This window comes from Candoia aspera, chromosome 2 (assembly GCF_035149785.1).
Source record: "Candoia aspera isolate rCanAsp1 chromosome 2, rCanAsp1.hap2, whole genome shotgun sequence".
Classification (NCBI taxonomy): Eukaryota; Metazoa; Chordata; class Lepidosauria; order Squamata; family Boidae; genus Candoia; species Candoia aspera.
In genome coordinates, this window is record NC_086154.1 from 17,109,999 (window position 1) to 17,181,378 (window position 71,380).

General features: G+C 43.4%; 2 protein-coding genes, 1 long non-coding RNA gene and 1 other non-coding gene across 9 annotated transcripts; all 4 read left to right on the top strand.

The window, feature by feature from the left end:
* The first annotated feature begins 4,253 nt into the window (after positions 1-4,253).
* MGAT1 (alpha-1,3-mannosyl-glycoprotein 2-beta-N-acetylglucosaminyltransferase) lies at positions 4,254-44,258 on the top strand. 6 transcript variants are annotated; one of them, XM_063291348.1, is made up of 3 exons: positions 4,254-4,341; positions 5,156-5,677; positions 39,781-44,258. In XM_063291348.1, exon 3 carries the CDS (start codon positions 39,855-39,857, stop codon positions 41,193-41,195), a length of 1,341 nt encoding a protein of 446 aa, XP_063147418.1. In that variant the 5' UTR covers positions 4,254-4,341; positions 5,156-5,677; positions 39,781-39,854; the 3' UTR covers positions 41,196-44,258. The 6 variants fall into 6 exon arrangements, with proteins under 6 accessions (XP_063147418.1, XP_063147416.1, XP_063147415.1 ...); XM_063291346.1 differs by lacking the exon at positions 4,254-4,341 and adding an exon at positions 12,481-12,604 and having other exon boundaries at positions 4,481-5,677; XM_063291345.1 differs by lacking the exon at positions 4,254-4,341 and having other exon boundaries at positions 4,481-5,677.
* A 5,729-nt stretch (positions 44,259-49,987) lies between these two features.
* TRNAY-GUA (transfer RNA tyrosine (anticodon GUA)) lies at positions 49,988-50,076 on the top strand. The gene is given in 2 exon segments: positions 49,988-50,024; positions 50,041-50,076. It is a non-coding gene; the product is annotated as a tRNA-Tyr (tRNA).
* A 7,584-nt stretch (positions 50,077-57,660) lies between these two features.
* On the top strand, positions 57,661-61,227 carry LOC134488972 (uncharacterized). The gene is made up of 2 exons (XM_063291352.1): positions 57,661-57,741; positions 58,653-61,227. Exons 1-2 carry the CDS (start codon positions 57,663-57,665, stop codon positions 60,023-60,025), a joined length of 1,452 nt encoding a protein of 483 aa, XP_063147422.1. The 5' UTR covers positions 57,661-57,662; the 3' UTR covers positions 60,026-61,227.
* Positions 61,228-61,549: 322 nt separating this feature from the next.
* LOC134488983 (uncharacterized) lies at positions 61,550-66,592 on the top strand. The gene is made up of 2 exons (XR_010067067.1): positions 61,550-61,830; positions 65,027-66,592. It is a non-coding gene; the product is annotated as an uncharacterized LOC134488983 (long non-coding RNA).
* Positions 66,593-71,380: the final 4,788 nt, after the last annotated feature.

Sequence of the window (71,380 nt, forward strand, 5' to 3'; positions counted from 1 at the left end):
GTTAATTCCAAAATCTTATAGTAAAAGTCAATATTCCAAATTTATCTGGACCCATAATCCATTTATAACTTTCTTAGATTAAAATCTTATTAAGCTTTTTGCTGTTTATCTCAAATTCTTTAAGATTTTAAGCTTATAATTAATTTTTCTTTTGTTCAAAGTTGAAGATAAACTCACTTGATGAAGACTTTTCAAACTTGTCATTCCAAAGGTCTAATAGCTTTAAGGTGGTTAATAGAGGTAGTCCTCACTTAACGACCACAACTGGGACCAGAATTTTAGTTGCCAAGCAAAGCAGTCATTAAGTGAATCCAACCCGATTTTGTGACTTTTTTGTGGTGGTTGTTAAGTGAACCACATGGTCATTAAGCAAATCATACAGTTCCCCATTGATTTTGCTTGTCAGAAGCCGACCTGGAAGGTAAAAAATGGCAATCACATGACCTCGGGATGCTGCAACAGTCATAAATGCGAACTGGTTGTCAAGTGCCTAAATTGTGATCACATGACTGCGGGGACACGGCAATGGTCAGAAGTGTGAGGACTGATCATAAGTCGGTTTTTCCAGCACCATTGTAAGTCCAAACCATCACTAAATGAATGGTTGTTAAGCAAGCACTACCTGTAGGCAATTTCCAAAAGTGATTAGAAAGTGAGATTTGCAAACTTGGTGTCCTTTAAAAGTCTCTGCCACAGTTGCAAGCAAGATGGCCGATCCCATCGTCTCCTGGCACTCAAATCTGCATAAAACCACTTTCCTGCGGTCTCCTCCCAAGGAGCAGCTGTCCAGAACACATGTGGGTAATCTCCCATCCTCTCCTTATCTGGTCTACTCACCAGTTCCTTGGTCTTTGCCACTATCATCGACTCTGCTTTCACAGAGCTGTCTTCAGTTTGCCATACTTCCCCCGGAAGTCGAGCTATCATCACTTCTCAGTTTGGATCGCCACGTCATTTGCATAAGAGCCATTGCAGGTTCTTCTCTCATCACCCTCACCCATCAGTTCATTATGTGGGTTTAGACAAGGCTTCTTGCTGGTCAATTAATCAGCATGATTGGCTAAATTCCAGTCTTTTGTATATTTTAGAAACACACCATTCTCCCAGCCCCACAATGTCATTTATTTATTTATTTATTACAGAGATTGCCTGCTGCCTAAGTGGATTACCTAGATAAATAATACCACAATATACCTATAATTTATGGAATGCCTTCCCTAGACAGACTTGACTGGCGCCAATATTAGCATCATTTTGACACCAGTTAAACCCCTTTTTCTTTTTCCCAAGCTTTTTAATTATATTTATTTGTATTCTAATCAGATATTAATTCATATTGTCTTTAATTCTGAAGACTGCCTCGTTGCTGCGTAGTTTGTATGGCGTCTTCGTTCTGTATTTGATTGGATTGGATTGGATATCCTTTAACTCTCCTGGTTCCACCCTTGGATTAAAATAAACTGCCCTATTTGCTGATTTGCTTGTGCTTGTCGGACTTTAAAGAGCTTTGAATTTGTGTTGGCAGCTTTTGCAGCTGGATGAGCTCCATAATGCAAACAGTGGTAATGGTTTGACTTTTTAATCTTTTGGCTTATCAAAATACATCCTTGTCGCACTGTATGCTTTCTCTCATATTTGAGCAGGCAGCATGGTTTGTTTTTAAAAATGGCAAAATGGCATTCTGGTTGATTTTTATTTAAAACATAGGGCCATGTACCAAAAATAAAATTGTTTGAGAAAAGAAATACATAATACTAATATGGCATTGTAGTTGCTCATTACCAAAAGCCTAAGACAACCAACAGCAGCCAACCACCTCTTTCCCCCTCCCTTTTTTATTATATCCCCATAGCACTATTCTTCTGCTGTTCCCAACAAAGGCCTAAGGCAGCTTAAAGCCACCCTTAGCTGTTCCAGGGTTGAAGTAGCTTTTCCCCATAAGCTGGCAACAAGCCACAGTAGCTCTAGCAGGGGTACAACCTGACATGCCTCATCAACACTTCTGACATGCTTCATCAACAGTGAAGTGACCCTTGGGGTGGGATCAGCCCAGCAGCCATGCTAGCACAAGGATGATGGGATAACACTAAAAGTTGTGTAGAAGCATCCTAAGACCACTATTATTACCTCTCTCTTCTTCCAGCACTTCCAGGTAGTCCTCGACTTATGACCGTTCATTTAATGACCATTCAAAGTTATGACAGTGCTAAAAAAAGTGACTTACGACTGGCCCTTGCACTTAGGACCATCACATCATCCCTGCAGTCACGTGATCAAAATTTGGGTGCTTGGCAACCGGCATGTATTTACTATAGTTGCAGCATCTTGGGGTCCTGTCATTGCTCTGAGCATCCTAAACCAAGCCAAATCCAAAAACGCCAGAGAATTCCTGGAGGCCTGGGACTCAGACAAAGCAGCCGTCAACAGACACATAGAGGTAAACAACATTTACATACCATTCAAAAGAGACAATAGAAAAGCCAAAAGACCAGTACACTCTCTTGCCAGCAATCAACACCCAGATATGCAAGAATCAGCACTAGGATTAACACCAGATGAACCATCGAACAGCACAATACACCCTAACCAAGGAACTATCAACTCAGTCAGTCAACCAAGCAGCAAACAAGAGCCCAATCAAAGAACTCCCAAGGAGAGAACAACACCCCCACCAACACAAGCAGGGCAAGCCACGGTGTATCAACTGAGAGCAAGGCCCACTCCCTCTTTGCACTGCAGATGTTGCCCAGTCTGGCAATGAAACCTCTGCAAGAAAACAGCAAGGCTCAGAGAGCACCAAGGGCTCCACAGTTCAACCCTGAGCTACAAATATTTCGCTTCGATTGGTACATTTCTCATTCTGGAGAAGGCCTATCTAAGTGGTTGACATCAACTTGATGGCACATAATCAATCAACATAATATTTGACCGCACCATTTACCTAAAGAAAACATTGGACCAGAACCACTGTTGGGAGATGGATAGCCATATACATCATTTAAATAAGTAAAATAAATTCATTCAATGCCTTGATATAGGGGCTATTCTCCTGGTTGTGTGGGTGGGTAGTTTGGAATGTCCCAAAGTAATAGCAGAGTTCTTAGTTCTGATTCCCATTTTACAGTGATCATAGGAGTTATCACATATTACTGTACTGCATTTCATGCAACAAATAATTTTGATGGGAGAAGTATTGCTTATTTTAGGGGGCACAGCAACCAAATTATTGACAATGAAGATATCAGAGTGGTAGACAGCTTCTGCCTTTTAATCATCAACAGCAAAGGAACAAGTGGTGAAGAAATACACTGCAGACCAGCACTTGGTAGAAGAGCCATGAAAGCCTTGGAAAAGATATTCAGATTCTGTGATGTGTCTGTACCTTCAACAATCAGAATCGTGCAAGCCATGGCATTCCCTGGGACACTGTGGAGGCAAAGGTTGGACTTAGAAGAAACTGGATAGGAAGAGTATTGACACTTTTGAACCGTTGGTGTTGGAGAAGACTCCTGAGAACAGCGTGGACAGCCAAGAAAACAAGGTGGGTGACTCAGTTACAGCGGCGATGGGGGCCGTTGGAAGACCTGAAGGACCAGGTTGGGGACAGATCACCACGGAGAAATCTATATGGTCACTAAGAGTCAGCAATTACTTGATAGCATGCAATCAATCCATTAATTGGGGTAGTTTTAGGTGGAGAGTTATAAACACTGGACTTAAATTGTGCATTATTTTGAACTTTTCTGGAGGCCAAGAACTGTTACCATCTAGTTGCCCATGTCAGCCTTGTAGAGGCTGATCGTTCCCGAGCAAACCCCTCTACCGAATTTCAAGCGATTATTCTGAGCCGCTAGAGGGCACAAGAGACCCACGGACCCAGCCGAAAAGAGCGCCGAGGCGTTCCAAAAGAGGGCGTGGCTCGGGAAGACTGCCGGGCGACGATTGGAGCGCTCAGAGAGGGGAGGCGTGGCTACGAATCTGAGCCTTACGGCTTTCACGTCATTCATATAAATATAGGAGTTAAGAGAGGGAGATGCGTCGCTATAAGGAGGGGATGCTTTGTGACGTCAACGCTCCGGGAAGTGGGCGGGGCCGTTTCAGTCAAGGAGCGATTCATCCCCTCCTCAGACTCAGGGGAGGGGGGAGAGGGCGTGGCCCCCGTGGAAGTCCTTGCGCGTTCAGTACGTTCGAGGGAAGGGGACGCGGTTTCAGCGCGAGCAGCGGAGGGCGAGGGCGAGGGCGGGGGCGGGACGGCCGGTTGCCATGGGTTCGCTTCCGGCGCTGCCAGGCGGAAGTGGCTGGTATTCTGGTGCTGGTTGGTGTCAGGCGTCGTTGCCCTCGGTCAGTGTAAGCGAGGGGGGAGGACGGAGCGGGCGGCGGCCCCGTTTCTCCTGCCCGCTCGCGGGAGGGAGGGAAACGGCTCCCAGAGGGACAGCACGGCCGAGGCAGTTTGGGGGAGGAACCTGGAGGGGGCGCGGGGCTGGGGGATCGCCGGAAGCCAGCTCAGCTCCTCTCCACATAATTACTGTCTTACTCAATAAAACCTGTGGCGGGGGAAGGAAGAGGCCCCCAGCATCGCTGAGGGGAGCAGGGCCGAGACAGCGTATGAACAGGCCCCGACGTTCAGTTTTCAAAGGGAACGAGTGAGGAGAACTCCCAAAGATGGGTGTATTTGTATAAACAACCGCAGTATTAGTAACAGAAGAACATGAGCCGCTACCTAATACTCGGCCAGAGTATTGGTTTATTTAGGCCAGTATCTGCCTTGCTGATTGGCAGCTGAAATATCAGTGGGGATATCTCCCAAATTGGTATTTGGGTATAAATGGTGTGTGTGTGTGTATGAGTAGTAAATGCATGTGCATCCCTATATGAGGAAGAAAGCGTGGGCCCTGTTCCTTCTTACCTTAAGACTGGAAGTGGGATGGTTGAGAAACTCTGGCTTCCGTTTTTGGGTCATGAGAATGTTTTCTTTGCGGCACCTAAATTTTTAGATTAGAACTCAGGTGAAACAGCAAAGAAACATTGATAAAGGGGAAGCTTGAAGAGCTCTCCCAACTATACTCCTGGAATTCACAATACTGGTCAAACTATGTGGCAGTAACACATCCCAAGTCCAGAAATGTTTTCTAACGCAGATTTGTGTGTGATGCAGGGCATGTTGGCTGAGGCTGGAACAACTGGAAGGAGACCCTGTGCGGATAGTTTAAATCCAGAAAAACTGTGTTTGTTTGAGTTTGCCTTTGAGAACTGCTCCATGGACAGATGTGGCTTTAAGTTTGAGGACATGATCTGAGGAGACACCCAGGATATGATAATGGGACATTGTGGCTTGTGCACTCAGCAGTATTTCCACTGTAGAATGGACATCTACTTTATGAGATGGAAAATTCTGTAAGAACCTTAAAGACTTGAGGGGAATTACCTTGGGATCAGAAAACCAAGCCACGATCTCTGCAGTAGTGGCAGGGATTACAGGAATACTTTTTCATTCTTCCAGCACAAGAAGATCTCTCTAGGCAGTTAAAGAAACATCACTCATTTTGGTTTAATCCATTTGCACGGATTCTTCAGGAAGCCGTTTTGAAGGGGGAGGGGGGTGCCAAGAGACCCCCCTCCCCCAAGAGAGGATCTTAGACTGGCCATCCTACATCTGTCCAACAATGATGTTTACCAGGTGAGATTTATTATTGTGGAATGTGATTGGGTATAATCCATTGAGATGTTTCATTTATGACACACTGGAAGAGGGTTGTTGTGGGTTTTTTTTGTTTTTTTTTGGCATGTCAGTGTTCTAGTCCATTTTCTGCATGTTGAGTATGATGATTTTAAGTTTCTAGTCCTAGGAGCAGCATCTCTTAAAAGCTGACTTCTTCCTAAACTCCTGATTATTCTCCTTAGATATCCTTTTGTGTCTAATTCTCTCCTAGTCTATAAGATAAGGTAAGTTGATTGGTGTTTGTTTGGCTTTCATTTATTTATTCTTGGGCAATGTTTCACTTCAGCTTGGTGTTCACACTTCTTTAAATATTTGAAGTTTCTTGTAAAAGGCAGGATGTGAGGTGTTTTTTTTTACTGATGGACATTAATGATGAACACTTGAACATTTGCATGTAGAACTTGGGCCTCCAGAGGACAGCAATAATTACTGTAGGAACAGATTTTATGCTCTTTATAGAGTGAATGTGAGTTCTTGAAGAAATGCACACCTTACCCCAATACAAATGATTATTATAAAATCTGGCATGATTCAGAGCGTAAGAACAGGATGAGCAAACACGTTTTTACATCACAGTTTCATAAGGGGGCTTGAGGGGAATCCAGGAATTAGGGCTGTATTGGTCTGTAGGGCAAATACAGGGCATATATAAACTTTTTGGGGCACGCCAATAACATATAAGATGGTTACATTGGATGTGATTTGCACTTATTAGTCCATGTGGCTTCATTTAGGATGATAATGAGACATAATTCTTTCAGAAGTACTTTCAGAACCAATACAGCCCTAATTCCTGGATTCCTCTCAAGTCCCCGTATGAAACTGTAGTGTAAAAATGTGATTGCTCCTGCTCTTCTTATGCTCTGAATCGTGTTTCAGAAGAGCCAGTAATTCTAGGAGAGCTGAATGTGCATTTCCTCAAATCATTCTCAGTCCTAAATTGGCCAGTTATTTTGAATTGGAGTGGGGAGATGCATGATAAGCTAATTATGCAGCATGACTCCAGACAACTCTGGGCAGTTTACAGTATAACAATAAAATACAATGTGAATAATAAAAACCATAAAGAGCAAGAAAAGTAAGAGCAAGAAAAATGCTCTAAATATTTTATTTATTTATCAAATTTGTCACTGCCCATCTCCTCCCACCAGAGGGACTCTGGGCGGTTTACAACAAAAGTAGTCAATTTAAAACAATACATATAAAAACAATAAGATATATAAAAATATACACAGCATTAATAAATAACTATAAAAATAACAGTAAAAATGAAGTCCAAGTGGGAAGATCTAACATAGACCATGTATGTGAGGAGTGCCCTAGGTGCCAGCCACCCCAAGCGGAGCTACTCCCTTCTCTGCCCCCAGCAAGATGGCAGAGCCAAGTCTTCAGGTTACTCTGGAAGGCCAGGAGCGATGGGGCTAACCTCACCTCCAGGGACAGCATGTTCCACAGGGCAGGAGCTACTGCAGAGAAGGCCCGCTTCCTGGACCCCGTCAAACGGAATTCTCTTACAGATGGGGTCCATAACATGCCCTCTCTACATGATTGGGTGGAATGGGCTGATGTAATGGGGAAGAGGCAGTCCCTCAGGTAACCTGGCCCCATGCCATGTAGTGCTTTAAAGGTAATACCCAACACCTTGAATTGGACCTGGAAGCAGACTGGGACCCAGTGCAGCTTGCGCACTAGAGGTGTTATATGTGCCGATCTAGGGGCACCAAGCAGAGCCTGCGCGGCTGCATTCTCAACCAGCTGCAGCTTCCAGATGCTCTTCAAGGGTAGCCCCATGTAGAGCGCATTGCAATAGTCTATGTGGGAGATAACAAGGGCATGAGTGACTGTTTGAAGGGCCTCCCGATCCAGGAAGGGGCATAACTGGCGCAGAACACGAAGCTGCGCAAAGGCCCTCCTGGCCACGGCTGCCACCTGCTCTTTGAGCAGGAGCTGTGAGTCCAGGAGTACCCCCAGATTACGCACCGGGTCTGTCTGGGGCAGTGCAACCCCATCCAGAACCAAAGATGACTAAGTCCCGGATACGGAAGAGCCAATAACCCACAGCCACTGGGTCTTACCAGGGTTCAGCTGAAGCCTGTTGTTCCCCATCCAGACTAAATATTCTGGATGTGCAACAATAAAAGAGGCTGTATGGTTTTGTTTCATCCGGTAGTGCAGGAAAATGATAAATTGTGTCAGACCACTTAGCGAGCTAGACAAGGAACTGCAATAGACCTCCAAGGCACCAAAGCTCTGCTAAGTAGTTATTGTAGTATAACATTATTTACGTTAATGAAGCATTACCAAAGGATTCCAGGGACTTGTGTATCAAATGCAAGCCCAATTTATAATGAAATCAAGGTTCAAGTTCCTGTGCCTCTTTCTCCCACATGTCCCAAGTAATGGGCTAGAAGCCAGTTCCCTTTGGTTAGGAGGGACAGTTTCTACCTGTCTCAAGTTCTGGTAATGGTCTGACCTGGTATCAGGCTGTTTGCTTTTAACCATGTGAGAATCTGCTCTTACAAATCATCTACTTCAGTAGAACTGATCAATTGATATACAGTAGTAATTAATTTGAGTAATCTCAAATGTGCAGCCTCTGTCCTTAAATACACTGTACTGTATGTCTGTCTATTCAGCTATACAGTATATGCTCTGTAACTTGCAGGTTGGTTGTTGACCAACAAAGCAGGGATGCTGAATTTACTTCAGTGATAATTGGTTGGGCTGGGTCCCCTGAGAGGTTTCAGCCATCCTCTCAATGAGTATATTTACCAGGTGCTTATTGTGAATACTGGATTCTGCCTCTCCCTGGCTCTGCTTCTATTTATATAATCACATAGAGTAAGAATTCCTTGTTATGTTGTTCTTTTAAACTGCTTCAGTTTAAATAAACTAGAAAGGAAGAAAGCATTTTACATTGGACTGGTATCTCATTATCTTCCCATCCTTGCCTCTTAACTATTCCGTTGGGATTGATGGTCCAGCTTTATCTCTTGCTAGTTTTTTTTTTTTTTAATATTGACTTCTTCACATATAGGGACATAAAAGCTTGTGGAGAAATCATATGTGATCTTTTAATTTTTTTATTGATATTTTTTAAAGAAAGCAAGCAAAAGGAGAAAGGAAAAAAATTGGTACAGAATAAGTGGACAAAGGAATGATTAATACAGTGCTCAGTATATTTTTGATTAGAAATCGACCATAAAAATATTAAATTACATTTAAGTACATTACATTATTTTAACAATGTAAGAAGGAATTTCAGTCTCTTGAGTTAAGGACCAAAATCTCCACTATTCGTTGTTTAAGAATACAAAAAAAAAAAAGAAAAACTACTAAAAAGATTAAAGATAAATATTAGTTTCTAACTGTCCCTTTGTCATTCTCTGCCTAATGTACAATATTTGTAGACATTTAAATTTTTTTGTGTTGTTGAAATCGGTCAGTTCTTTTTCTCCTTAAAAACTGTACTCTAGATACGTAGATTTGACTTGCTGCGTAATATGTAGTATGCATGAGAGCCAGTCTTCCTTAAATTTGGTTAAACTTACATTTGTTGCTGCCATAAGTATGTATTTTAGTAAATGGTGATTTTTATTTTTGTTTATATGTTTTGGAATTATGCCTAGTAGGAAGAAATGTGGTTTCATTTCAGATCTGATTTCTAAAATTCTCTAAATAGTGCTGTGTATTTTTTTCCAGTAGTTAGGTATTTTTACACGTCTACCACATCTGATAAAATGTTCCTTTGGTCTCATGGCATTTCCAACATTTATTACTATATGATTTGTCAGTCTTGGCAACTATTGACCGAGATGTATACCACCTATAAAACATTTTGTACCAGTTTCCTCTTAACTTATAACTTGGAGTGTATTTTATACAGGTATTGCATATTCTCCCCATTGTTGTGTTGTGACTGTTTCTTTAAAGTTTAAAACACTTTATCGTACAGATTTTTATTTGTTCTGTCTCCATGTCATACGGTATCTGAGTAACAGGTCTGTCTGACTGTCTGTCTGTCCCAGTAGGTGGTCTTGATTCTGTATGAACATTTCAAATTCAGTCTTATTTCTTAGAAGCCCTCCCTCATTTTTGAGGTCAGTTTTACTCTTCCAGAATAAAATGAAGAAAGCATGTGTGACCTTAAAAATTCTACCCCATGGTTAGTCTGTTCAGTATGAGGGAATATAACTCCTTCCCTTGCATGCAATTGGGATTAACTGTTTTGGCTCAGATATGAGGCACACTGTGGATGGATCCAGGAGAAGCTTGTGTCTCAGTGACTTGTGTTCAAGGAGGCCTCTTTTACTGTCAGAGCTGCAACTTTTAAAGGAAAAAAAAAATCTCTCTCTGTTTTGCTCAGTCTGCCTGATCAGTCCAGTTCTTCCCTTCATCCATGTTTGCTAAATAATTATTTATGGTTTGATAAGAGTGTCTGCATTCCACAGTGACACTGCTGCTCTAGGAAGAAGTCACTATGCATTATAAGTAAATAAACATTATGATCTAGTAGGGCCACAACAAAAATCTTAACAGCCTTTATAAGAATAGTACTATTAGCTTGCTGGATTGGCCCAAGGTCTGTTACCAAATAGACCCTAGGAGGCCACAAACAAAAATATGAAGATAGTTCTCCCCAATCGGTACCCTTCTTCCCAACAACTAGTGGTCAGAGTTATGCTGCACCCATATGTGATAATTCCATTTAGTTATCAGACTTAACCATTAGTAATGTCTATTAATGAGAGCCAGTTTGGTCCAGTGGTTAAGGCACCAGGCTAGAAACCAGGAGACCGAGAGTTCTAGTCCCGCCTTAGGCATGAAAGCCGGCTGGGTGACCTTGGGCCAGTCACTTTCGCTCAGCCCAATTCATTGCAATTGTAGACTAGCCTCCTCGTGGTGCACCCCGGGCAACGTGACTTGTCACAGCTAAATAATCTATGCATCTGGCTGCTGGACTTCAAGGATTTCCCAGCAAGAAAAGCAGCATGAACTGCTATGCCATACGATTAAAAAAAAAAAAGTCTATTAATAAAGTGGCTTGGCCTTAAAAAAAAACTAATATAAAGTTCCCTTGATTTTGACTGTTGTGATGAGCCATGAGGTGTTGTGGTTTATTGAACAAGCTTGATTTAATCTACTGTGTAAATAATGGCCATTATACACTCTCTGAAGCTATGAGATTTAGAGTTCAGCATAGGCTAACCCGAATTCAGGGTTCAAGGAATGCCTGCATGTTCTAGAGAAGAAATAATTTCATTAGCATTAATTATTGAAAGCCATTTCGTTGAGGTTGTATGGCTTGGCAGAATGTACTGAAGAAACATTGCCAAGCTGAGAGATTTTTGCAAAGCTAGAAACCTTGACTGGTTATGTTGTGGTTCTATGATCAGCATTTGATTACTGTAAAGTAACATATGATTAAAATCTAAATCAGTGTTTTTCAAACTTGGCAACTTTAAGACGTGTGGACTTCACAACTCCCAGAATTCCCTAGCCAGCTATGGCTGGGGAATTCTGGGAGTTGTGAAGTCCACACGTCTTAAAGTTGCCAAGTTTGAAAAACACTCATCTAAATGTTTAAAGGATTGTAATGCTGTGTAATACAGCTTCATGTTTTTGCTCAACCAGACCTTTTTCTTGTCTAGCCTTGGTGCAAACACTTTCCCTCAGCACAATTAACTGGCAGAATTGTAATAAGTATGAAGGTGAAAGGTCCCCTGCGCAAGCACAGGGTCATGTCTGACCCTTCAGGGGGACGCCGCTTTCCCGACGTTTTCTTGGCAGACTGTATCGGGGTGGTTTGCCATTGCCTTCCCCAGTCATCACGTAATAAGTATAGGAGAAGGAAAATACCCTTTTTTGGGAGTTCAGGAATAACAATAAATATAAAGGCTGCTCCTTACCACAAGTGCTTTTGCCTGTGATAGTCCTGTCTTCTAGGGCAGTGTTTCTCAACCTTAGCAATTTTAAGATATCTGGACTTCAACTCCCATAAGTTGCCACGGTTGAGAAACACTGCTCTAGGGCCATGACTTGTGTTACCTTTTGCTTTAAAAATGACTGCACAGTATTTCTGTCACTGAGAAGAGGCAAACTCCGCCTTTTCCCTTCTTCACCTTTCAAAGGGGATTTAAAAAGAAGAAAGAAAGAGCAGAGCAGGTCATTATGCATACTGTAAAATACTTCCTCTGCTAGGTAGTGATCTGTTTCTCTCTGCCTTCTTAAAGTGACAGTAGCCATGCAAACAAAGACTTGTGACACTTTAGCAACTACGAAATACATTACCTTGGTGTCATGCGTTATATATTGTGGTTTGTGTTTTAATCCTTATACACTGCCTGGAGTCACCAATGTGAGAGGGGTGGCCACATAAACCTTCTAAATAAAATAAAAATAAAAATAAATAAATCACACAAACTTTTGTGGGATATATCTATTTCATCAGATGGATTGAATTTTAGGTGTATTGGAGTATAATATATCTCCTGTATCTTCTGAGAGAGGGGACAAATTGAAAACAACTAAGGTTATAGAGAAATGCAGAAGGTGCAGGCATTACAGCTACCTTCTTGATAGTGATTGATAACCAAATTGTTAATGGCTGTTGCAGAGATTCTCCTGCTTTGACCACAGAGTGAATTCAGTTAATGTTATCGTTCTTTGTGCACATCCTGCCCATGAAGTGGTTTGGTGCGATGAAAGAACAAAGTTGGCCTGTATTTTACACATTCTCATTTGTCTCCTCACATCTGCAGGACGAACACATAAACACGCTTCACAAAATTTTGCTAATCGCTTTCCTGATCCTCAATTAATAAGAGGCAGAAGGGTATGCTGCTGTCCAGTGCATTTGCAATCCCAGTGCAAAGTATTTCCTGTGTGAGTACTGTGTTTTACCTCCTTTTTACTTCAGTACAGTGTTGCACTAAACACAACAAACACAGATCCTGACCAGCTGGAATGTTCTGGCGTTGCCTCGCCCCCTATTGACAACCAACCAATTTAATAACATTCTGTCTGGTTGGCCCACTAAAGCTGTACCACTGCGTCTGGTTGTATATTTTTCCACACTGTGTTCTTGACACTGTTCTCGTTTCTGTTTTGAGTTGCCAGTAGGAAAAGCTGGGTCATATAGCTTAATTGGGGAAAGCAGCAGAACTCTGGCAAGAGTGTTGTTGGCAATTGGTGACAGATCTTAAAAGAAGGATGTTAGGATAGAAGAGTTTTACATGATGAATGCTGGCTGTTCTGTGGTTGAGCAGCATGGAGACCTTGACATTCTGTGGCCATTGCTAACAAATGATCCAATCCAGAAAGAATTCCACTCTCCTGTGGGCATGTTACATGGGATATTTAACAAAATTTGGAAGATTGATCAGCACTGTAAGAAAGGTAGAATTGGGTGGGCAGTAATTAATTTTGAGGGGTGGTATTTTTTAAGTATCACATTCTCATGAAAAACTTTAAGGGCTTCTAAAGTTCATGAGAAAGGCATACTGTATCATTTGTAGTCATAACACCCTGACCTGTTTTCAGCAGATAAAGCTGTCTAGAAACTTTTGCCAGTGAACTGAAATAGAATTGGAAGATTTTGGCATTGTAATTTTTCAATGCTTCCGTTCTTGGTAGTGTAAACTTTACTCTGGGGGAAAATAACTCAAATATATAGTTAAGAAATACTGTTCACAGCTAGACAAAGCATCACATATTTTCTCAGCCTCACTAGCATGCATAGTCGAGAAGTAGTTGCGATAGTTTGCCACGTTGCATGAATCACCATATGCAAGAATTTTGTTATCCAGTTTATAATGATGGTTATGAACAAAAGACATACAGTGTTAATTGTTTCAATTAAATTTTAAGATAAAAAGAAAAAAGCTAATAAGAAATGGAAAAAAGTACTGTAAAGTAAGAAAGCAAAATAGAAAAAAGAACAATACAGTGTTAATTGTTTTGTAGAACTACTTCTGAATAGAATGTTCCAAATGCGAACTATCACCCTTTTAGCATTTGTGTCCTTCAGTAAATTGCAGATTTTGTACCAAAAGCATTTGTCAATGGCTTTCGTAGCATCACAGTTCATTTATGTTTATGGTCATAAGGTTTTCTTTCATTTTTGCCAGTGGCGCTAAAATGAGTAAGACAAGCAACCAATTTCTCTTGATTCCTTTTACAAATGTCTTGGAACATGAGATTCTATTATTCTTATTGCCTCCATAATTACGTAATTTATCAAAGTGACATATTTCACATATCCTCTAATTTTTCCCCACAGCAACAGCCCAGTGAGGTCCACAGTGAACTTCTGTGGCTGAGAGATGTGTTTGAACTAGGCTACCAACTTGAAATGGTTGCTAACAGGTCAGCAGTTCTGACATCAGTCCTAAAAAAAGAAAGTCAGTGCTTTATTTTTTAATTATATTTAGGCCCAGAAACCCTTTCACTCTTACCCCATCCTCCCCATTTTTATACCATTTTTTTTGCTTCCATTGTTTATACAGGTAATCCTCATTTAATGTCCACTTGTTCAGCAACCACTCAAAGTTACGATGGCGCTGAACGAGGGGTACTTACGACAGGTCTTCGTAGTTGTGGCTGTCACAGCGTCCCTGTGTTCATGTGATCATGATTCGGCTGCTCAGTGACTGGCTCACAATTACGACATCACAGTGTTCTACAGTCACGTGATCACCATTTACGACCTTTACTGCTGGCTTCCAATAAGCAAAGTCAACGGGGAAGCTGGCAGGAAGTTGCAAATGGCGATCATGTGACTACGGGACGCTGTGACCGCACAAGATTCGCCTAATGACAGCAACTGTGACTGCCAGAACTGCCATCATAAGTCGGCACAGTTGTGTGACATTGCACCTTACAACCGCATCGCTCAGCAATGGAATTCCCAGTCCCAATAACATTGGTAAGCAAGGACTACCTGTGTCCCCTAGAAAATAGTCAGTCATGAGATGACTTGAATAGCATGAGCCTGCTGTGTCCTCTCCCTCCCATAAGCAGAAGTGGAAGAAGAAGAAAAGGGTGAAATCCCAAATAAATGTTCACATTAGTCATTTCCTTTGAATTTGCAGCCACGCATTATCATATGGTACCCTGCTCATGTGTGTGTATGTTATGTGCACGGGGAACCATAGTGGGAGAAATGCATATAGAGATATTAAGTGGCATTGGGTGGAAGAGGACGAATCAAGAAGCAGCACACTTCTAGTTGTCAGTCATGAGGTTTTAATGAGTTAACAGATCGATGGAATTATTGAGACTTGTATATAAATAAAAAGCCTGTGTTTCATTGCAGTCTTATTTTGATTTTTTTTTCTGTTCAAGTTAAATAATTCTGACCTACATCAAGCTTACATATGTAAATAAGTAGGAAGTGTGTATATACACAGGTGTATCCTAAGTTGAATGTAAGCATTTTTGATCTGCGATTTAAAAAAAACAACTAAATATCTCAATCTGAGGTATAACAAGTAAGCTTTTTGATAGATTTCTGTAATGTCTTTTTTCGTGTCCCATCTTCTGAAGATGCATGTGATCATAATGCCACATTAATTTTTATTTATTATATTTATATAGCCGCCCACCTCACATAAAAGTGACACATCAGGCTATAGTGGTGATACTCAGTTGTTTCTTGAAGAGTTGAATTGCATACCTACATTAAATGCTATTAAAGGGCTTCAGGGATTTTCTGAATTTTTGGAAGTATATATAAATTTGGAACACATGGCACCAGGGGATGTCTCCTACCGGTTATGTTTCTGTTTAAAAATATGAGCATTTAGTGCTTGAGCCTAGATCAAGAGAGTACAGCGTGTCTCATTAAAACCAAAGTTTGAGATTACTGAGTTCATGTCTAGAGAAGTTGATGCAGCAGTTACTTAATGCATTTGATAGGTTGTGTAATTTATCTTTGTTACACACTTTTGCAAGAATGCATGAGTTGTGAGATCTTTTCTGTGAAAAGATCCCATTTCTCCCAGAAAGGCAGACTGTTACCCCATGACAGGTAAGCTGAACTGAATTGGATATGACCCTCAAGCACATGAAAATGCTGCTTGGATTGTCACATACAGGTTTTAAAATGCAAGTTAAGTTGTATAGTAGATGAAATCCTAGGATATACTTCCCAAATAACACGTTAACTTTGTGCACAATGAAATAGAGTGAAACCTTTTGGAAACCTCAGTTTCCAAAAAATAAAATAAAATGAGGATTCTCATGTTTGAAATGTTGGCATTGGGGTTTGAACAATAAATACAGTGACTTCATCCCATGTTCAGTTCAAATGACATACCTTTTTTACATTCCATACATTTTAAAGCATTTAATGTACAAAAGAGAATTAGGCCTACTTTTTTAAAACAATGCTGGTGTGGTATTTAATTTTTCTCCCAGCACAGCGGCATGCTGCTACAAACTGCAATGTTGTTTCTACGTATTTCATTATCCATTACTTAAAATAACAAAACATCACAAAATAACATTTATTGTAAACTTTCTTGAAGCTTAAAGTAGACAGTATTTTGAAGATTGTTGGCAAAATGCCTCGTTGCTTCAAAGACTACCATTAGTGTTGGATCAATTTTTTTTCAGTAGTGCGCCGGTAATGCTCCTAAAAAGGGTACAGCGTACATCAAGAAACCAAATCAAATTGACTTTCCAATTGATTCACAAAAGTTACTAGCCCATTAATATTTTTACTAGCATTCTTTTGGGATCTTGGCAGCTGAACTGGATTCTGAAAGCCACTGCTTTTTTATTTTAGATTTTTTATCCCACCTTTATTATTTTTATAAATAACTCAAGGCAGTGAACACACCTAATAGTCCTTCCTCCTCCTATTTTCCCCTCAACAACAACCCTGTGAGGTGAGTTGGGCTGAGAGAGAGGGACTGGGCTGAGAGAGAGGGACTGGCCCAAGGTCACCCAGCTGGTTTCATGCCGAAGGCAGGACTAGAACTCACAGCCTCCTAGTTTCTAGCCTGCTCTTTATGCAAAATCACCTTTGTTTCCCCATCTGGAAACAATTCTTTTTCATCACTATCAACTGAAGTGACTTGCCTACAAAATTTAGTAAAGATATCTTCAGAAGTTTGTTAAGTGCATATGTGTGCATCAATCTGTTAAGATACCAAGAAGTTTGCTGTCATGCGGTAGGAAAGATTTTCACTAAAAAAGGGAAATGTTAAATTGGAAATGACACGTTGAATCTCGCTGATCCAAAATAAAATTGTTTAAATACCTCAAATGCTTGAAATGAGAGTAGACGTGCTAAAAGGAGCGCATTATCTCAACAGGTGTCTGTCCACAATGACATGGCAACTTTCAGATTTGAACAGTTTGAGGGCCCGTTATAGTAGTTGGGCTGAAACTAAAACAGGCACGTTTGCCTATCGACCTGTAGTGCAGGAAATGCTTATGTGTTCTGTTTAGTATTATCTGCTCATTTTCTAGACCAATGTGCTGCCCTTAAGAGAATGTATAAACAGAAAGATAGCAGACACTTGACTTACTTCATTAATGTATTTTTAGCTTTATCCAGTTGTAAATGTTGGCTGGTGTCCCCAGAGTGGCACATATAAACAGAACGTCTGAGTGTGTTCCACTTGGTCAGGCTTAGTTTCGTTAGCCTCAGAATTATTCATGAACTGGAAGAGGCAATATATCCCGAGGCCACCAACCGTGTCTCATAGCGGAAGTACCTAGTCCATAAAAATGGTTAAAAAACAGATGTGGCCTGAAAGAAAACGTGATACCCATCCTCCTCTCAAATGATCTGTTTTGTTAAACTTTATGAATGTTGCCCTTAGGTATGGCAATAAGCCTGTTTCAGATGTTTGATCTCTTGTGCCATGTTCACAGCATATAATTGCTATTGTCGGACACAAGATGTCCCAGAGTAGACGGGTGTCGGTGCCTTGTATGCTTAGGGATTTGTCAGCAGTTTCTTTAAAGAAGTGGGGAAAGGTGGGAAAACAAGACAGTGAATGGCACAAACATCATGTAGTTCTGAACTCAGAATAACAGAGAGGAGAAGCTATCTGGTCGGTTGGATTTCACCCATCTAAGAAGGCAGCCCAGCAAGTTTTCTTCTTTTGTGCCTGTTTTCCCAATTTAGTGTTATCATCTTGGGCAGCTTTATTGACTACTCTTGAAAAAGAATCAATATTCTTCTGAAATCTTAAAGGTTACCAGATTCATTGTGTCATGAACTAGACCCCTTTTCGGGAGGGGCAAAGACCATTGTCTCTGGTTACAGTAATTGTCATTGGAAGAAGGGAAGGGAAGGGGTCAGTCTGGTCTAATGGTTAAGGCACCAGGCTAGAGACGGTGAGTTCTAGTCCCGCCTTAGGCATGAAAGACGGCTGGGTGACCTTGGGCCAGTCCCTCTCTTTCATTCCAACTCACCTCACAGGGTGGTTGTGATGAAAATAGGAGGAGGAAGGAGAATTAGGGATTGATTGATTGATTGGTCCTCCTATAAAGTCGGGATTTTAAAAAATCTAAAAAAAATTGGATGGAAAGGCTCTGAACTTGAAGGGATGTTCACTGTAACATTCATGTAGGGCAGTTAAACATGATGACTATTCATAATAACAGAATAATCAAAAGGGAACGCTCGTGATTCTGGGTCAGCATACGCTGCAGTCTTCTGTAATGATTTTACCCAAGTAAATTTACGGAGTTGTCACAGATAAATTGTGGGAGTTTTCCTAGTTTCTGGATTTGTTACTGATGCCAAGTAACCGCGATTTAAAAGTTCAAAGCTAGGACAGAGCTTTTTTCTCCCTCCACGTAGCATTCAAGCATCTCCCTATTTGTTTCAGTTAAAACTGGACTGAATTTGGCACTTGCTTAAAACGAACGAACATGCATATTCATGGTGATGGTCTCTACAGCCCAAAGCCAGTCACACACAGTTTGGCTTAAAAGCTGACAGGTGTACCAACTGAGTGACCAGAAAGCTTCCGGAATCAAAAGTGTGATCTTCAAGTGGCTCTGCTATCCAACAACCTTTTTTCCCTAGTGCTAGAAACTCCGATCTGTTCTTTTCTGCTTTTTGTGTCGTGTCTTCAAGAAAGTGGTGTTTGTTTTTTCCACTCAGCAGACAAGCTAGGCTGCTTGAGGAATGCAGGAAGACCGTTCTTTGAGCACATTCTGCTTTGCTTCCCCATATCCTCTTCTTTATACGGAAATGATTCTAGGTTTGTGGAAATACTTCACACTTGATTGTTTTAGACTTAATTCTCCCAGACCTGACAGCTGGGAGTCACAGGTAGGAAAGTGAACACTGTGCAGGAATAAGCTGGACAAGAAGATCTCCTCCTGAGGTTTCAAGGGAAGACATGTATTTGTACACCTTTGTACAAGTTTGACTTCACTGTTGACTGCATAACTCTGTGAAATTGTAAGTTGGTCCACTGATAGTCTTTTTATTTCCACCTTTCCATAAGGATTTGGGCCATCTCCCTCCCTGTTACTATTTTTAAGCAATTTGGGATACAGGTGGTCTTCACTTACTGGCCATTCGTTCAGCGATCGTTCGAAGTTATGAGGGCGCTTAATATGGAGACTTACAACCAGTCCTCAAAACTGCAGCCATTACATCATCCCCATGGTCACATTGTGATTCGGGCACTTGGCAAGTGGCGTGCATTTATGACGGTCGCAGTGTCCCAGTCATGTGATTGCCATTTGCAACCTTCACAGCCAGCTTCTGACAAGCAAAGTCATTGGGGAAGCCAGCAGGAAGTCACCAGTCACAGTCACATGATGTCATACTTAACCACAGGTGATTCGCTTAACGACCGTAGCCAGAACTGATGAACTGCTGTTGTAAGTCTGGTGCAGTCACATGATTTTTCACTTTACAACCACATCGCTTAGCGATGGAGTTGCCAATCCCTATTTGGGTTGCTAAGTGAGGACTACCTCTAATTGAAGAATATGCTGCCCCTGAATGGTGGCACATTAAGTTGATTATAATTTGTTATTGTTATTTTCTACCAATTTTAACACTGTTAAATAAGCTGCTCAGAGTCTTCAGAAATGAAGCAGCGTATAAGCTGAAGTAATAAATAAAACACCATAAGCACTAAAAAATACAGATAAAACAAGCTGTTATAATTAAGATAAGCAAAAAAGTAAGTTAGACTTACCTGTAAAATATACTTCAGCACACATCCTCTTAGAAGTTTACATGAATAAAAATGTTTTCCCCAGCTACTAGAAGAAGAATTAAGCTAGTCCTGCTTCCCTTTATATGGACTTCCAGAATTTGGAGTAGCTGCCAAGAAGGCCCATTTCAAGTCCATTTAAAATGTGCTATCACTGTTCGCAAGCAAGCAAGGAGGTCTTCTGATGCAGATTCTTAAAATCCGAGCAAGCTCAAAGAATGCAACTGTGGTTTCTCAGTCTGAAGTGATAGAGTGTCCGGCTTTATGAATCATAATTAGCACACTGAATATTCTTCAGAACCCAACTAGTAGTGGAACTGGGTTTAGAATTGAATATGCTCTCCATAATTTGCACTAGTCACTACTGTGTCTGCAGGACTGTGAATCAACTGCAGTTTCGACACACTTCTCAAAAGCAGCTACATACTATGTGTGTTACAGTAGAAACAGCCAAGGCATCGTGGGTATTGTGCAGGCACATCTAGGTGTGCTATCCAGAAAATTATTTTCATGAAGGATTGACTCCTTTGGGCAAATTTGAGTGTGGAATCAAGGTATTATTCTGTTATATCGATAAGCCAGAAGACAGAGGATTGGAATTTCCTCTTGCCATCAACGTTTGTCGATCACGTGCATTGAATCTGGAGATTTTAATATTGGTGACTGAGCTCGGTGTGGGTTTCTCATTGCTGTCTTTGTTCAGACATGAAAGTTTGTGGAGTGCTTCTTTTATAAGTGCCTTCATTTTAGAGCTGTAAGACCATTGCCTTCTAGACTTGTGGAGCAGGCACAATCCAAGTATCAGGAAAGTACTTGACACAGTTTGGATATTGGTGAATAGCTGCTGTTTAACAGATGCTGCGTCTTGAGTTGAAGGGCTAGTGGTGTCAGTTCTGCCAGAGAACTTGCTCTAGCATTGGTCAGGATATGGAGGACTGGCTAAGCCTCTCTTTCCTTCTTAAGCAACATAGGCTCTGGAAGAGCTTTGTCCTTCCAATACGTCCCAGCTGCGCATTTCTTTGTGTGAGCCAAAGCGTAAGCAAATGTGAGTGAGCAGCTGAGGCGGTAGGAGAGTACTGCCAAGGCGCCTCTTAACTGTTTGAAGCAAGTAATCGTGGGCAAAAATTTGAAGAGCAGTTCATTGGTGTCTGAGGTCGTGTGAAAGGAAGTGGCTTAAGGAGGGAAGGTGTTCTCTCTCGAAGGTCACAATGAAAACACTTTTGGTCAAATCTTCTGCTTCTCCTTCCCTCTGTATTTTCAAGAAACTAGTTCTGAAGAGGACTGCAGAACTATCTGTCCTCTCTGGAGTCAAATAATAGCAATTGTCTCTCTGGATATCCTTTCTAGCCTTCAAGCCATTCTTCCTTCCTGCCCAGTCCTGTGGAAAGACATGTTATTCCTGTGGTCAGAAGACACGTGATATAGCAACCTGATATTATAGAAGGAAAGAAGAATGAATTAAAAATCCATGATCTGAATCTTTGCAGGTAGCAGTTTCCATGGTTCTAAACAATTCACTAGAACTACATCTCTTCTCCTGGCTTTGTAGATGCTGGTTTTCTGTTTTTCAGTTCATTCCAATATTATACAAAAGATCAAGCAAGTTGAAGCAGAAATTCTCCTTGCCATTAATGATCAGTCAGCTGTGCTGTAGAGCTGGAGGTGCACTACCTTATCCTAATTTTATGACTGGCTTTTTTCCTGTTCTGTTGGAGACAGAGAAATAAGAAGAATGTTGATTTATTCCAATAGAAGCCAACTTAATTAAGAGGACATGAAGTTAAAGAGAGCCAGTTTGGTCTAGTGGTTAAGGTGCTGGGCTAGAAACCAGGAGGCTGTGAGTTCTAGTCCTGCCTTCGGCATGAAAACCGGCTGGGTGACCTTGGGCCAGTCACACACACACAGCCCAACTCACCTCACAGGATTGTTGTTGTGGGGAAAATAGGAGGAGGAAGGAGTATTAGGTATGCTCGCCACCTTGAGTTATTTATAAAAATAATAAAGGTGGGATAAAAATAAAATAAAATAAAGTGTTTCTCTTGATAACTGATTTTATGGAATTGTCTGGAAAGCAAAACCAAATGTAATCAATTCAGAAGTGCTGCTTGTATGTAACACAAACAAAAAACATTGGAAAGACATTTTAACTTCCATCATCTATGTACAATTAAACCTTGTCCTCTTAATTAATGTGGCTTCTAATGGAATAAATCAATATTCCTCTTCTTTCCCTCCCACCCCCAAACAACACTTTTAATTAGAGAGGACTTAAAGTAAGCCTAAGGTTGCTTATAAAATTAGGCCTCTACAGTGCTGAATTCCAGAAGGGTGCTTTTGTCTGTGAACATAAACTCTTTAAGACAGCCGCATCTTTTCCAGGAATTACATGGCAGCTGCGGAGTGCAGCCTTACAATCCCAGGACAAGATGCAGCTGCTTTAAAGAGTTGCAGGTGGGTGCTGTGTCCGTGCTCTGAAGCAACTTTTGGGGATTAAACTCAAACCACTCCATTGCTCTGTAAATTTATGTGTCACAGAACTTTAATGCATACAGAAATATAAATAAACAGACACACTACGCTAGATGTGCCTTCCCTTTCGGTCAGAGATCATTCTGCTGGTGGAAGAGGCAAAAACATCCCAACCGTAATGACAGCTGGGATCAGGCGAATGCTTCCTCTACCTCCAGGCCCCATTCCGTTACAGGATGGGGTGACTTGGGTGGGGTGGCAGGAGTCCGATCTCATACACAGGAGACCTCATTGTTTTGACTGACCTCCACACTGTTCTGTTTTCCCCGGCCTGCATCCTGTTTATCCCTGAGCAACTCTCCCTTCACATTGCCCCAAAGAAACAAGCAAAGAGTTGCCTGGGAAGAGAATAGTTAATGGTTAGCTCTGTTCTGTGGTGAAACGTGGCAGCAGAAATTAGCTCATTGTGGTCTTTGCTTGCTTTGCTAGCTAATCATCTCCAGGAAAGCTGTTTTCCTTACTAGAGTCCTTTTCCAGCATTTTTAACAGTCATTTTCTACCGGTAATTTGTGTTAACGTTTTCACTAATGCTGTCATGGATGTTGTAGCCCCACCCTCATCCCACATGCACTGCTAACAAGAGAGGACCTCATTTGATTTTCAGATGGGCTGGTTGCACCTTGATAAGGGACTTATCATACATTGTAATAGCAGGAAGTAGAATCTGTTTCCTGCTTGGAATTGGTGATACCACTAATGGAAGTGAAAATCCAAGCCTTCATCTTTTCCCATGTTAGCCAGGGCAACAACTCTAGGATCGCAAAGGCCTAACTGGAAACACAGCCAGACAAGGGCATAAGAGGTTGTCTTACTATCTTCGACTGCTGAGTACTGTGAGTGTTTGCGTTACTTCTTCTGCTGTTGGTATTTATTTCCCTGTGGCTTTGGGTGTGTGAGAATTAAGCCGCCTTCTCTCTTCAGGTTGGAGGGAAGAAGAGGCCCTGACTTCCTGACTGGGGTGGGGGGGCTGTCCTGTGCAACCTCTTAACCCTGCCCTCCCTCCCCCGGTAAGGGAGGGGTCATGCTTTCTGACTTCCCCTTGGGAAAGTGAAACCAGCATTCAGGGCTTCAGACTTGGCAGGGCAGCTGGTCCAAGTGTTGCTTGCTGTTTTACTCTGTATCCCCACACAGATCTGACAGTGAGCAGGGACTTTGCTGCCTTCTCACAATTGGAAATTGGATACTGGTAGGAAAGATTTTTTCAAGCGATTAACGCTGCCTGCCGGAGCAGCTTCATAACAATGGAACAGAATGGAGAGCAGTAGAGAAGAGGGCAGAAAAGGCAGGTAAAGGCAGAACTTAACAGCAGAGTGTTCTTGAGCAGGATTTATTTGTGTCTTGGGGCACAGGGGATGTCTCCAGAGTACAGTAAGCTTGATAATCTGCTCAGTATGTGTTGATTAAACAGCTTTGGAGAGAGAGAAAAATGCTGGTACCAAGTGTGCGACAGGGATATGGTGATCCTGGTACAAGCTGAACTTCTTTAAAAGTTTGGTGGTACAGAGAGAAGGCTTAAGGAACACTACAGGCAAAAGTTTAATGTAGCGAGGTTCTTTGAATATCTATAAATGAATGAACTCCAACTGTACTCAGTAATTCTATGGCACACAGAAGTACTATAAAGAACTTGGTGTGTGGGGACAGTATAAGCAGTCACGCATGTCATAGATGGTGAACGTGGCTCTGTGTTAATTGACATTGTTCATGGGACTGTATGTAAAAATTTGTGAATGTGGGTATAATCTTGAAAAACCTGATTGCAGAACTTTATATTCAGGTGTGGACTTGGGCTGCTGTGGCATGTACATACATATTTCTAGCATAATTTTCTAGCCGTGCTCTGTGAATTGTGGACGTTGTAATCCCTGCTGCTTTTGTACGTATTTGCCCTAAAATGAGTTTTCAGAGCCACTGAGAACCTGAACAGCTTCTTTAAGGAATTGTGCTAGTGTGCAGCTCTTACCACACCAGTCCTCTTGGTTGCGGTGGTTAACTTTAGGGTGATGGGAGTTGAAATCCAGTACCTTGAATTAGGAATAATAAAATTTGATAATGTGTTGGTTCTTTTCAATAAATCCAGGAAAAATTTTACTCTCCGAAGGTGACATTTATTTACTTATTTATCAGACTTTTATCACCGTCCATCCCTCTTCCCAAGGAGGGACTATTTATAAGAATATTTGTACTCAACACTTTCCAGTCTTTCTTGCCTTGGAATGGATTATAAAAAACTGTTCAGGATACTTGTAGGCTGACTGAAGCTCAAGCTAAATCATGAATGGGTGCTGATCTTTCATTCCAGCTTGGCTTTTCCCTTCCAGTGTAAAGTGCTAAACTGACTTGGAGAGCCCTGCTCTGTGTGTTGTTGAATATTATTGATGAGAATTGAGAACGCTCCCTTGGTAAGAGCGAAGCAAACTGGAAGTCTGATTTGCACGTAACACTAAACAAGCCATGGATGTGATTTTGCTTAGTTACACCCCTGAAAGACAAGACAAGCAGGAATGATTTAGCGGCATCACATGCTATGTATTTATAATGAATCTTTCCACATTCTGGCCCAATATAATGTCTGACTGTGGCACCAAGTGACATATTCTTTGAAGCTGTGCCACGATTGCAACAAACTTGTGGCGCCTTCTGGGCACTATGCATGTGCGTAGAAGTATAACTAGAACTCAAGGTTGAAGGCTTGCTGATAGCCTGTGTTGCTAGTCTATCCTGTGATAACTTGCTGATAGTTGCTATTTACTTTTTGTTGCTATTTGCTGAACCTGCCAGGACCATTTTGGGGGGAACTGAAACTTTGTCAGTTTCAACACTTTTGGTCTTCCTTCCAGATTGAAGAACTGTGGTTAGGGGAACACCTCTGTTCTCTCTCTCAATCCCCCCACTTCTTTCCTGCACTGCAGAGCAGAGAGCAGGACTTGGTTCCTGTGAATGTAGAACAGAGTGGAAGAGGGTGTTTCCATCAAATTTAAGCCAATGCTGCGGCTGCTCCGAATTCCTGAATGGCCCAACTTAATTTATTAGCTTCACTAAAGTGCGAAAACACATTTTGTTTTCTCTGGGTAGGGCAGCAAGCTATCTTAACTGTCCTTATGGGCTTGATTTAGAATTTGCTGAACATCTTTTGAAACATGTCTGAAGCACCTCTAGCCAATTTTATTCCTGTCAAAGATGTTAATGTTAACGTGTTTGAGAGGTGTTATCCTCAGTTTCTCATTTATGTTCAGCTTTCTGTTTACACGATGAGTGTATAATTTTATTATTTATTTATTTATTATTCAAATTTTGTTACCTCCCATCTCCCCCAAGAGGACAATCCCAGTTGTTATCCCAGAAAGTTGTTATCTAAATGGCACTAGAAATAAAATAAAATAATTTTTGAGTTTGATTAACCTTGTGCTTTACAATTTTCTCAGTAAGCTATTTATTATTTAGTGATTAGATTTAGATCCCTAGAGACATGGAGGAAATATGTTCAGATCCTCCATAAATGCAATGAGAACACCCATATGCAGTTCAGAATTTAGACATGGCTCCCTAACTTTCATAGAGTTTAATTGTAATGAAAGCAAAGTGAGTTGTTAGAACTGACTGCTTATTTATTTGTTAAATGTATACACCATATTTCTTTCAGGTGCCCAAGGTAGAGTACATAACAGTTGGTTTCCATTTTTTTCCCTGCAACAGCATTCCTGTGAGGCAGGTTGAGCTGATAGAGAATGACTGATTGGTCCAAAGTTAACTCAGTGAGTTTCTGTGGCTGAGAGTGGAATTGAGCCTGGCCCCCCAATTGTAATCTAACACCTTGATCATTATCACTCTGGCTTTTCTTGATTACTTGAATTTCATCCCCACATTCTTTAATTTTAAGGGTTGGAATCCTAATTGCTTAGAACTGTGATATCAATCTAAGGGAATGTTTCATGAGCCCTTTTATTGGGGTATTGATAGTAGATTTTTTGATAATGGAAGAAAATTGGGATACTCATAGTCATTCTTCTTCCTAGAACACTGGAAACAACGAATAGTTAGGAGCCCTTTTTTCTTGCCTGGTACAAAGGTGCTATACTATCAAGACTGTTGTTTGTTGGATCCAGGGCCCTCCTGGGACATTAGGGTGGCCAGGGAGGTGACTTGTAGTTAGGTCCATGGCTGTGGTGGTAGCCTCTTTGAGGGAGTCTTGAAGGAGGTGGGAGTGCACCCCTTCCTCAAGAGGCTATCCCTGGGCCCAGTGGTTTTAGATAACTATTATCATGTGTTTCCTAAAAAGTGAAGGTTATTGAAAAGATGGTTTGATTGCAATTGCAGAGGACCCTGGAGGAAGGGTTTGAGTTGGGCATCAGGCCAGGATTTAGTATGGAGATAGCCAAGATGGAGGTGGTGCATCCATTCTCGCGTTCCTTGATTTTTTTGCTGGCTTTCAATCCCATCAACCATAATGTTCTTCTAGATTGGTCCAGGGTTGGGAATCAGGGATGGTGTTTTAGGTTATCTTACTTCAGGGCTGATTCCCGTTAATGTTGGCTGGTGGGGAGAGCTCAATCTCTAGGACCCTCTTTTGTAGGGTGCTACAGGGCTCGATGCTCTCACCCCTCCTGTTCAACATTTATATGAAACCAATGAGTGAGATTATCCACTGGTTTGGGTTTTGGTATCATCAGTATGCTGATATTACTCAATTGTTTCTTTCGACCCCAGCCCAGCTAACAGAGGCTGTCAGGGTTCTATCCCAGTACTTGGAGGCTGAGTAGGCCTGGCTGGGGAGAAGCTCCCACCAAGATGGAGTGACTATGGATTTAAGGGCCAACTGGATCTGGAAATATTCCCCCCTTAATCTTAGATGGAATTGCACTTCCCCTTTCAGGAATCTTCCTGGACTTACCTCCTGCTCAGTGAGCAGATGGCAGTTGTGGCCAGGAAGATTTTTGCACAAACTCCTTCTGGTGTGCCAGTTGCACCCTTTCCTGGATCAGGAGGCCCTTCAGACCGTCATTTGTGCCCTAGTCTCCTCAGCTTGACTGTTGCAATTTACTATACATGAGACAGCCCTTGAAGATCACTTCGAAGCTTCAACTGGGTCAGTATGCAACAGTGCAGGCAGTAGGGGCATGCTGCAATATGCCATGTAACACTCCTGCTTCATGAGCTGCACTGGTTACAAGTATGCTTCTGGATGCAATTCAAGGTGTTGGTTAGACTTATACAGGTAGTCTTTGTTTAGCAACCACAATTGGGACTGACAACTTGGTCATTAAGCAAAGTGGTCACTAAGTGAAACCGCAACTGTGTCATGTTTTGGGACCCAGGAAGTGTCTCCCCCCTCTGGAATGAGTTCTTCCTAAGATCTGTGTAGCTCCCACCCTCGTGGTGTTCCAGAAAGTCTTAAAGACTTGGTTGTTCTCTCACACCTAGGGCTAAGGTGGTTGGGGCCCCTGTTGGATATGTTTGTATGGGTTGGTGTTATTGCCCAGATCTGCCATCTTGTTCTCTATTTTTTTTCCTCTATTTTTCTCTATATTGTATTTCTTATTTTGTCTTGTTATATTGTGGGCTGCCCAGAGCCAGTCTGAAGCTGGGCAGTGCCTAAATTTAAATAAATAAATGAATGAAGTGGTAATAGTGGTTTGTCTCAGTGTTCAGAATAAATCCAGCTTGAAGTATGTCTGAGGTTAAAATATAGTTATCCCAAGGTGGAAGTGCATATGTATGCATGTGCATGTTTTATACAGTAATAATTCATAATTCGTGTTTTTTGAGGGAAGCATGTTGTTCACTAGAAGGGTACAGAAGCGAATGCTGTGTATTTTTAAAAAAATATTTTATCTTTCATACATTTTTATTTGCAACCATTGGTTTTAGCCGGGACCTGGTCTTCCCGGAGTCGGGTTGCTTGGGAATGCAACCCAAAGCAGGTGGTAAACTCCATCTAAGACTAAATACTGGCACGAGATCGATAATCGACAAGTACTGTAAGGGAAAGTTTAAAAGAACTTTAAAAAATATTTAATTACGAATGAAAGGAGCAAAACACTTTGAGAAGTTGGCCTGTTGGTTCTCTTCTGAGACCAGAGTTCCCCTCCTGAGGTGTCAAGCTGGAGGCAGACAAAGCAGGACCTGTTGACCTCCTTTCCTTTTTAAACGAGGTCAGGCGGTAGGTAATCTAACTAGTTTAGCTGCCACAAACTTTCCTCTGACAGCTTGATAAATGCTTTAGATGTTGTAGAGTAGCTATTAGTCTAGCACAGTGTTTCTCAACCTCAGCAATTTTAAGAGGTGCGGACTTCAACTCCCAGAATTCTCCAGCCAGCATGGTTAAGCCAATATCTCGAAGTTGCTGAGGTTGAAAAACACTGGTCTAGTGGTACAACCCAGAGCATGAGTTACTGGCTTCATCTAGATGGATTTGCCGTTTTTTGTGAATTCATGAAGGTTTGGCTCCTTTATTTTATTTATTTAAGTCAACTTCTGTGCCCACACACACACCAGTTTATTGAGTAAGTCAGAGGTGAGTATCTAAGACACTCTTGGAGTGACTGTCCTCTGTTGCTTGGGATTGGGGCTTACAAGATTGCTGTGCTCTGCAGTTCTTGCAGGAAAAAGTGACTAATGAAAGCTACTCTCTGTTTAGCCTGTCTGTGTGGGGAAGTGAGATATTGTTTATTGTTGCATTTAAAAAGTCTGATGATCTTCAGACTGGAACGCCATGGGGGTAGATTTGAGAGAATTACATTAAGCCTGACTGAGTTGAGATTTGGATCGTACGAATTCATACAACGTGCATTTGGAATGTTTTTCTTTTAGCAAGAGCAGGTATTAACATGATGTTACATTTAGGTACATCTACTCAGCTGCAGAAGGCAGAATCCTGTGTGCTGACTAAAGGTTACAGTAAAGATTATCAAGTTAGCACCCTAGCTTTGCTAGAGATTCTTAAGCTCTCACTAGGGATGAATAGATAAAGCAGATGTAATTTTGTTGCTATTATTTTTGCATTCCAGGCACACATTCTGTACTGTTTTCACATCTGTTTTTAAATCTTTGGGAAAACCATCATGTATGTATTTTTTTTTAAAATTAGAGAGCTTCATAGAAAATTTGAAATGTAAAACCAAAAGGTAACAGTATTCTGCTTCATTCATATTTGAGAAATTCAAATTATTTTGCTTTGCATTAAAATATAAACCAGACAAATGCAACTATCATCCGTAGTTTTCCCCAAAATATGAAAAGATCTTTCTCCCTCTTATTTATATAGAATTGATAATGATGATAGTGTGATTTGTGGGATGGGTGAACTAATAAAATGTTTAATACTTTGAAGTTTGGAAACTTATATGCATCTATGACAGTAGACTTCACTGAATGTAACAGGATTTATTTCTATGTGAAGCTGTTAGGTAAAGTGCAATAAAAGACACTTTAGCCATTTTATCATTTCTTCATTAGAGGTAACGGTTGAAAATGAATAGCAGAGGAACCATTGCCTGTCTCACAATGACCTCTTGCACAAGCATTTCAGTTGAAAATATCAAAGAAAACAAAGTCACCTGCATTGGTGTAGATACTCTCATCTTATGGGGAATTGATCAAGAAATAAACTGACCAGTGGACAAATTGGTGAGAACCTTAATTGCATGTCATCCAGAACAGAACTTTACTCTTTTAGAAACAATCTCTTATATCAAGCTGCTCAAATCTTACCACTTAACGGCTAGTGTAGCCCAGGTGCTATAGACCAGTCTTTTTCAAACATGGCAGATTTAAGATATATGGACTTAACACTATGCTGGCTGGGAAATTCTAAGAGTTGAAGTCCACACATCTTAAATTTGCCAAGTTTGAAAAAGACTGCTATAGACCAGTGTTATCCAAGCCGTTCATATGTTTGTGTGCTATATATTGTGAAATCTGTTGTGAAATAGTTAGATTCCTTATAATTTTGAAGCAGTTGATCCTTAATTTTCAACCTGGAAGGTTTTTTCCTTGCCATGCCACCTTGTTTGTACCTTTTCCCCATTTCCACTTTTGTGGTGCTGAAGTTCATACAAAGCATAGACATAATAACAGTAGCTTTTGGCAGAGTGCTAATCTAAAGTTTTGTAGGCTTCTAACCCACTTCAGTCTTCGCCATCAAAGAGTGAACAAACTGACGTGGCAAAAGCAGATAGCAAGAAAAATCCAGATCTCATGTTTGGAATCTGAGTCTGGCCTGGATTAGTGAATAACCTGTCTTGGTTTTAAAGCTGCCTTGTTCAAATTAGAAAGTACTGAAGCTTCCAGGTAGCCTAACTTTACACATTAAAGGTCCCAGGCTTGCTCCTTGACAACCCCAGGATCTATCTTAATGTCCTCTAGAGGACTTAATGTACTCTGGAGGACTGCTTTGCTGTGAGAGAGAGGTAATCAGCCTGGTGTCTTCCAGATGTTGTTGATTTCAGCTCTCCTAAGTTGCAGCCAAAATGGCCAAACATGTTGTAGGAGTTCAAAGTCAAGCCACTAGGAACAATGAGACAGTGTTCTGTTGTGAATAGAAGTGTGCCATAGTTGGAAAGTGTGTGTGAGTGTATGTGTATAAGAGAGAGAAAAATAATTATTTTGATTTGTAGATCCCAGTTTCAGAGGAGTGCCCAAAATGGAATTGTTGTCTCTGAGATTTACTGAAGCAAAAACCTGTGATCATTCCTAGACTCAATTGTCTCACATTCTGTAAAGTGACTATCTGGGTAGCCATCTTATCCTTTGTAGGCCAACACGCTGATTCCGCTACAGGCAAAACCTTTGTTCAGTGAAAGCATAATAAGAAATTGGCTGTTGAATTCAGAAGGCTTCAGTTTGGTGTAACATTCTGGAAAGGCAATGCTATTACTGAAGTTCTCTTTGTCAGCACATCCTAATCTTTATTTTGCAAAGTATATAGAAAAACACAACTTCCTGTTCTGAAAAGGAACTGTACTTTGTTTTTGGCAGCGGAAAAACAGCCCTGTTGGTAGTTCAGAAAAAGACTACAGCCTCGGTTGCTGCTGCTTGGATAAATTTCAGTTGATTTAAGAGGAGTTAAAATAGAGTCTGATCAACTTAGACCTCTTTACCAGGTTAGTAAATTACTATCTAGAAAACTTCTACTACTTTAAAAGATAAAATACTGTAGTAAAGCCTCTTGTTAAGAAGTCTGCAGAGGATCCTCGACAGTGAAACCATATGCGATACTTACTTCCTGCCTCCCAAATCATTTCAATTGGGTTCCTCCAGTATCTCAGAATCATACTGCTGAAAATCTGTGGCAAAATTGTCAAATTCTGGTTTCATAATATTCTTGGTTATTTCTCTTTTAAAAGGGTAGAAATGAAAAGAGGACTCTGGAAGGCAAGCTTCCCCATTAGCATCCTTTAAAAAAAAGGTTTTATTAATTAATTAATTTACTCCAAGACAGCCTGAAATTGTGCAGCCAGTATTTGGCCACGAGCTTCCATGTTGAGGATGGAATAGAACCTGGGTCTCCCCAGTGCTTTCTCTGTTGTACCCTAAAAAGCTGCAGATGGCTGGTATCAGAGGTCAGGTATATTTGGAAAATGCAGTCAGCGTTGATGAATTTACTGTGTAAAGTACAGAGCTGAAGGTACTCAGAAGGTCTGATTGGAATTAGATCAGGGGGTGGAAGATGGCAACCAAGAAGTTTCTTGAGCCAAGTGAGCAAGCTGCTTGCCTCCTATGAAGAATCCATGACCCTCCAGATGTGGCTGGACTATCGTTCCCACCAGCTTTAGCCAGTTGTGAGGAAACTTGGAGTTGTAGTTCAGCCACATTTGAGAGGCTCCAGGTTCCATAGGGTGACACAGGTGGCATTTCTTCTCTCTTCCTGATAAATAGTGGTGTGGGATATGGTAATACCTGGAGTAAGTATTTAGTTTCAAGTTATGTGTCCATAGCAAATAAGCAAGCAACTGTAATGATTGCCTATCCCAATAGACTCAGACTCACAAGCAGGTACTTAATGATATCTGATTTATTAAAGAATAGTATGCAAATACAGAGAAAGCTGAGAATGAGCAAAAGCGCGCCAAATACAAACTAACAACCCTCGCTCAAAACGTAATCCCGCCCCTCGCCCTGCCGTTGCAAACTCCCCCCCCCCAAGTGCTGGTAACCGTTTCTGCTGATGTCCTGGGAAAGCAACCTTGAACACATGAGATAACCCAAACACATTCCAATCCAGCTGCTAACATATAACAATCCCACGAGATGGAATCCTCCTCCCTTCCCAGATGAAACACGTATCAGTGAAATGACATGCGAAACGTTACGATGTACCAGCAACATTGGAACGGCGAACATGACAGCAACTATCTTTCGCTTTAAGGCAGGGTAAGCAGCCTATGGCTCCTAAACCTCTTTTGATCATGATTGCTGAAAACTGTCAGCACCGTTTCCCTCCATTTTGACATGGGAAAGTGTCATGAGCACTGATGGCGAGCAGGAGGGGCCTCTATCCAGGGGGGAAACACATGCGTAGTACTGAGGAGTTGAGCAGCCATTCAAAGAGACACAGATCAGACCCGCCTTAACTTTTGGGGTTTATCTGTCTGGGTTTTTCCCACGCTTCTTCAGTTTGTTAGGATTTTCTGTCTAATGTAGCAGTAATAAAGCACTAGAGACCTATTCCTTGTCTCAGCGTGGTTCCTGACTGTTAGGACAGAAAGAGATGAAAATTAGCACAAGCCTTAAAGTAGCCTCCAGTGCCCTTCAAAATCCAACCCCACCCACCCCTTCTTCTTGAAGTACGTCTTCTTTGAATTCTCTTCTCAAGCCTCCTTTGGTCAGGAGTTGAGCTCTACTTAAGAAACAGGTTGCTTTTTATGTTGCAATCAGCGGATGAGGAACTGTGTAGAGCCCCAGCGTTTTGGTGAGGAAAGGTTCCTCTGCTTCTTCACATTTTGGAGATAGGTGCTGCACTTTGCATATGGCTGCGTCCAGGCAGGAACACTAAAAGCCTAAAAGAGTACAGAATTTTGTCCTTCCAAAAATGCTGGAATCAGACAAGGCAAACCTTCACAGTTGGAATTACATAGGTATGTATGTGTAGGAATGCACCGTATGTTACATAACGGCAGTATTTTATTACAAAGTCCTGTCTGTGTTTCAGAATACTGTACGTATTTTGCTGCGCTGTAAACAGTATTCTTTGTGGTTTGCCTCAAGCATTTCAGTGTGTTTTAACAGCAATAGTGGCATTATGATTCCTGAGAAAAGATTTTGAAATGAGCAATAATCCTTCAGTAGAACCATTGCAAGCCTTAGACACTTGGTAGCCTTATACAGCTCATTCATATTGTAAAGACCGGGCCATTTCTTGTTAAATTCGACTTCTGGGAATGTCCCAGAATTTCAGAGTTGTCCCAATTATGTTTCTCTCTTCCCTGCTCCTGTCTGTTAAAGCATGGTGCTGCACTTTGCATATGGCTGCATCCAGGCAGTAACACTAAAAGCCTAAAAGTACAGAATTTTGTCCTTCCAAAAATACTGGAATCAGACAAGGCAAATTTTTGCAGTTGGAATTATGTAGGTACGTATGTGTAGGAATAATGGTCAAGCTGATAATACTCTGTAACAGCTTTTCCCACTTGATGCCATTTAAATGTGTAGGACTACAATTATCAGAGAGTTGTCAGAAAGCCAGTTTGGTGTGGTGGTTAAGGCATCAGGCTAGAAACCAGGAGCCTGAGAGTTCTAGTTTCACCTTAGGCATGAAAGCCTGATGGGTGACTTTGGGCCAGCCGCGCGCTCTCAGCCCTAGGAAGAAGAAGCAGGCAAAGGCAAACCACTTCTGAAATCTTGCCAAGAAAACTGCAGGGACTAGTCCAGGCAGTCGCCAGGAGTCAACAAGGACTTGAAGGCACCCCCCACCCAAAAAAAAAAACAGTTATCAGAATTCCTGGTCAGGATGGTTGTGCAATTACAATTACAATTGTAATTTAATTCATCTGGAGAAAATTAAATCGTAGAAAACTGCAGTGCAGTTTACAGTGCTGTTTTTTTTTTTAATTTTTTTTTTTTGTTGTGCCCTAGGTATGGTTGCACATCAGTTCCAAATAGAGTAAACCAAATACGGCATTGCTGTGGGGCTGTTCTCTTTGCATTCAACACACGTGTTTCAGATTCCACAGACAGCACTAGATGATAGCTACCTTCTACAGATACCTTCTATATCAAGCAGGAATATTTTCTTTTCATTTATTTACAAAGTGAAGTAAGATTGGGTGGCAAAGCTCATGCAAACCCACAGGATTAATTATACAGAGTCTCCCAAAAGTGTAGTTTTAAGCTTTAAAAGACTTGGGATACTTTGTATGTCTGGAACTTATGTTGGAGGGGAATTAAGAAGACTACTGATCCAGCTGCTAAGCAGCAGAGGCCACAGCAGACTTAAGATGATCGGGGATTTGTTTTGAAAAAACCAACTGAGTCTATAGAGTCAAATGATTATTTGTTGAGTTTATATCCCACTTTTTCCTTACATAACATTCCCTTCAGTTTTCCTGGAAATAATCCTGCTGTGATGTAAGTTAGGCACAGAGAGAGCTTGATTCACCCAGAGTCACCAGTTGAGCACGGGCTTGAACCAGATTCTCCCCAGGATATTGTAACTGATAGCATGAAATGTGAAAGGTTGGATTAAATGGTGTGGAGTCATGCTACATCATATGTTCTCTGCTTGCGCTGTCACCTCTTCAGCCTGCAGCTTTATCAGTGACGTTTAACGTTTGCTTGAAGCTCTGTTGCACTACGCGGATTGCCAGCGTTTTATTTTCTCCGTAACAAGAACATGGATTGTGCTTCCCTGTCGTATCAGAAGGGAGTTCTCATCAGAGATACAATAAAACTTGTTATCGCTTGCTGCTGTAGACTTGATATAAGTGACGTCACAGGTAGTTGAAATGCCGGGTAAACAATTTTATATTGTTTAATTCTCACTGCAGCGTGATCAGAACGGTTCCTGTCCTAAGCTCCAGTTTCCATGCTGACATTCCCTGGAACTTCCTTCCGTGCATCTGCTCAGCACACTGTGTTTATAAAAATGTGTTCACTGTCTTGCCATCCTACTCCTCAAAATAGTGGCTTAGGCAGTTAACAACAAAGTCCCCCTTGCCACTGTAGACCCCCAGCGGTTTGTTCAGGTTTTTTTAGCAATGGATTCAGTCTAGACCATGGAGTCATCTTGTCTGATGTTACCCCTCTACTGGTAAAGAGCCAGTCCAAAAGCTAAGAGTTGACAGATTCATTATGCCAGCCTTTGGAGTCTAGTAATGTACATGTTCTTCCAAGAATGCATAACCGCCTTTTTTTGCAGCAGTCCAAGCACGATGTGTGGGTGGGTGGGTGTATTAAAGAGTGAGAAAGACAAGTTCCACATTTTGGGAATATACTTTAAAGCTGGTATTCTCAGCTTTGCCTGCATTTCTGCCTACTATTCATTATTAAATTAGACATCCAAAGAATACCTGTGTGAGTCCGATTGTCATTTTGAATAGGCAGTCATTACAAGTACATTAATATCTTTGTCCTTCTTTCCAACAGCCTAATTCCCCGTAGTAATAACGTCTAGCAAAAAAGAACTAGCACTAGTATAGAGTATAGGCACTAAGGTCACTTCACATTTATTACATCTCTAGCATAGGAAGAACAAGTTTTTTGAAAACATCTGTTGAGTCCAATGTCCTCCCCCTCAAAACTCTAACTGAATTATGTCCAGGTGGGTGATGGTGTTTCTCTGCCTACTAACGCCACTCAGGCATTGTATACCATTTCATTTGCATCACAGCTCAGATTTCTGCCTGGTTAGGCTATTAAAGCTATGTCATGAGTTAAAAACATTGTTTTCAACATTAAAAAGGAAGCCTTGGTAGAATTTCAATGGGCTCAAGTAGCATGCTCCAGTCCTTTCCCTTTATAAGCAGGAGAATATTTTTCTTTCCCTCTCTCTCTCTCTGTCTCTGTCTCTCTCTCTCTATGTAACAAATTTCATCACCGCCCATCTCCTTCAAAAGAAATAGCTTGCCAAAGTTGATGATCAACTGTCTCCTAACTGATTATCTTCTGAGTTCAATGGAAATGAATTTGTATGTCCTGAACGTGAAAGCTGCTGAAATTTTACTCTTAAATGAAAGTATAAAACAAAATAAACCTAGTGTTCCGAAGCCATCCTGATGGCAGTGCTACACAGCACCCCAATTGCTTCAAAAAGAATCATACCTTAAATATACCATTGTCTCAGTTACTGTAGCTCCCTTTGACCCATTCTTTGACCCATGTAAAAGTCTGTATCTTTTAAACCCTTGTCACAACTTTGTATGCTGGGTTGTGACGGCAGACCAACCACTCTCTGGTGTTGTGGCTTCCTGAAGAAGCCTACTTCTTTTTGGACTCTGAAAGGAGAGCTGTTCATACTTTGTGCCCCCAAAAGATCAAATTGTATTTCCAAATAAATTAGGCAAATGGACATGAAACAAAATTGCACATAATGACTCAAGTCCTTTTGTTATTCTGAGTCAAGTCTTTGAGGTTTTGTGGAAGGGAAAATGTGGTGAAAAGGATCTGTTAAGAGTAAAGGAATCTGGTGATTTCATGGAGAAGGGATGTGTGACTTCATCACCACGCGGTACTATTTCTGCTGCCACTCACATACAGAGCAGCAGTATTATTACCCAGGAAAAAAAGGTTCATTTAATCTAATGAAATTAGAGTTGAGATAACGTCCTCTCCACACCTACCCATTTGGGTTGGGGAGAGAGATTTTATCAAGGTTTCTATCGCACCCTGCACTTCCGAAATGAAGGATCTCTTCATCTTTGTCGTCTTTATCATCATAGGATTGGAGCCTGGCTTGGCACATAGGAAGTGGATTTCCCTGCCTGCCAATACAAGGAATGAGAGATTTCTTTCCTTTTATTCTCCTAAACTGAATGGAGTTAAGTCATCTAGAAGTGATGTCTGGGAAGCTGGAACCTTATTCTGTGACCATGGGAGGGAGGGAAGGCAGGCAGGCTTTTTAATATGGGGACTCTAAGCTCTGAAATACAATTTCCAAAGGAATGATCATGTTAATCTGTTGCAATAAGATTAAGATAATCTTTTCTGATACTTTTAAAACCTAATTCTATAGGATAGAAATAAAACCTTGATGACTTGTGTTTGTTTGGTTTTATCATTTGCACGCCACCTCTATCCAATATTCAAGGAGACTCTAGGTAACTCACAGCACAATAAAAACAGTGAAACAATAGAACAATGAAACAATAAAAATAAAGCAATATTCCAAGAATTATAAAATCATCACATTATAAAAACACATATAGGTCATCACACAGCAGTAAAACAGCATTGAAACTGGAAGTTTGTTTGTTTATTTTCTATCCCGCCTTTATTAGTTTTACAAATAACTCAAGGTGGCAAACATACCTATTACTCCTTCCTCCTCCTATTTTCCCCACAACAACAACAACCCTGTGAGGTGGGTTGGGCTGAGAGGGGGGGACTGGCCCAAGGTCACCCAGCAGGCTTTCGTGCCTCAGGTGGGACTAGAACTCTCCTACCATGCCTGATTGGCTCTTGGGCTGAGAGAGAGGGACTGGCCCAGGGTCACCCAGTTGGCTTTCATGCCTGAGGCGGGACTAGAACTCTCATACCACGCCTGATTGGCTCTTGGGCTGAGAGAGAGTGACTGGCCCAAGGTCACCCAGCCGGCTCTCATGCCTAAGGCTGGACTAGAACTCTCAGCCTCCTGTGTTCTAGCCCGTTGCCTTAAGACCTCTACAAAAGAGGTCATATCAGTTTGCAAGCTGCTCCAGAATGAGAGGGCTGTGTCTGAAAAGGCCTGTTTTCGAATCCCTACCCACTGACATCCTGGGGAGGGGATATCTACAACATGCCCTCTTGGCCTGCTCCTACTTTATGAGCAGATTCTACTTACTTATTTTTTAATTTATTAAATTTAGAAACCACCTGACTCCAGACAACTCTAGGCATCTGTGCATTTAAAGCAGAGATTTAGAGTCTTGAAGATAACCTGGAACTAGGTCATAAAGAGCTATAGAGGTAATAACCAGCTTCTTGAATTAGCCTGGAAGCAAACCAGGAGCCAATGCATTTCCTAAAAACATTGGAATTACCCAGTCATAACAGCTTTCATCTGTCGGCAGGTGGGCAACTGTATTTTGCACCAGGTGGGTCTTCAGGAGAAGCCGCATGTAGACCCATCGTAGTAGTCTAGATCAGTGGTTCTCAAACATTTTGGTCTCAGGATCCCTTTACAATTCTTAAAAGTGATTGAGGATCCCAAAGAGCTTCGGTTTATGTGGGTTATATCTATCAATATTTACTGTATTAGAAATTAAAACTGAGAAATTTTAAAAATATTTGTTTGAAAATTTGTGGACCCCCTGAAAGGGTCTCGGGGACACCCAGGAGTCCCCAGACCACACTTTGAGAACTGCTGGTCTAGATGTTAAGAGTAGGAGTCACTGTTCAGCTTAGTTGTTGATGTTGCGGTCTAATTTTTATGTTCTTTGTTCAAGAACAGTCATTTTAAACTTGGCAATGCTGTATATTGGGAGATACAAATACTGTGCAGGTTCTTCTATTTCATCATTTCTTGGGTGAGATTTCCTGTTCCTTTTTATGCAAAAGGTGTTTAAAATGAATGCGGGCATATAACTTCCTTGTTAACTTGTTTACGTGCTTGCTTTTAATACAGTGCATGGAGCATGTTCTCTCTACAGACAAAGGCTTCATCTTACAGTTAACAGAGGAGAAACATGACTGGAGAGTAATATTAACCATACTTAATTAATCCAATTTAATTTTAATTATAAATGAAATGTTATTCTCATTCTAGACCGAGCCACGTCACTCACAGGGCAAATGTGGCCTTTAGCCAAGAAAAAGTTGTATATCCTGATCTAGGCAGATTTGTTTTGCGTTTGTATAATGTGATTTTGTTTGGTTCTTTATACTCTGATCTAGGAATCGATGGTGGTCTGCTTGCATACAGGTCTACAGTGAAGGGGACTTGCAGGTTAATATGGAACCAGTGATTAGATTAAGAACCAAGTCAGAAGACCTTTGGGAACCATTTAGAGAGTGGCTAATCTAACTCAGAGCAGAAATGCTTCTTCCAATAAGACTCTTCAGCAGAATCTAATCTTACTTGGTATTTAAAATAGATCATGAGAAACAATGAATGTTGTGTAATTCCATTTTAAAAGGTAGGGTGGTGAAGAAGGGAAAGACAGATGAATCAATAATACTGTTTTACCGCTTGTTTTTCAGGTTGATGGTGGTGGTTTGAAGCTCATCAGAGGGGAGAACGTAAGAGGACAGGGTGCGGCCTATGCCTGTGAAGGATGCTGAAGAAAAGTAGTCTGATTCTCTGGGGCGTAGTGCTTTTCGTGGCCTGGAACGCCCTGATCCTCTTCTTCCTGTGGACTCGGCCACAGTCTTTGTCAGACCACAGCCGCTTAACTGAAGAGGTGATCCGACTGGCCCAGGATGCTGAAGTAGAGTTAGAACACCAAAAGGACCTTTTACATCAGATCTACATTTATAGTTCCCTTTGGAGCAAATGGAAGGCCAAAACCCACCACCTATCAGCTGCGGTGTCAGCCCAGCCTTCCACAGCTGCGCTCTTACCCCATCATAGTCGAATATCCCCTGAGGCTGTTTTGCCTGTGGTGGTGATTGCCTGTGACCGCAGCACCGTCCGCCGTTGTCTGGATAAACTGTTGCATTACCGTCCCTCAAAGGAGCGATTCCCCATCATTGTAAGCCAGGACTGTGGGCATGAGGAAACAGCTAGAGTCATTGCCTCCTATGGAGATTCTGTCATGCACATTAAGCAGCCCAACTTGAGTGACATCCCTGTGCCCACCGACCATCGCAAATTTCAGGGATACTACAAAATCGCTCGACACTATCGCTGGGCCTTGAGCCAGGTTTTCCGGACCTTCAAATACCAAGCGGCCATTATAGTGGAAGACGACTTGGAAGTCGCTCCAGATTTCTTTGAGTACTTTCAAGCCACTTTTCCACTTCTGCTAGCCGACCCAACTCTTTGGTGTGTCTCTGCCTGGAATGATAACGGCAAGGAACAGATGGTTGATGCTGCCCATCCCGAACTTCTCTACCGGACTGACTTTTTCCCTGGTCTGGGCTGGCTTCTGCTCTCTGACTTGTGGGATGAGCTGGAACCCAAGTGGCCCAAGGCTTTCTGGGACGATTGGATGCGACAGCCTGAACAGCGGCAGGGCCGTTCATGCATCAGGCCTGAAGTGTCGCGCACAATGACTTTTGGCCGTAAAGGTGTGAGCCACGGTCAGTTCTTTGACCAGTATCTGAAATTCATCAAGCTCAATGACCGTTTTGTGCCTTTCACCCAGATGGACCTTTCTTACCTCAAGAAGAATGAGTATGAGCGCTCGTTCTTGGCCCAGGTCTACGGTGCCCCTGAGCTGCGTGTAGAAGAACTGCAGGGGAACAAGCACCGGGAGTTAGGTACTGTGCGAGTGCAGTATGCCACCCGCGACTCTTTCAAGGCCTTTGCAAAGGCCTTGGGTGTTATGGATGACCTCAAATCAGGAGTGCCCCGTGCTGGCTATCAGGGCATTGTCAGCTTTCTTTACCGAGGCCGCCGTGTTTACCTGGCTCCTCCTCCTGACTGGACAGGCTATGACCCCAGCTGGAGTTAGCAGCTGATGATCTTTGAGCATGCTGGACCACATCGGGAAAAGGGTGCTTGGGTAGGGGGTGGGAGGGCAAAACTCTGTATTTTCTTCTCCTGTGTGGCATTCAGGTGCATTCCAGGAATGAGGATTGTTTTGTGCACTTAATTTGGGGGAGGGGGTAATGGCAGGAGGAATAGGTGATGGGGGTATTCTGAAGCCCCAGCGTTGTGGATGAGAAGGAGCATTCTCTCCCTGGTGCCTATCTTCCTTCTGGACATTGCAGCCTGTCCACTCCTTAGATCCTTGGTGGTTTGTCCGAATTGGTGCATTTTGAGGTCAAAGTGAATGCTAAACCAAAGCAGTGACCCGCTGAAGTTTTCTCAGTTTCATTGAGTATAGCAAGCCAGAGCAGCTTGTGATCTTACAAGGCCAATGCAGCTCACCAGCCATACAGTGTGCTTGGCCACAGATTTAATACGTATCTTTAATTCTAGCCAAGCAAAACCAGGAGTCTTGTTGAGTTCCCAGTAAACTACCATTCAAAACTGGTGCGCTGCACTTAACTTGATAGGCCACAAGTAAGCTACAGGGGGAAGATAAAAGGTTTTTCTCACCTCTTGGCCGCTGCTTCACTTCTCACCTGGGCATCTGTAGGGTTTTGAAAGCAGGAAGCTCTTTTGGATGACCATTGAACCCTCAAAAGGACCATCTTTATTGACCATATTGGCCATTTTTATGTTGATCTCTTAGATACGCTAATTCTTGAACCCTGTTGATTGGGACAGTGGATATACAATGTGCACAATGACAAACTTAATATGATTGTCACTCAGATGAGATGGAAAGGGAAGTCAGAGCCTCTTTCATTGCTTTTACTCGCGCACTAAGATAGAGCAGTTGGAGAGCATGAGCACATGCTGGGGCCTGTTAATTTTAACTTAAATGACGTCTTGGATGGAGGTGGGCATTTTCTTCTCATCCTCTTACCTGGTACTGAGATACATGAAGCTCTGGCTTTACAGTCTTCTAGTCGGTGCCTGCCAAAGGAACTTCCTGTCAAATGGTCCTTTCTGTAAGCCACAGCAGAAGATGATGGGCTGCAGGTGGGCCATTAAGTTTGGAGAGGCCCCTCCGTGAAATTCCTCTTGGGCACTGGGGCAGGAAGGTCCGAGGCTGGGTCTTTGAGACGCACGAGGGAGCGTGCAAACATTTCCATCTACACCTGTAATCTGAAACGATAGAGGCTTCACGTATATCTGTGGACTGTATATTTAAGGGAAGCTGACTGATGGCTTGATGTCGGTGCCATGTTCTCTTCCCAGGTTTATGAGGAGAATCTGCCCAAGGCTGCCTTAATTTCCCTGGTGTAGGAACTCCATCCTGATCTATGGCAGAGTATGCTCGTGGCTCTGTTGCATTTTTTAATCACTGTTTTTTCTGAATGGCCATATTGGAATTGGTCACTGCTACATATTTGGACACCATGTGGGCACTAAGCAGAGCAGAGGGAGGAGCCTTCTTGAGGAATCGGAGCATCTCATGAAAGGACCTCTCCAACGAAGGAGTCCAGCCTTACTCGGTGGGGCAGAGTCCACCTTCCCCATTCTTGCCTTGGGAGTTGCCGATGAGCTGCTCCAGCTGCCACTTTGTGAGGCGGGCGTGAGGAAGTGACTCCTTTGGCCAAAATTTAGACCACACCAAAGGATATTGCTTTATTTGAATGCTTATTGCTTTCTCTCTCTCTCTCTCTCTCTCTCTCTAAAATACACAAGACCATCTCTGTGATGAATGGAGGAAGACAGACTTATGTTTTGGCATTCCACTTCAGTAAGGAATTGTGGTTAAGTGAAATAGGTATGGGAGGTTTTCCCTTCATGTATCTGCTCTTCTAGTTGGTGCAAGGGGGAGGTATCTGCCTATGTCCTGAGATTTTCTTTTGAAAAACAAAACTAACGCTGCAGAGGATGAGGCTCTCTAGAGGAAGAAAGAGAAATGACCTATTGTGATCTGCGCCTCAAATTTTGATAATTTGGAAATGTCCGTAAGCTGATTTAACTTTAATTCTTTGAGAGAGACTACTATTTGCCGATTTTCTAGGTCAGGCTTCCATTTGAAAACAAAGTAAAGTAGGGCAGAAAAATGTATATGGACCATGAGTGGGAATGTCTCCAAGGAGAGCAAAGATTGTTTCGTGCGATGCTACTCACCTTTAACGACTTCCTGAATTTACATGTGGAAAAGATGGCTTGAGTCATCCGTCTACCATGAGGTGCCCCTCAGAAATGCTGTGATCCATCTTATCTGGATGGGGGGGGTGATGGTGAAAGAGGTGGTTGTAATGGAGAGTTGGATTCTTTGGCAGATTATTTTAATTCCTACTTTTAAGGTTTGCTGGATCCAGGGTGAGGAATTGCCATTTCAAAACTAGAAACAATAGCTGTTCTTACCTTGGGTTTTCTGTTCTGTGACTCAGCTTGATGCCTCAGTTTGCAAGTACGTGGCCATTTCCTGTCAGCAGAAGGCAGCTGCTGAAGTTCTGGAGGAAGAAAAATGGAGGTCTCTTTCTGGCTCCCTCCTCCTCTCCTTTCTGTCCTCTGGTGCTCAGTCAATCCGTCAGGGAAATGGAAATGGAAATAGAATAGGAGGGCAGAGCTACTGAATCATTTTCTTCCTGACTTCTCACTTCTATGTAACGTAATCCGCACTATCTGTAGCCCAAACTCTTTTCTTTGGCCTACTGTCCGTGTTAGTGTTTTGTCCTAGGTCACAGTGAAATGATCACCTTTTCCATTCCAGTTAGTGATTTTGGTGAAACAATTGGAAGATGCTCAGTGGAGATCCCAGCAGAAAGGAGAATCCACCAGCAGCTACAGTTTTCCCCCCTTTCTGTCCTGAGCTGCCTTCTGTTCACAAAAATATCTCCGCTGAATTTCCAACTGAAAATAAGTGTCTGTACATCTGAATGTTTGAATCAAGGTGTTTGATGGAGAGATGCTGATTTTATGTTCAGACCTAATTGGTGAGAAGACCTTAAAGAAGCAAAAACTTATTTTCCACAATAAAATAAAAGCCGGTCCTTTTCAGACAGCCTGTGTAATTGATCTCATGAAGCAATTTATTGCATTGATAATGGCTTCGATAGAATCTGACAAAGGGGAGGGAATCTAGCATTGCCTCTTTGGAGGCCTCTACACCCATTTGCTACCTTCCACTTGCTAGGAGTAACTCCTGTCATCCAACATGGCATTGGTCTTTCTAGTAACATCACATGTATATTTACAGTAGACTCTCAGTTAACCAGAACTCAAGCAACCAGCAAAAAAATCTCTCTCTCTGCTGCCATCTTGTGGGTATTAACTCTCAAGCAACCAGAAACTACATTTATCTGGCATCTACCATTCCTCATGGGTGCAGGTTAACTGAGTCTACTGTACATCAAATAAGGTCAAGGCCCTTTTCTCTGTTGTTCCAGAGTGCAGGGTATGGCATAATGGGTTTAAACCACATACTGTGATTTTTTTTCTTAGCATTTGATAGGGCTAACTAGTCAAAGAAGCAGTGGCAACCATCTGTGGAGGATGCTTTAGGGTTGGACTCAAAGGCCCAAGTGGCCCCTTCTAGTCCTTGATTCTACTTCCAGGTTTATGACGACAAATCAGGAGGACCAAGAAGTCCCCTGTAGCAGTGAGGGAGCATTCTGTCATAGAAACCCCGGGTCCACAGCCTTCACTGCTGCTATTTCCCCAGCCCTTTCCAAAAGCAAACAACCCTCTCTCCCCCACCCAATTCCTGCTCCCTACCTTGCTGTCCTCAGTTTATGCAAAGCCATACATTATTATTAGCATTATTATGTAATCCAGCTGTCAAAGCTCCAGGGTGCTTCCTTGCATTTCCCTACTGATGTGTTTGAACAAAAAATGCAGAAGGATGAATAAGCATACCAATGACTTGATGTTTTGTGGGGAGCCTGTTCCTTATTAAGCAAAAAGGAGACGTCTTGTGTCAAAACCACTTAGATTTCCTCCAACTTCTTAATTGGCAGGGATATGCAGTTCGCTGCATTAGCAAACTGAGAAATTAATGCTTTCTGAAGTTCCCAAGTTAAAAGCTGCTCAGGCTCTGTGTACTGTTTTAATGAGCCTTTATTTAGAATGAAGGTTGCTATTCATAGTGGTAATGCAAACACAACACAATGACACTTGGTCAGCTTTTTATGTGATTATTGATTGTTCAGTTTCAAATTATACTGAATATTGCATCTGCTATTTCAATTTTTTAGAATTATTTGCAGAATCCTGTTGAGCAGCAGCAGCAAGGGGTAAGAGTGCCGCCTACAAGTGGAGAGTCACCATTCTCCTTCCTTATTGCCTTAGGTTTTTTTTATCCGGCCTTAATTATTTTTTTATGAATAACTCAAGGCGGGGAAGATACCTTTCAGGACAAATACAGATGTGGCACTCTGCCGTCAGCCAGTGCCTGATCCTTACCTAAACACAGATGTGGGCATTCTGTATTAAAATATTTGGCAATGGACTAACAGGATCTGCTCTTCTGCATCAGAATATGTACTCTGGAAGAGAACATTCAAAGAATCAGTAGTTGTGCAATGCCGACTGATTTTTTCCCAGATATTTTTATTCTGCCCCATGGCAGATTTAAACACTTTTCAGCAATTAAATAGAAGAATACTTTACAAATCAAGCCTGCATCAACCAGCAATTCACAAAAGAGAGAAATTATGTTAGTTTCTGGCAGTACTGAGAAAAGGGGCAGAATCATATGCCTAAGAAAAGACAGAAAAGAGCAAAGGTCAAGCTCCCTTTTGCCAGGATCTGCACTGCACTTAGTTCTCTAAGCAGACGATCTGCCACTTTCTGCTGATTTTTGTTTTTGAGAGCAAGAAAGAGAGAATGTTTGGTTTTGTCTGCTTGTTCCTTTTTAAATAAAGAACCTAGATTTTATTTGCAGGTTTGGACTAAAGGTAAATACAGGTAGTCCTCGCTTAACAACCATTTGTTTAGTGACGGTTCAGACTTATGATGGTGCTGGAAAAAGCTGACTTACAACTGGTCCTCACAACTGTTGCAGCATCCCTGCGGTCATGTGATACGATTCAGGCACTTGGCAACCGGTTCACGTTTATGACCATCACAGTGTCTTGTGGCCACATGATCACTACTTGACCTTCCCAGCCAGCTTCAGGCAAGCAAAATGAACGGGGAACCACGTGATTTGCTTAATGACTACTGCAAAAAAGGTAAAATTGGGTCAGATTTGCTTAACGACCACTTTGCTTAGCAACTGAAATTCCAGTCCCAATTGTGGTCATTAAGCAAGGACTACCTGTACAGTACCATGTCTGAAAAGATGGAAAACTACTGGGATATATTAAAAGAAATGGCAAGTTTAGATGTTCACTGGAAGTGAAGCAATACCCTGACGCCATTTTACACTGCACCTTACCGTAGTATTATAAAATGCAATACAGTTAGTACTGAAGTGTGTGTATTAGTGTACAAGAGAGAGAATCAACAGATAGGATCCCGTATGGGAGCAATCTTCTGAACTGCAGCTCTTCCATTTCATTCTAGGCTAGTGAGTGGAATGGAAGTATTCTCACGTTGCTTCTCTGGGAGAACAAAAAAGGTGATTTTACTTGAAATTGAGAAAGACCTGGTTGGCAGGTGTACAGGCGCCTCCATCATCAACAGTAACAAATTAAGTTTTAAGAAATCCAGCTTGGCGTGGCATGCTGCCAGCATGAGTTTTCCCGAGAAGAACAAGCTAGCTGTTCATGGCTCGGTTTCTCCCTTTGCTTCATAGGGAAGCAGGCCCCCTGCCCAGCAATAGACACCCCTGCCCCAATGGCGCACTGTGCTCTCTGCTTCCTTGCATGCTTACTGGTCCATACTCTGCCTCCCCACAATCAGTACTTCTGCAGTAAATGTATTTGGCTACCTTCTCGGGGACTGTAAATGCAGGGTATTGACAAGGAAGTGGGAAGTCCCAGTGTGTGGCTGACGGGGTGTGTTCTGCTCAAGGCCTGGTTTTAAATGGCAAGTGTTGTAAAGTGTTACCTTTGCTCCTCACTGAAGCATGTGAATGTTTATATGCACACATGTGCTTGAATTCCAAAAACAGTGAGACTTTATCCTTAAAGATCACATTTCATGATCTGTTGGGCCATATTTACTTACTTACTTAAGAGATGTATATGGTCGCCCAACTCACGGTGACTCCGGGTAGCTTACAGAAATAAAACCCCAAATACAAAACCCACGACACCCCCACACCCCTGGTGACGACAATACATTCAAACAAAGCACTGGATGGGCCCTGCATCAACCTGGGATCCCCTGGCCCGCTGGCAAAGCCGCATCTTCAGGGCCTTCCGGAAGAGTATGAAGGTGGGGGCCAGCCTTATCTCTGCCGGGATGATGTTCCTCAGGGAGGGAGCCACCACGGAGAAGGCCCTTCTTCTCCGTCCCACTAGATGGACCTCTGTAATGAGGGAAACCCATAACATATCCTGCCTCCCCAATCTGGTGGGCCAGGTAGATGTAACTGGGGAAAGGTGGTCCTTCAGATAACCAGGCCCCAAACAACGTAGGGCTTGAAAGGTGATAACCAGCACCTTGAATTGGACCCGGAAGCAAATCGGCAGCCAATGCAGCTCCCACAAGAGAGGTGACACATGTGCAAATCTGTTTTGCTAATTGCTATTGGCTATTAGGGGGAAGTCCAGCTTCTGTGCTCAAAAGCCATATTCTTTGCAACTCAGTTGCTGAAGAACAATACTGCTGTGGGAATGAGCTGCTGCAGCCTGGCCTCGGGCTTTCTATAGGCAGCTGGTTGTCCCCCATGGAGTGCATGAGGCTGAACTAGTAATGGATCATTGCTGTGACCTGAAAGCGCTGCTCCTTCAGTATCTCTGGGACAAGGATCCCATTAAATCTCCCAAGGCAAGGGCCATGATGTGAATTGTACTTTCAAACAGGAGGATCAAAATTCAGGTACAATAGTCAGTGGCACCTAAAAGGCCCTGAATATGTATCGAGGAGAGCAAAACGAAGTTTCTCCTTTTCCTTTGTAAGTGCTATCACTTAGAGGACATCCACTGAACTCTTCCATCTCCTTGTAATAACAGTCAACTTGACTATACTCCATCTGGTGATGTCCATATATATAGACATCCTTTTGGTTGCTTGAGGACTGTTAGCACTGAAGAATCATTGGATTGGCAGAAAGTGGTAAGTCATTCTGCTTCATTTCCGTTTCTAGGCCATATGGTCCAACTACATTTCCTCCTAGAGATAGTCCTCACTTAACAACCATTTGTTTAGTGAAGGTTCAGGCAACGGTGCTGGAAAAAACTGACTGGTCCTCACACAACCGTCACAGTGTCCCTGTGGTCACATGATCACAATTTGGGCGCTTGGCAACCGGTTTGCATTTATGACTGTCGCAGTGTCCATGGTCAGGTGATCACCACTTTTGACCTTCCCAGCTGGCTTCTGGCAAGCAAAATCAATGGGGAACCCATGTGATTCACTTACCAAGCATGTGGTTCGCTTAATGCCCACGATGATTCATTTAACAACCACTGCAAAAATGAAATTGGGTCCAATTCGCTTAATGACCATATCTTAGCAACTGAAATTCTGGTCCCAATTGTGGTTGTTACGCAAGGACTACCTGTATTTGTGATTCCTAATCTATAGAAAAATTTGAACACCTGGGGGCAATCTCTCCCTCCCCTGCCAAAAGCCATCTAGGGGAGCGTGAAGCTGCTTAATAGTGCAATTCTACCACTTGGCCAGAGGAGGAGGAGGAGAGGCAGGCCTACCCTGCATGGAGCGGGTGGCTCTATGCAACCCCGAGCAGACGACCTTGGGGGTCATCGGCCGAAATACCCTGAATTTAAGGCAGTCCGTGGGGATTGGGTACAACGCGAGCCGGCGCTGCACGCTTTACGTTTCGTTCAGGGCTGCGGTTGAAAAATCACTGAAACGGATCCGCACCTCAGAGCAAGCGTGACACGTGCTAGGAAGGCCACAGGAAAAGTGGGAAGGGACCCGAATCTTGACGGACCCCCGAACAGCTCAACGGCGCCAGGTGCCGGGCAGCGCCGCCGAGGCGGGGGAGCTCGCGGGACCCTGCCGGGACTGCGCGCTCGAGCACGCGGGAGGCGCGGATGCCGCCCTGCTTGTTGACGCCGCGCCCTCTGCTGGACGAAGGGTGGAAGGGCAACCGGTCGAGCGGCTGGATGAGCGGAGCGGCGTTTGGCTGTTCACCTAGTAAAGTTTGTTCCCGGGACTCTGGATGGTTGCACGTGTGGATCACTCACTTGGATTTCTTCAAGTATTCATGCTTCATTTAAGCCATATGCACACACACAGATGTGTGCTTCTCTGCCACGTAATAGGGCATTTTTAATACCTTTTCCTGCAGGCGGTTCAATTGGCTCGTCCTTCCCCGACCTGCTGTTCCCAAAATGTGATCGCCCGCAGCTCGAATCATCTCTCATCGCCAGCCATGCTCATTGTCTCCCGAGTCCTGTATATATTTATTGGGGAAAAAAAACTTGCAAGTGAACAGGAATAAGATTCCGTGCACCACCGAAAGAATTTCTGTTTTCTCAGATTACTTGGATCAGGTTCACCAGTCATGGTTGGACTGTGAGTTGGCTTTAGAGTTAGAAAATATAAATTAAATCACGATAGGAATGTGCCTGGATACAAATAAGCGAAATCGAACAAGGAATAAACTCCTGGTAACGAAATATATACGCAGCGACTCAAGGCAACTGTCATGTTCCTTCGATAGCTCAGCTGGTAGAGCGGAGGACTGTAGAAGGCCTGCTTGAGTCATCCTTAGGTCGCTGGTTCGATTCCGGCTCGAAGGAAATTGCATTTTAAAAAGTTACTGTAATTTTACACTAATTCAGAAAATTTTAAAGACTAAAATACACTTGAAACCAGAGATTTTTCTTTTGGGATTAATGGATAGACAGCTAGAAAAAAGTCCTGGAACTTTGTTTTTATGTATGAAGACTGCAGTGAGACTATTATATGCTCGAAAGTGGAAAAGTTCGATGCTACCCACAACAGTGGACCACAAGGAAGGCTGAGCGAAGGAAGATCGATGCTTTTGAGCTGTGGTGTTGCGGGAAAGTCCTGAGAGTGCCTTGGACTGCAAGAAGATCAAACCAGTCCATCCTCCAGGAAATCAAGCCAGACTGCTCACTTGAGGGAATGGTATTAAAGGCAAAAATGAAATACTTTGGCCACATAATGAGAAGACAGGACACCCTGGAGAAGATGCTGATGCTAGGGAGAGCGGAGGGCAAAAGGAAGAGGGGCCAACCAAGGGCAAGATGGATGGATGATATTCTAGAGGTGACAGACTCGTCCCTGGGGGAGCTGGGGGTGTTGACCGACAGGAAGCTCTGTCATGGGCTGGTCCATGAAGTCACGAAGAGTCGGAAGCGACTGAACAAATAAACAACGACACCCACAACAGAGGTTGCAGAGATGGCTACACTGACTTCCTTGATTAGAGAAAAGGCAATATCTATGGTTGACTGGAAACCCCATATAGACTTTTTGCATGAAACCGAAAAAAAGGCACTTATGACGTGGTTTTGATGATTAGAAAAAAATTAGGTAATAGAAAAAAGTGAGCTTTTTTTGTAATCATAGAATAAGAGAAAACTTTGCAATCATGTTCGCTGCAAAGGAAATTGGAAGTCTTCTTTCTATTTCTTCTCTTTCTACACCTTTTCTACACCTTTTTTCTCTTTCTTTCTCTTTTTGTTTTCTTTATTCTGTATTAGTTTGTGTTAGTTTTTATGTTCTCTTTAAAACTTATCAAATTTATATATTAAAAAAATTAAAACATTATTTTAATTTCTTGGTCAAGCAAAGCAGAAGCCAAGCATTTTGAATAGGTTTCGCTTTACTACACCTTGCCCATCTGTGACATTTTTAAATTTTAAAAAATATTATATGCTGGGTTAAACATCACTTATTTCTCAAAGGATGCATTTTTATAAAATCAGCCCTTTGTTTCCATGTTTTCTGAGCCTGATCTTCGCGCGTTGTGATCTTAGTTTATGCTTATTTTGGAATAAAAGGCACTTGGGGCATGGCTGATTTTTATTCACCTCTGAGAAGAACTGAGAAAAGGCCAGTGGTCCCAGTGGTGGTGGGAGCCCTTAGGGCTGTGACCCCCAAGCTGGGAGAGGGGCTCCAGCAGATCCCAGGAGCAACATCAGAGCCCTCTGTCCAGAAGAGTGCAGTGCTAGGAACAGCTGAGGTACTGCGCAGAACCCTCAAACTCCCAGGCCTCTGGCAGAGGACCCGAGGATGAGGAAGACACTCACCACCCAGAGGGGTGAGAAGGATATATTTAAAAAAAAATTGTGACAGCAACATCAGGAAGAAGGAGCATGAGAAGCTGGAGAAGGACCAAGGCCTGAAGGAGGAACTAGAGAGGATGTGGAAAGTGAAGGCCAAAGTGGTCCCAGTGGTGGTGGGAGCCCTCAGGGCTGTGACCCCCAAGCTGGGAGAGAGGCTCCAACAGGTCCCAGGAGCAACATCAGAGCCCTCTGTCCAGAAGAGTGCAGTGCTAGGAACAGCTGAGGTACTGCGCAGAACCCTCAAACTCCCAGGCCTCTGGCAGAGGACCCGAGGCTGAGGAAGACACTCACCACCCAGAGGGGTCAGAAGGGAATCTATATATATAGCAGGTGGTTGACAGGAAGGTCCAGGTGGCCACTAACAGAATCTTGGTGGCCATTGGTAAGCATGCAAAGGCCAGCCTGGAGGACCACAAACGGAACAGTCTGAACAATCATCACTGTCGTGAGCCGGCAGACAGAACTGCTGGAGTCGCTGGTGCAAAAGCAGATGGATGCCCAGGCTCCCATGACGCTGGTCTTGTCCTGGCATCCCGGGGGGGTGGGCTGGCTTGGGCAGAGAAGCCTTTCTGCAGATCCTTCCCCCTTGCGCTTGGGGGTTCCCAGGCGGCCTGCAGTCAGGACCAAGTACGGAAGGTGACAGCAGAGCCGCACCCCTTGGCCCAGGTTGGGTGCTTTGTCCCTTGCTAACGTGTAAGACTTTGGGGTAATTTTGTAACAAGTTGTGGCTTTATTTTTTTAGGAAATGAAGGAAACCATTTTCTTGTTAATCAATTCATCTGCCAATTGTATAAGGAAGAAAGATAAATCAACCATGGGTTTTTTTATCATAAATAAATGACAGTATAGTAGAGCAATGTGTGCGCTTTGGAACCGTTTGAATGCAGAATGCCTGCTGCAGTTGAGTTCATAAAATGTGCTTGACCAACTCAGCTGAAGACCCAGCAGATGTATCTGCACAACACGGTGAACTCTTTGTTTTACAATTGATTTGTTCTTTGCAAGTCAATTTGCTTGATGCATCCTATGGTTCAGGGCGTTGTGTGGGCACAAAACATTAGTTCATTCCATGACCAAGCAAACCACTAAGCCTTCTGCAGTAAGCCAGCTGGGTAAATAAAGAGGACAATAGACTGAGCCTGGCCCATGGCCACTGGCTGCGCTTTGTGCCTGAGCAGCGACCTCGGATTGGGGTGTCCCTGCAGATCAGGAGGGCAGAAGTGGAGCACAGGCATAGCTCAACAACACAAGATCTAGCTTGCACGTGGAAGATCCCCCTGGGTGATCTGGGCCTGGGGAAGGATCTCAGTAGCTGGGTCCAGCCATTGATCTAATCCTTGGTTTATTCTTATCCTTGTTTCATTAAAAAGTCACACATCCCATCAAGCCACGGTGGGTTTATGCAGAACCTGGGAATCTATGCTTGAGAATCAGATGGTAGGTGGACTCCTGAAATTTTCTCTGACCATTTGCTGAAAACTACCATTTTGAGATAGGAAATTAAAACAAATGAGGAAGTAGGCTTAATGTGAATTGTTTTTTTTTAAACAAAACGAAATTGCAGCCCCAGTCAGACATATGAGCCTGTCTCGCTCCCTTCCCTTTACTACCTCCCGTTATGACCCTTGAAGCCCCAGCAAATGTTCAGGGCAGCCCCTTGACCACAAAAGAGTTCCCATCCTTGTTTAATCACAATTTGCTTGGTTCACAGATAAGCCATGGTTTACACATCTCAGTGGCAATAAAGGCCAGGTTTTTATTTTAAGTTGTTCAGTGTCTGAACTCCATTTACTGCAAAAACCTAGGGACTGTGCTAAACTGAAGCAGATTCACTCACTGTAATCCAAGACTACTGTGTCCAAAGTAGATCAGATCAAATCAGACCTTATTGTACGGCTGGATCTCCATTCAGACTTGAAACTGAAGAACTTGATAGTAAAGATCCTTGTGCTGTAGGATGCAGAGGAGGGATAAATAAAATGATTGGGCTGGGAGAGAATGAGAACTTACCTTAAAATGTTGTTTATTCATTTATCTATTGGTTTGTTCGTTCAACTTGTACACAAAACGACTCTGGGAGACTTACAAGCAAATTGAAAAACTACCATATCATAATGACCTGTTATCAAAATCAAACAGAACAGATGGGAAACTGAGGACACCAAGCGATATATTGCAAAGCCCTGTCAAGATTTAAAATCGGGTTGTTGTGACTGTCTGTGAGAAATAGAGCGGACCATCCCCACTGCAAGGAGAATATGTTCCATGTCATTAATATTCTGCAAATGACTATTGCCTTTTGTTGTGTATTTGTGGGCCAGGCTGTGTAAAGGCTGTCTGTGGGGCTCTTTCAGTAGTGGGGCTGTCATCATCAGTAAGTGGAATCCCGCCCCTGAGAAACTGCTGGACAATTTCTCCCTCCCTTGGAGGAATTTTGAAAGCATTCACCTTCTCTGAAGCTCCCCATTTTATTGGAAGCCTCCCGCTTCTCTCTGGAGTCATTTCCTCACGGGTGATTCATTCAGGTAGTCCTCGCTTAGCAACCACCTTGTTTAATGACCATTTGAAGTTACCATGGTGCTAAAAGAAAACAGCTTAGCACCCGGTCCTCACATTTACGACCTTCGCAGCATCTCTTTGCTCTTATTTTCACTTGCTTATTTACTCCATAAGTCCTCAAAGAGAAAGAACCCCAGTTCAGCTGAAGGAAGTTGCAAGCAAAGAAAAACTGAAGTAAAATCATAAGCAGTCACGATCATGTGATTTCTCACTTAGCGACCGCGTTGCTTAACAACTGAGTTGCAGTCATTAAACAAGGACTGTCTGTAGTGTAGAGGATGGAACAAGTCACTAGTGAGGAAATGCCCCAAGAAAAATCAATAGGCTCTGTATGCATTATCTTCAGGGTCAGCCCTCACATTAAGGAGTGATAAGAGGGGGTGGAGCCACTTCCTGGAGGATGGCAGAAAAACTAGATTGTGCTGCACCCTGTAGTAGGACTCTGCATCTGGCCAATGCAGAGATACTACACTGCAGTATCCACCCTTGAGAGCATCAACATGAAATGCAGCTAGCAGTCTGATTAGCAGTCGTTCATGCCATGGAAGGGAGATACCACCTTCTTTCCTTAGGCAGGGAAGTTATCTTCAGCAGCACGGCATATCCAGTGAATTCAAACAGGCCGTAGTGACAATGAGAAGGGGGATCCCGCAAAGGAGACCTTGCCCAAGCTGCCCCCCCCCATCTGCAGCTGAGGCCCCTCCGCTTCATCAAGGAAACTGGAGGGCCTTCAGCTTCATGAGAGAAGTGGGGTTTTTTACTGACCCCCACAAAAAGCAAACACACACCTGTTTGCCAACACACAGGGAGACCACCATCCATGCAAATATTTGTGTTTCCTGTGTAGTTTGGAACTGCGCATTGCATTAGTCCACAGTGTGTTTCTGTCTTTGAACACCTCTCTCAGGTTGCCCATTTCTCATCCAATCCTTTCTAGCACAGTGTTTGACCAGGGCATCCTTTCGGAGCTAAAACATGTGGCCTGCACGTGTCCAAGAAGCACCCTTAGTGCTCGGGGGTAATTACAGCCACTCACTTTATGCATTTATTTGATGCACATCCCATCTCTTCTCCTGAAACTCAAGGTGACTCACGTGGGAATCTCCATTTTAGCCCCACAATAATCGCCCCTTTCAGGTGGTTGTGACTGGCTCCAAAGACTGAGTGTCCGTAATTGGGGCTGGATTTGAACCTTGGTCCCCCCAGACCAGGTCCAGCCCCTTAACCACCACACTACACAACTGAACAGCTGGTGTCTGGAGGGCCGGGGTGAAGGGCGCAAGAGAAGGGCCAGGCTCGACTCCGAATCCCTCGGGACTTGATGCTCTGCGTCGTGGCTCCGCGGAGGGCTTGGAAAAGCAGCTGAACTTCCTGTTCAGCGCTGCCTTTAGGACCTGGAGGGAGCCGATCTGTAGGCGAAATGACTGGCTTCCACGGAGGCTGCAGGAGGAAGAGAAGCGCCTCCATAGCTGGGTCTGAAGGCGGCTGCTCGCGCAAATCCAGGCTCCCGTCCTTCCTTCCTTCCTTCCTTCCTTCCTTCCTTCCAGACCTCGGCAGCCTCCGCTTCTCCCAGCCCCGGCGGAAGATCGCAGTCGGTTCCTTTGTGTCCGACAATCGCTCGGGTTTGCAAGCCAAGCGCGGAGGGAACCAGCCTCTTGCAGAATTCGCGATCGGCGACCTCCTTTCTGGCGGCGGAGGAAGCGGAGGCTGTGAGTGCAGCTCGAGCAGCACATTCTCGCGGGGGAGGTGCGGGAGGACGGAGGAAGAAGACCAAACAGACTGCACAGTTTAAGGGGGCTGGCGGCATCGCGAATAAAGAAAACGCGGCCTTTGTACGTCCGGGTGCGTTGCCCGTAGAACGGCAGGGCAGCCGAGGTGCGGAAACGGCTTCCTTTGTATGGAGTCGAAGCCCGTCTCGCTTGCTTCGTCTGCGGCGGCTGTTCCCATCCTCCATCGCCCGCGGAGGGAGCCACCCAGGCCGAGGCAGCGGGAGGCTGGTCTGCTGATACCCAAGGGCGCACTTCGCTTCTGGGGTTATTCAGGATTGCCCTGCAAATGCCTGGCCTGAAAGGCGCAGCATTTGGGGACGAGAAGCCGAGCCTCTTGAATGCAGCCGCCTGGACTTCCAAGGCTTTTTGTGAAGTCATCTTTGTTGTAAAGGGTCTGACGGGTGAGCCACAGCTGGAAAATAGGCAGCTGGGCTCCCCTGACTTTGCTTTAATGCGTGGCTGTTGGATCATCTTTCTCTGGAGTCTTAATTGCATAGCAGGGCCTCTGCCTTTCAAAGCCTTTCTCCCTTATCCTACCTCAGTGTTTCTCAACCTTGGCCACTTTAAGATGTGTGGACTTCAAGTCCCAGAATTCCCTAGCCAGCAAGCTGGCTGGGGAATTCTGGGACTTGAAGTCCACACATCTTAAAGTGGCCAAGGTTGAGAAACACTGTCCTAGATATTTCCTGGCCCAAAGGCCACTGATTGCCTTTATTATGTATAGTCCAGCGCATCTATACCCACTCTGAATATAAACTTATACTGCTAGGATTGCACAAAACAGTCAAAAACAAAAGCACTATATTATAATATTTGTTGGAAATATTGCATGTGTTTAAAATCTCTCCAAATGACAGGAAGTGTCAAGCAAGGAACAGTGAGGAAAAATGTCAACATCACATAGACATTAGGGCTGTGCATGAGGATGATTTGTAAGAAGAGCTTTGGAACTTGCCCAGAACCTCTTTGTTATTCACTGAAGCAGCCTGTCCTTTTTCAGCTTTCCAGGCAAGCCTGAAAAAGTGATGTATCTGCTTTCATTAGTTGGTTCATTAAAGCAGGCATGTTGTTAATCTGACTCTTAAAGCAGTCGCATCTTTTTTTCAAGCTTAACGGAAGCTTGGGAAAAAATGGGTTGCTTTAATGAATACCAGAGAAAGCTTGTATTCATGAGAGGACTCAAGCACTTCTCAATCATTTTCAAAGCATGATCGGACCAAACAGACATTGGCAGGTCTGAGCTGGTGGCCACTGATGAGTAAGGAGATCTTGGTGATGAACTTCATGGAAATATCAATGGAGTGTACAGCATCAACAATGGAAAGCATGTATTTCATCGTTAAGAAAGAAACTAACAATGGGGCTAAAGGAGTTTGGGGCAAAATGTCTTTAGTTGGGCTTAGCTGGTGGTAGCAGGTCTCCTGAATTTCAGAATCCCTTAAGTTTTCTTCAGTGCCCCTGGTCCAACCTTTCTGAATCTGGCATCCATATACATAGGACCATAACTCCCTGAATGTATATGAATCACAGAACCTGGAAATATAACATTTTCCCCAAATCACAACCCATGATTGGAGAGCTATCATCAGTCTCAGATTGGCACTGGAAGGACCTCATAATTTCACACCTGAACAACTGGATTTGCTGAAATTTTTCCATGTCTGAGTACAATTCTGACTCATTTGCATTACTTTTTTTTTTTACTGTTCTTCTCTAATTAGGATTTCCTATCTTGGATCTAGGATGGAGAAGGAGGAAGAAATCCAGAATCCAGATTCCCAAAGTGCTGGAGAAGGGACAGTGAGAAATGATACCAGCTCAGGTAAAGAACTGGATAGAAAAATATAAGCAAGAATATTTTAAATGATAACTGGGTGGATCATTCTGAGTTCATCTGGTGAAGGACCATTGGTCTGCCCAAAATTGGCTTCCCAGCATTTGAAGGAATGTTTTTTTTCCCCTTGCCATCCCTCCTCAAATGCAAAATGATACAGGACAACTCTTGATACCAATCCATAGCTGGGATAGTTTTCACACTTCTGTGACTTGTTGCTGTGCAGATATATTGAACTCTACATGGCCAGACCTGATGAACTCTTAGAAAGTAGTGGTGGAATGAGATTGAGGCTTAGCTAAGATGGCGGGGGACTTCATTATCTAGGGCTATATTTTTGGTACTTTCGAGTCAATGTTGACTCCTGGCGACTGCCTGGACTCATCCCGGCAGTTTTCTTGGCAGCATTTTTGGAAGTGGTTCTCCCTTGCCTGCTTCTTCCTAGGGCTGAGAGAGAAGGACTGGCCCAAGGTCACCCGGCTGGCTTCGTGCCTAAGGTGGGACTAGAACTCTCGGTCTCCCGGTTTCTAGCCTGGTGCCTTAACCACTGCACCAAATCAGTATAGTAACTGAAATAAAGGAAAAGATTCCGAACTCATACTTACAGATGCAGATAATTTGTTCAGTAGATAGAATAAACCATGAAATGTAACCTGTCTTCGTAAGTCACTGAAGGGGATCCCCCCAAAATCAGCAGGCTGCCTGAGATGATTTCAGAAAAGTGAAGGGTGCCTCTGTTTTCTGTGGCTGAGGCGCAGAGTGCTTGTTTTGCATGGTGGAGATCCCCAGTTAAAAGGATCGGCTGAAGTGACGTTTGAGAATCTTGAGAGTTACTCAGTCGGCTGGGATGACCTCTGTTTTCTAAAACAGTTTCCTCCTGCTTTTCTTCTGGCTTTCAGACATGACTCTTGCTGGTGACAAAGTGGCTTCTGCTGCCATCACAGTTGCCACAGCTGCCGTGGCTGCTGTGAAAACTGTTGTCGGGATCCAGTCGCAAATCTTCAGCCGCTTGGCCACCCGCCGGACGTTTCTGCCCCGCGACCGCCGTGACCTACTGGAGCTTGAGCAGATGGTGGAGAATGCAGCGGCTGTGCGCCTCCGAGCAGTGGTGGAGTCCAGCATTGACTCCTTGCGCGCCATGATGTGTTCTTGCCTCTTCCAGTCCCCAGCAGTTCTTGCTGGGCTGATAGATGAACTCTACATCATGGAGCGGGCCTTCTGGGTGCAGCCGGGCCGCTCCGAGTGGTGGGAGAAGGTGGTCCTGCCCCACTGGGATGACCATCTTTGGCAGGAGAACTTCAGGATGAGTCGGCAGACTTTCATGGAACTGTGTGACCGACTGAGGCCGGTTCTTGAGCGCCAGACGACCAACATGCGGGCTCCCATTACTGTTGAGAAACAGCTGGCCATAGCCATATGGAAGCTGGCCACCCCAGATAGCTACCGCTCAGTAGCAGAGTGTTTTGGCGTTGGGCGCTCCACTGTGTCCAGGATAGTCATGGAAGTTTGCCAAGCTCTTTATGATGTCTATCACCATGTGGTCCTTCTGACCAGGCCCCAGGAGGTGATAAAAGGCTTTGCAGCCAAAGGTTTTCCTCACTGCATTGGGGTGATGGATGCAACCCACATCCCTATCATTGCTCCTGCCCACCGAGCCATGGAATACATCAACAGCAGAGGGTATTACTCTATGGTTCTGCAGGCACTGGTGGATCATGAAGGCAAATTCATTGATGTGTATGCTGGGCGATCCGGGAAAGTTCATGATGCCAGGATCTTTCGCAGCTCCCCCATCTTCCGGGCCATGAATCAAGGCACCTTCGGCCCTAGCACCACCATGGACCTAGAGGGGGAGCAAGTAAAGGCGGTCATCCTAGGAGACCTTGCCTACCCTCTTCTGCCGTGGCTGATGACTCCTTACAGCGGCCAGTTGGACTCCCGAAAACAGCTCTTCAACAACACGCTTGGCCGCTGCCGGACAGTGGCGGAGTATGCCTTCGAGCGGCTCAGGGGCCGCTGGAGGTGCCTGCTCTCCCGCCTCGATGTGCGGGAACGCTACGCCCCACGGGTCATTGTAGCCTGCTGCATTTTGCACAACATCTGCGAAAGCAAAGGGGAACCCCTCCAGGAAGGGTGGGAAGAGGTGGTGAGGTCTGTCTCGAGGTCTTACCAGCAGCCAGAAAGACAGCTGATGTACATGTCCAACCCACATGCCCGGGAGATCAGGGATCTTTTCAGCGCACACATGGAAAGGAGAGAACAGGAGAAGTAGGATGGCATTCATTCTTATTCTTCCTCCCCCGCAAAAAAACCTTGGACCAGAACCTGGGGAGGGGATAGCAGGCCCTTCCCTGCCTCTTTTCTGAATAAGTTGTTATTACTAGGGTTAGAATGAAGTTGACTTCTTCCGAAAGCAGGTAGCTGATTTATCTTACTCCTCCTTGGCTGAAGCAGGTGACCAAGACTGTCTTCTGCTTCCAGGTTTCCTTTGCCTTCCTGCCAAGATTGTGCTTCTGCCTAGGGAGCAGCAACCTTAGTGCCGCACCTTCCCTATCCAGGATTGCTGCCTTCACAGGCACTGACTGCCCAGGTTAGCACAACATACCCTAAGACACAATTTATTAATTAGTTGTGGTTTGTAGAATGGGCCGCACTTGGCCAGATTAGGACAATGCACCCAAACCAAAGAGACCATATTTTGGCTGAGTGTAACATGTCAACCCAATGTCTTGCCAGGGTTGGTTTCAGCTTTGAAGGTGGGGAGCTTTGGAAAGTGCTGTTGAAGAACTTTGACTTCCCTTTGTGGACTTAACTAGCAGCAGCCCTCTGACCAGTGCTGGAAGTTGCCTTTTGCATTTCTCATAGTGCCCCCATAGAGTGTCACCCTATGACACTGTGGTACGTTTAAAATGGCAGCTCCCATCATGTGATGCAAATCTGAGAATGAATGAATGAATGAATGAATGAATGTTGTATTGCTCTCTCTTCCTCCCCTCCTGCCAACATTCCCAAAATGGTCAGCCAGGTTCCTACTGAAAGCTACTTCTAGCCTGAAGGAACCATCTAGTCATTGTAGCAAGGAGCCATTGCTAATCTTATGTCCATGAATGTTTTAAGCCTACTTTAAAATTGTGCAAGTTGGCCCCATATCTATGGAGAATGAAATCCTTCTCTGTTACTCAAGAACATTGCAAAGGGCTGCCACAGTTTTCTTATTGTCAAGAATCGGTGGTTGAGCGTAAGCACTAAATTAATGAACTGCATCTTGGAAAATTCCATTTGCATATTTTTACTCAGAAGTCTTTAGGCAGTCTACTCTCTCTCTCTCTTAGCTTCAGCCTCATCTGCAGTGTGGAGATTGATAACTGATGGGTTTGACAGTCTTCTTGTTGGCATTACAAAATAATTCACATTGTAAGGTTTGAATGCCGTAAAATAATGGCAGCCATTCTGAGAGTGCCTTGGACTGCCAGAAGATCAAACCAGTCCATCCTCCAGGAAATAAAGCCAGACTGCTCACCTGAGGGAATGATATTCAAGGCAAAACTGAAATACTTTGGCCACATAATGAGAAGACAGGACACCCTGGAGAAGATGCTGATGCTAGGGAGAGTGGAGGGCAAAAGGAAGAGGGGCCGACCAAGGGCAAGATGGATGGATGATATCCTAGAGGTGACAGACTCGTCCCTGGGGGAGCTGGGGGTGTTGACGACCGACAGGAAGCTCTGGCGTGGGCTGGTCCATGAAGTCACGAAGAGTCGGAAGCGACTGAACGAATAAACAACAAAAACATCCTAAGTATTATGTATCAGAAATGAGGGGCAAACAAAGAAGAGGTAATTGCATTGTGGTGATTGATAGGTGTTCTCCCCAAATGGAGGTACTTAGAGCTTCATTTCCACCTGATGTTGCTCTCCTTTATACTTCTTTGGTTCTTCTATCCAAACCAGGTGGTTGCTACAGGTAATGTGAGGTACTTGACTAGAACTTCAGACACAGCCTAGTCCAGTTGTCCTGCTCCTTACTTAATTTTAAATTACATTCAGTTCACTGAATTGCCTGCAAAGCACTTTTGTTGTTTATTCGTTCAGTCGCTTCCGACTTTTCGTGACTTCATGGACCAGCCCACGCCAGAGCTTCCTGTTGGTCGTCAACACCCCCAGCTCCCCCAGGGACGAGTCTGTCACCTCTAGAATATCATCCATCCACCTTGCCCTTGGTCGGCCCCTCTTCTTTTTGCCCTCCTCTCCCCCTAGCATCAGCATCTTCTCCAGGGTGTCCTGTCTTCTCATTATGTGGCCAAAGTATTTCAGTTTTGCCTTTAATATCATTCCCTCAAGTGAGCAGTCTGGCTTTATTTCCTGGAGGATGGACTGGTTTGATCTTCTTGCAGTCCAAGGCACTCTCAGAATTTTCCTCCCAACACCACAGTTCAAAAGCATCGATCTTCCTTCGCTCAGCCTTCCTTATGGTCCAGCTCTCGCAGCCATATGTTACTACGGGGAACACCATTGCTTTAACTATGCGGACCTTTGTTGTCAGTGTGATGTCTCTGCTCTTAACTCTTTTATCGAGATTGGTCATTGCTCTTCTCCCAAGCATTAAGCGTCTTCTGATTTCCTGACTGCAGTCAGCATCCGCAGTAATCTTCGCATCTAGAAATACAAAGTCTTTCACTGCTTCTACATTTTCTCCCTCTATTTGCCAGTTATCAATCAAGCTGGTTGCCATAATCTTGGTTTTTTTGAGGTTTAGCTGCAAGCCAGCTTTTGCACTTTCTTCTTTCACCATCATCATCAGGCTCCTCAGTTCCTCTTCGCTTTCAGCCATCAAAGTGGTATCATCTGCATATCTGAGATTGTTAATGTTTCTTCCAGCGATTTTAACTCCAGCCTTGGATTCCTCAAGCCCAGCACGTCGCATGATGTGTTCTGCATACAAGTTGAATAGGTAGGGTGAGAGTATACAGCCCTGCCGTACTCCTTTCCCAATCTTAAACCAGTCCGTTGTTCCGTGGTCTGTTCTTACTGTTGCTGCTTGGTCGTTATACAGATTCTTCAGGAGGCATACAAGATGACTTGGTATCCCCATACCGCTAAGAACTTGCCACAATTTGTTATGGTCCACACAGTCAAAGGCTTTAGAATAGTCAATAAAACAGAAATAGATGTTTTTCTGAAACTCCCTGGCTTTTTCCATTATCCATCGGATATTGGCACTTTGGTCCCTAGTTCCTCTGCCTTTTCTAAACCCAGCTTGTACATCTGGCAATTCTCGCTCCATGAATTGCTGAAGTCTACCTTGCAGGATCTTGAGCATTACCTTACTGGCATGTGAAATGAGTGCCACTGTTCGATAGTTTGAACATTCTTTAGTGTTCCCCTTTTTTGGTATGGGGATATAAGTTGATTTTTTCCAATCTGATGGCCATTCTTGTGTTTTCCAAATTTGCTGGCATATAGCATGCATTACCTTGACTGCATCATCTCGCAAGATTTTGAACAGTTCAGCTGGGATGCCGTCGTCTCCTGCTGCCTTGTTATTAGCAATGCTTCTTAAGGCCCATTCAACCTCACTCTTCAGGATCTGGCTCTAGCTCACTGACCACACCATCAAAGCTATCCCCGATATTGTTATCCTTCCTATACAGGTCTCCCATATATTCTTGCCACCTTTTCTTGATCTCTTCTTCTTCTGTTAGGTCCTTGCCATCTTTGTTTTTGATCATACCCATTTTGGCCTGGAATTTACCTCCGATGTTTCTAATTTACTGGAAGCGGTCTCTTGTCCTTCCTATTCTATTGTCTTCTTCCACTTCCATGCATTGCTTGTTTAAAAATAATTCCTTATCTCTTCTGGCTAACCTCTGGAATTTTGCATTTAATTGGGCATATCTCCCCCTATCACTGTTGCCTTTTGCTTTCCTTCTTTCTTGGGCTACTTCTAGTGTCTCAGCAGACAGCCATTTTGCCTTCTTGGTTTTTTCTTTGTTTGGGATGTATTTTGTTGCCACCTCCTGAACAATGTTGCAGACTTCTGTCCATAGTTCTTCCAGGACCCTATCTACTAAGTCCAATCCCTTAAATCTATTCTTCACCTCCACTGCATATTCCTTAGGAATATTAGTGAGCTCATATCTAGCTGATCTGTGGGTCTTCCCTAATCTCTTTAGTCTGATCCTAAATTGTGCAATGAGAAGTTCGTGATTGGAACTACAGTCAGCTCCAGGTCTTGTTTTTACCGACTGTATAGATGTCTGCCACCTTTGGCTGCAAAGGATGTAGTCAATCTGATTTCGGTGTTGTCCATCTGGTGAAGTCCATGTATAAAGCTGTCTCTTAGGTTGCTGGAAGAGGGTGTTTGTTATGCACATTGAGTTGTCTTGGCAAAATTCTATCAGCCTGTGTCCTGCTTCGTTTTGTTCTCCCAGGCCATGCTTACCTGTAATTCCAGGTGTCATTTGACTGCCCACCTTAGCATTCCAGTCTCCCATGATGAAAATAACATCTCTTTTAGGCGTGTCATCTAGTAGGTGCTGCAGATCCTCATAGAACTGCTCTACTTCAGCTTCTTCAGCATCTGTGGTTGGGGCATATATTTGGATCACTGTGATGTTAGATGGCTTGCCCTGAATTCGAATTGAGATCATTCTATCGTTTTTTATTAATTAGGAAGGCTACTCCATTTCTTCTGTGGTCCTCTTGTCCACAGTAGTAGATCTGGTGGTCATTTGATGTGAAGTGGCCCATTCCAGTCCATTTCAGTTCACTGACGCCCAGAATGTCTATCTTTAATCTTGACATCTCCCCAATAACCACATCCAATTTGCCCTGGCTCATAGATCTTACATTCCAGGTTCCAATGGTATGTTGATCCTTAGAACATCGGATTCGCCGTTCACCACCAGCACCGTCGGCCACTAGCCGTCCTTTCGGCTTTGAGCTAGCTGCGTCATCACGTCTGGGGCTAGTTGAACTCATCCTCTGTTCCTCCCCAGTAGCATTTTGACCATCTTCCGACCTGGGGGTCTCATCTTCCGATGGTATACTGACATATCTCTGGTTGTACTGATCCATTTAGTTTTCACGGCAAGAATACTGGGGTGGGTTGCCATTACCTTCCCTAGGGATCTCATTAGTCTGACCTCTCTGTCATGACCTTCCCGTCTTGGGTGGCCCTTCACGGTTTAGCTCATGGCATCATTGAGGTGCTCAAGCTCCAGCACCACGACAAGGTAACGATCCTTTGCTGAAGCTGCACAGCACACTTATAGATAAATAGGATATTCCAGTAATGATGTACCTTACAGAGTTGTTGCCAAAATTATAGACATGAATTATCTGGAGTATTCTGAATGTACTTTTCAGCTTTGCCTAAAGGCTTGGAGCTGTCATTACATTTGCTCAAGAGTAGACATTTTCTTTGCCCCAAATTCCAGTCCTTTGAGCCTCCAAGCCAATCCATGGTGCTCTATCTTTTGCCCCACTATCCAATGGGACACTGCACAAATCCCCTTGAGATTATTTAATTTGGGATTCTGATCAACATTCCTTGAAAATGGGTGGTAAATATTTGGAGGGCTGGGGGCTGCATTTGGCCTTTAAATACCACGTTGGGGTGTCACTCAGAAAGTGGCAGGCCAAGACAAAAACTAAGTCTGATTTAATTTAAATTAATACATTTTTAATAATTGCTTTTCATCTGCTTCATAGTTGCCCCTTCTGTCACATTACCTATTACAGATTGGCAACCTAAAACCTGGGGACAGGTTGTCTCTTAAAATAGATAAAGAGTGATGATTAGTGGAAGAGAAGTAATTAGATAGCTAGTATGTCAGATATATAATAATAGGATAAGTAGAAAATGTAGAATCAGGAAGACGGGCAAAAAGAACAAACGAGGAGGGAAAAATTTAAATGAATCAAGAAAGGAGCTGTATAGATCACTCCTCCCTCATTCCAAGATAACTTGTTATGATGGCTGGTTGGAATTCGAAACTAACAACTTTTAAGAATGTTGAAAGCCCTCTATTCCACTTTCATAGCCAGACTGTTTGAACCTGCTTCAGATCCTGGATCTGGCAATGATGGCTGGGAATTCTGGCAGTTTTAATCCAGCAGATTTGGAGAGTGCTAGAAGAGCTCCTTTACAGCCATGAGTCCATTTTCTCAAACACGTAATTTTGGAATAGAGTAAGATAGGATATTGGTCTATTTTAATGAAGTATGAAAATTACCAAACTGGGATTAGTGGTGTTTCTAAGTGGCTTGCTTGGGTGCATGAATTGCACTAAACCAGCCTTTCTCAATTTTTTGACCCTGGAGGAACCCTTGAAATATTTTTCAGGCCTGGGCGAACCCCTGCACATTCAAGCTCAAATATAGGCCGGAAGTTACAAAATTATGATATTCGTTTCATGGGTAGGCCTGAATATATGCATTAACAGTGTTCTAAACTGAAAATAAAGAATGAAACTTACCTCTTTAATGCGAAGTTGCCCAAATTTGAAATAATTTTTTAACTAAATTGTGATCTCCCAGGGAACCCCTAGTGACCTCTCGCGGAACCAGAGGGAGCCACTGAGCCCTGGTTGAGAAACCCCGCACTAAACTATGACTTGTCTAGTTATGGTTTATGAAATAACTAAAAAGGGGCTGGGTTGGCATGTCATATTAATTTAAACAACCCACGTTATCAATTAAAGTACTGTGTGAACCAGTCATCTAATGTCTTAACTTTTTCCGTTTCTTTGATTTGCCTAATTCATAACATTTTAGATTAGAGAACTTCCTGTATTTCCTATTCAAGATGCAAATTCTAAATAAAACTGTTTATTCAATGCTAGTATCTTATATATTTTTACAGTTATGATAAAAATAAAACTTAGCAAAGAGCAGCTCAGCTGATCTTAGTCATGGTTGCTAAGCAAGGCCAGGGTTGGTTAATACTTGCATGGAAGAGCACAAGGAAATCACAAGACTGTAGTCTGAATCGGAAAGTTAAAAATAATCTGGGAACGATCCATGAAAAACATTTCAGTGGACCTGTGAATGGCCCTGCCTGCTTCTCACCAAAGTCATTAGCCATCTGTTAGCCTCTCTCGCCAGCAGTTCATGTCCTGTTGTATATAGGGGTTGGTGGAGCCAAGAAGTGTTAAATAGGGACAGTTGAGACCTTGTGGGATAGCTGTTGAATAGGCAGGAGGTCGCTGGTTGTGAGAGCATTGCAATAACTAGTTGGAGATGGCTGTTGAGTAAACAGGGAAGAAAAAGAAGGCAAGGAAGAAAAAAAAATCAGTAGGTACAAAACCCACAGGAAGTAAGCACTCACAGCTCAAAAGATATTCCTTGGTGGGAAAAGGGGATAAACTATGGAGAGGAGAGTATTAATGGAGGTGTATATGGTGACTCAAGAAATATGTTGTAGACTAGCCCTTGGTAGGGGTAGCAGTGAAGACCATGGAAAAAATCAGATACCATGACGTGTCTACAAAGATCAGAATCGTGCAGTCAAGGATTTTTCCTGTGACACTCTATGGAAGTGAATGAAGCAGGATAGAAAGAGCATTGATGCTTTTGAACTTTGGTGTTGAAGACTCTTGAGTCTTGGGTGGTCAAAAAACCCAAATAAATGGATCATAGAACAACCAATCCAGAGTTCTCACTTGAGGCACAAGTGACCAGGTTCAAATTATATTTTGGCACATTATGCAAAACTCAGCTCTCTTGAGAAGTCCAAAGTGTTGGGGAAGGTGGAAGGAAAAGGAAAGGACAAATAACAGCAATGGGGATGGACTCAGTTACAGTGGTGTTGGGTGATGGGTGCACCATTGGAAGATCTGAAGAGCCAGGCTGGAGACAGATCACCCTATCTATGTGGTTGCTAAGAGCTGACACTAGCTCGATGGCACATAATCAACCAGTGAAGGTGAAAGGTGCAAAGAAGCTGTCATTAGTAATCCAGCCCACCAGAAGTCTCAGCAGTTCCATGCAAAGCTGACCCAGGAGAGGTCATCAAGTGTGGTAACGGCTGTTGGGGCCAGAGAAAGAAGGAACCAGAAAGCAGCTGTGTGGAATCTACCATAGGCTGGAACAAGGAGAAGAAGAGAGCTGCCAAACAAGATTCCGGCATTCACCCAGAAGAGAGTTCCCATGGAGGTATCTGAAAAAAAGAGGGTAAAGAGAAAGTTAAAGAAGGTAAAGCCAGAAAGAGAATGAATGGCATTATGTCAGCAGAAGAAGAGCAACCGCTATACCTGATCATAAACTCAGACACTTGGAGGGAGAAACTAGAAGAAGCAAAACAAGTGAAAAGAGGAGCGCAGATCCTTGTCTGACAGCAACTACTGGTCCAGACCAGTCACTGAAATAACTAGAGCCACCAGCAAGCGCAGGAAGTCCTTGTATAGCGACCACAATTGGGACTGGCAACTCAGTCATTAAGTGAAATGGTCGCTAAGTGAAACCACAACCGAGCTTACTTCAGCTTTCCTTCACTTTACGTCATAAATGCAAGGATTGGCCATAAAGTTACTTTTTCATCACTGTTGTAATTGCGAATGGTCGCTAAACGAGGCAGTTGCTAAAGGGGGACTACCTGTAATAATAAATGAGGGTAGTAAAAAAAAAGGAGGGGGGAGGGATATACCCATAGTACTACCTCTGAGCTCACTTTTACATAGTTGCCACCTTGTGGTGATAGTAACCTGCAAGAATTGGGCAAGGGAGGAGAGAAAGCTGGTTGCCAAAGCTACTGGCAAGGAACCCCAGACGAGGTAGGCAAGCTAAGAACCTTTCTGTCCAAATGAGAGAAGGGAAAGCATAAGAGCTTCTGAGCTCTCTGTCAAATGTGAAAATGTTTCAGGAAGGTCTCCAGGTCATATCACTTGGCTGGAAAGCATTGCCAGGTGCCAAGTTGTACCTACAGGTGGAACTGAAACCAAAACATGAAGAAAGCCAGCAGTAATTGTGAATTAAATTATAGCCAAGGAATCACATCTAGATGGCACCAATTTGCAAAAGGCTGTTGTACACCGGTTGTCTGGGCTAACCATGGTCTAAAAAGTCATGATGGTTTTACACAACACACTAATCTCAGACAACCTGCAGTATGATGTGCTGACACATACACACCCCAGTACCAACCTGAGGTAAATCGGCCATAGAACCAGCCCCAAGGTGAAGGATCCCTTCCTTCTGAAGATCGGTCTAAACCCAGGGGGCCATTCAGGCAACTGCTTGATGCTCTCTGGCCAAAGAAAACAGCTCCCTTAACTGAGCCTAGCAGAAAAGCTAGAAAAAGGAGCAGCTGGGAAGTTCTCCTTCTCCTTTTTTGCAGGCAGGACAAATGTTGAGAAGGCAGTGAGATGCCTCCAGGATGAAGCCATGTGCTCCATCTGTTTAGAGATGCTTAAATAGCCCATGATTTTAGACTGTGGGCATAATTTCTGTCATGCCTCTCTCCAGGGCTGGCAAGCCTTGGAAAGCCCCCCCTTTTCCCCTGAGTGCAGGCAGAGTTTTAGCCAGGCCAACATCAGACCAAATAGGCAGCCGGGGAATATCCTGCAGCTGATCCAACAGTTCCCATTACAAGAGGGGAGGAGGGCAGAGGCTGCGACAAGCTTGTCATGTGAGTTGCACCAGAAGCCGGTGCAGCTCTTTTGCCTGGAGGACAAAGCCTTGCTCTGCTTGGTGTGTGTCCCATCCAATGCTCAGGTGTGTCACTAGCTTGTTTCTATTGAGGACTCTGTCCAGGCATATAAGGTAGCAAGGTGAGCGGGATGGCTGAGGGCAGGTGACTGTTTCTCTGGACCTATAATGCAACTGTAGCTGGTCTAGGTCAATATAGTAGGTAACCTTTGATACTCCAGCTTGGGTTACTGTTCTTGGTGCCTCTTGGGGGAGCAAGGAGCCCTGTTTGGATAGGGCAGAAAGATAGCTAACTCTGAGGACTGGTCTTCAGGCACGTTAGGATTGCTTCAGAAGGCTCAGCCTCAAGTAGAATAATCCCAATTCATCCAGTTTACAACAGCCACAAGAGCAGCAAAAACAGCTTACATGCAGCGTATTGTTCTGGCAAAAATTAGTTGTTCTTTCATTTCCCATTTCACTGAGTGGAGAATAATGGCAAATTGGGCTTGTCTGATCCTTTACTGCCTCTGTTCTTTCTTTCCTAAAATACTATCCCCCCAGCTGTTCTTGCTCAATTGAGCCAAAGAAGAATTGCCACCTTTATTTGCGGGGGCGGGGGGATCTTTCCTTTCAAGAGCTCTGTAGGCCACAAATACAACATGAAACTCCTGGCCATCTTCCTGCAAAAAAGGACAAATGGCTCCTGTTGGGTTTCTGCCTGTCATGGTGTTAGAAGTAGAGGAGCTGGGTGGAGAGCTGGAGAAGACCCAGAGCCTCTGGAGATGGCTTGGATGCCTGTGTTTTTCCCCAGAGGGAGCTATCTGTAGTTCTAGATTGTCACTTAAATCAAGAAGATGATTTGCAAGGGTAAAATACTTCCTCTTCGGGGCTACTAAAAGGTGGATTTTGCTCAATAAGCTAAATCATGGTTAACTGAACCTTGGTTTATTTACTTCAGTGGCTTAGGTACCTAAGGCACCTCAATGATGCCATGAGCTAAACCATGAAGGGCCACCCAAGACGGGAAGGTCATGACAGAGAGGTCAGACTAAATGCGATCCCTGGGGAGGGTAATGGCAACCCACCCCAGTATTCTTGCCGTGAAAACTAAATGGATCAGTACAACCAGAGATATGTATAGAGAAGGAAGATCGATGCTTTTGAACTGTGGTGTTGGAGGAAAATTCTGAGAGTGCCTTGGACTGCAAGAAGATCAAACCAGTCCATCCTCCAGGAAATAAAGCCAGACTGCTCACTTGAGGGAATGATATTCAAGGCAAAACTGAAATACTTTGGCCACATAATGAGAAGACAGGACACCCTGGGGAAGATGCTGATGCTAGGAAGAGTGGAGGGCAAAAGGAAGAGGGGCCGACCAAGGGCAAGGTGGATGGATGATATTCTAGAGGTGACGGACTCATCCCTGGGGGAGCTGGGGGTGTTGACGACCGACAGGAAGCTCTGGCGTGGGCTGGTCCAAGAAGTCACGAAGAGTCGGAAGCGACTAAACAAATAAACAACAACAAGCTTAGGTATACTCTACAAACACTGGATCTTAAATTAACAATTCTAGTTTGGTTTGCCCATCATCATTAATCAGATTTAAGTTGGATTTAATTCTACAAACTTGGGTTAAATTGAGCTTAATTGCTTGTGAATAACTACATGGATTGTATGTTGTGATTGCTCAGCTAGGGCCTGCTACTGTCCGTCTAGCTGAGCATTGCCTGCTCTGTCGTTAAGCATTCTCCAGGCCTTTGGAGCAAAGGTCTATCACATCCTGCTATTTGTCTGGTTTAGGGACTTAGACTTACTCTCTAACTTCTCCCTTTTTCAGGATGAAATTTGTACTCTACTGGAAATGAAAAAGAAGCAAGAAGAAGTTCAGAAACGTTTCTTTGAAGTAGGGGCCTAAAAGCAAAATCTAGAGGTAATTTCTTAAATCTGTAGGTATTCCCTTGACCTATGGACCCAAACCTTTGGCCACTACTGATGGA

What these genes read in the sequence shown, in the direction of transcription:
- MGAT1 (XM_063291348.1), top strand. Translation starts at nt 39,855, where the DNA reads ATGCTGAAGAAAAGTAGTCTGATTCTCTGGGGCGTAGTGCTTTTCGTG.
- LOC134488972 (XM_063291352.1), top strand. Translation starts at nt 57,663, where the DNA reads ATGGAGAAGGAGGAAGAAATCCAGAATCCAGATTCCCAAAGTGCTGGA. An exon ending in GAGAAATGATACCAGCTCAG is followed by an intron (nt 57,742 to 58,652) that starts GTAAAGAACTGG and finishes TCTGGCTTTCAG; the next exon opens with ACATGACTCTTGCTGGTGAC.